Here is a 58,238-nt window from a genome sequence, read left to right on the forward strand (position 1 = left end):
CTTCCCGGCGCCCCCACCCCCTTATTCCCGAATCCCCTGTTCTAAAACTGAGGAAGCTAATTATGCGAACCCCCCCCCAAAAAAAGCCCTCCCGGCCCCTTCCCCAGTACCCAAATGTGCCCCGCACTGGATCCAGCCCCAATCCTCGGGGCATCCAGCTGTTCGAGGGACCCTCCACCCCACCCGGTGGTTTCACACACACACACACACACACACACACACACACACACTTCTTCGCCCACCTGCCTGGTCCAGGTGTGTACCCGGTCTCCCACGATGCGCCCTCCAGGGTTCCATCCCCCTTCCCCCCCAACCCGCCCTTTCTACGGGGATCCAGATGTTGTCCCCCCATCTTCAACTGAAGCTTTAGTTTAGTGGTGGTTTGGGATTGTATTTTTTGTTATTGTTGTTTTTGCGGGGTGAGGGTAGGAGGATACAATGTCGCATGATCTGATAGATTTCGTGGATTTTACCGCCGCGCCCCCACACACACACATACAAACACGCGCGCGCGCACACATACACACACACACACTAACAAACACCGGAGTAGAATCTGCGCTGGGCCCCAGGCTGCGGTAATACTGCTCTGTGTCCCCCTGGCCCAGACTTAGGGGACTGAGCCGGGGAGTGGGGCGGGGGATGGGGGAGTTGGAGGGAGCCTGGGAGAAGGGTGTGTGTGCGTGCGTGTGTCTTATGTACGCGTCTATGCGCGCTCGCTGTGAGTGTCCTTCCACCCCAGCACAATGCAGTCTTCACAGCCCTGGGCCGAGGCTTGTTTGAGAAGGCGGTCGGGAAGAGGTTCCGGACTGGATGGGGGCTAGTTAAAAGCCAGGCCTGGAACAAGGGGGGAAGAAGTCGAGGGGCTTCTACAGGGCCCTCCTTTTCCACCCAAGGGTGGGAACTTAGTAGGAATAGGCCACTGCTTGTCCTGCCCGAGGCCATAGGGGTGGGGGGGGAGGGAATGGGCCGCCTCCCCCCCCCCCCCCCGCAGTGAACATTGACTGTCCTTGGTGCTGGCACCTACCTGGGTCGTTGTGGGTACAAGCCTGGCATCCACGGGGATGTCCAGACACAATCTTGGTTCTTCCAGTAGCTCAGAGAAAGAGTGTGAGTGTGTCACTGAGGATAGAAGGGAGGATGATATCCTTGTTTCTGCCTACTAAAGAAAGGGCATTGATGCCCACTCAGAGGGTTACATGAACACTGAGGTACTGGAGTAGGGAGGGTCTACTAGACTGCTGAGGAACACTGCCTTTCCTCTCCTCCCTACTCTGAGTTGAAAGAAAAGGTTGGCATGGCTGCCCTCCAGGGCATTAGGGTGGCATGAGAGTCCAGGCCCTGGCATGCCCAACATAGTGCATGCTGGGACCTGTAGTTTAGTGTGCCTTCCCCTGATGGAAGGTAAAGGGTAAAGTGGTAGATTAGCATCCCTCTTATCATATACTCTCCTAGATCATAGAATAGAAACACAGGAAGTCTTTCAGTGCTAAAAGAGATTTTTAAGATCCTCCAACCCAACACTCTCATTTTCACAGAGAAGACAAATAAAGCAAAGTGAGTTGGCCAAGGTCACACAGCTAATTAATGGCAGAACCAGCATTAGAGCCCAGGTCTTGTGGTTGCCAGGCCAATGCTCTTTTCATTATACCACACCACCTACCTCTCTGGTCCTGAGCAGCCCTACCATCACTCAGATGTGACAGAAGGGCACAAGGGAAATAGTGGACCTGTAAACAACTCTGGTGGGAAGCCCCTAAATCACATTTCCAAAATAAGCTTAGTCATAGTTAATCTTCACTTAAGCAACCCCAAAATAAACCCTACAGTTTTTGTGTTTGTTGTTTTAAATGTTTTTACCAGGCCCTTTCCCCACTAAACAACCTGATGATTGTAAGTCCCTGTTATACCACTGAGTTTCTCTTAAGAAAGCAAAAGTTAAATTAGAACTAGAAAGAAAATTAGAAATCATTTAGACAAACATCAGTTTTATAGATGTAGAAACTGAGATCCCAAAAGGAAAACCCAGATGACAGGGCTTATCACTGGGAGAGCCAGCTAGAACCTCAGACTCCTGGCTACTAGTCCAAGTGCCTTTTTTCTATGGATAAAAACTTGTCCAGGCTTTCCATTTAAAGCCAGGGCTTCCTGGTGGAAGAAATTTGCCCCCAAGGCAAATAAACCCTGAGTCATAGGTGGCCACACTTGATAGATATATATACCAACTGGGTTAACTCTGAAAGTTTAGAAGATACAGAAAAGTTTGAGGTGAAGAAAAGATATATTCCAGAGAGAGTGAACTAGAGGAAGTCTGGTGAAACTTAGATTTTATACCATCACCACCAGTCCTCAAGGCATCTAAGTAGGTGATTGCAGTGGATAGATGTCAGGAAGAAGCAAGTTCAAATTTGGTCACTCTAGCTGTGTGACCCTAGACAAATCACTTCAACCTCTGTTTGCCTCAATTTCCTCAATTGTAAAAATGGGAATAATAATACATCTTACTCGGAAGGGTTGTTGTAAGGATCAGATAAGATAATATTTGGGAAGCACAGTGCCTACATTATAGATGCTATATAAATGTTCTTCCTTTCCCCCCCCCCCAGTTTACTTTGATAATAAGTCATATTTTTCACTTATTACTTTTGCGCCCCTTCTCAAGGTGTTATCCCTTGCTAGGATATTTCTGCTCTAGGCAAGGATGTTAACATCCCTGTATTATCAATAGAAAAACTGAGCATTGGAGAGGGTTAGGGGTTCAAGACCACATAGTCACCTAGCTAAAACTAGAGCCCAGGTCTCCTATCTACTAACCAAGGCATCTTTCTGATGAAATATATTGACTGTAATTACAAGTCCTAAATCAAAATATCCCCTGAAACACTATAATAATAAACTTTTAAGTTGTAACCCTCTCCCAATGTCACCTTACAATAGCAAAACCCTGAACTGGCCTGAAAATAAACCCTTTGCCAACTTAAATTGAACATCTTAACGAAACTAGGGGAATTTTGTATACATCACTGGCATCCTAGAACAAAGGAGAAAGTTGCTGCCCATCATAAGAATTCTCTTCTGATCTCTTATAGAAACATCGCTCTCTAAGGAAAATGACACTGGTTTTGATATCAAAGGTTTAGTGGCTACTTTATTTTGGACCAGTCATTTAATCATTCTGCACCATGGTCTTCTCATCTGTAAAATGCAGATAATAATATCCTCAAAACTAACTTGGGACCATAGGACTAAGTGCTAGATAGGAGGGAACTTGGATTTCATCTCTAGTCATTAGGTCATTATGAATATCAAGTGAAACAGTATATATAAAGTTTCCTATAAACTATACAGTGTATATAAATGTGAGCTATTATAGACATCCAATATTCTTCACAATCTTAAACTGTATAAAGCTTATGTTTCAGGGGCAACTAGGTAGTTTAGTGGTTAGAGAGCCAGGCCTGAAGACAAGATCTTGGATTTAAATGTGACCAGAGCCACTTCCTAACCATGTGACACTGGGCATGTCATTTAACCTCAGTTGTTTAACTCTATTCACTCTTCTGCCTTTGAACCCATATCTTAGATACTTAGTATCAATTCTAAGATAGATGGTAAAGATTAAAAAAAAACAAAAACAAAAAAAACTGTTCCTTTGCCCCCTTAGCCTAACACTACCACTTCTAACATTTTTCTTTTCTCTCTGCTCATTTCCTCTACTTCCATTGACCCTATAACAACAGGAAGAGTAGCACACTAGCAGACCTCCTTTATAATTTCAATTCCTAAAATTAACAATGCATCTGGCATGAGTTTTACCTATTCACCCCTATTTGGTGGTTAAGTCCATGAAGATCCCTGGCCTTTAGGAATATGGGGAATAGGAGTAGGCAACAGCATAAAGAAATGATAGTGAGACAGGAAACTGAAGCTGGAGAGGGCTTTTTCTTTGTATCTTGATTTCAGAATGTGCCTTCAGTATAAGAGAAGAGGGGTATTGCAACAACCTCTGAAGTAAAGCAAATAGTTTCAAGGTAGAAAGGGGCTTGGAACCTACATTATGCCCCTAACTTTCAGTAACAGTTTTCTGAATACTTCTGTTTACATGCCCAGATTCAGAACACACAACTCCCCAGTTGTATAATACAAGTCAAAGATTCAGAGCCTCCAGGTGCCTGCCTAAGAGACAAGTCATAATTGACATGTGTGTATCTTTACATCAGTACTAGCATTGCATCCTCATACAGCTCTGAGCAGTTTGTTCAGTAATTCAATAAGCATTTATTAATTGCCTTTGTGTATACAGGTCTTTTACCTAGGCACTGAGAAAGAGGAGGTAGTCTTTTCTATAATCACAGATATATACACCCTTGTGCTATCCATATGGTTTCTGTTACTTATTTCAAAGATATTTATTCAAAGACCAGGCTTTCCCTTCAACCACTTCTCTTTTGAATTTCCCCATATAGTATGGTGGAAGGATTCCTGGATTTGAAGTTTGAATCTCAGTTCTACTTCTTACTACCTGTTTGATTCTTTACCAAACCCTAAATTTATACCGATTTCTACACCTTAGTTTATTACTCTATAAAATGAGAGTGATCTGAACTATTTGATGTCTAATGATCCTCCAGCTCTAAATCACATGGACTTCAAATGCTTCCCCTTCCATCATAAATCCCAATGTGTTAGGTCAGGGAGATCTCTTGCCCTCCATACACGAGCAGCCCCCAGGAAAGACTAGGGGTTTGGGAGTGAAGGGAAAATCCCACTGAGTCCTGTCTAGGGCTAGTGGGAAGAGGCTGCCTTCTTTCTCAGTCGCTGCCACACCCCTGTGTTTGTTGTTTGGCCTCAGTCTGGGCGGTTCCTTGTCCTCAGGCCCCCAGCAGTCTCCTCTTTTACTCCGAGAGCCTCCCCTTGGGAACCTAACGAGTGAGTGAGTGTGGGAAGGGGGGAGGGAGAACAAAGAAGCTGCTACTTTGGCCTCCTTAGGGCCTCCTTCTCTAGGCTTGGGATGGCTCCCCCTCCACCTCTCACCCCTTGGGGCCTAGGCTACAGCTGCTACTTCCCACTCCCCAGGCTCTTTAGGAGCCCCTGTGTCTAGGTTCAGGATTACTGGGCTCTTTCTCTTGAGATAGGGGTGCTGTCTGCTCCACCCCAACATACTTCCCGGAGGAAGCTTTGGAAGGTCTATAAATAATAACCGAGGTGAGGCCAGACCTGAAGAGTAGGGGGGAGGAAGTGGGTAGAGCAGAATCATTTTGTTATCTCCTCCAGCGGTGAGCCCCCTCAGGCATTTTTGGGGAAGGCTAAGCTTAAAACCTCCTCCCACTCCCCTGTAGTGCACCAATGGTGGAGCTTGGTAGAGGGTGTGGCATTCCCACATACCCCTGCTCTTTGGGAAAGAAGCTTGGCATTCTGGGAATTGTAGTCCATTTGAGCTACATAGGGAGAATGACAAGAAAATAATTTTTTTTCGAATTTGTAAATTTTAAGAAATAAAGATCTTTATAAAAATAATCCTGCCCATTTACTCAGTAATCACATTATTGGCAATGTATCCCAAGATAGCATAAAGACAATTCTATTTTTAAAATGTATAGCAGCCCTATATGTGACTGCGAAGAATTGTAAACAAGCTAGATAGTCAAAATTGTCGAATGGCTAAATAAAGTGATATAAATTTTTACATGATAGGAGAGGAGAAAATTTTCCTAATGTTTAGATCTATTCATAAGTGGAATGAGTTGTGCAGAGATAGTGAATTCCTCCTCAGTAATTTTCTTGGAGGCTCATATGTAGGAACAACTAGAGAAAGCCACTGTGGGTTGTGAGGAAAGGGGAGAGGAAAGAATAGGTTGAAGGACTTAGTATGTTCCCATAATCCCTCCCTTTTCCATGGTCAAGCATAGATGTGCTCTGCTGAACCTGATCCAGAAATCCATACCACCACTTGAAACCTAGACTCCCTTCCTTGACAGAGGTGGAGAGTGGGAAAAGGAGCTAAAAACCTAGGGAAAGATCAAGGTGGGCTAATGATCGATTTTTGTTGGTCCTATTTAAATGTGTTATGTTAGAGTACATAATACTCTATCTTGAATATTTGTAGGTGCTTAGTAAATATTTTTTGGATAAATGAATGAATAAGAAATGTTAAACCTAGGGGCAGCTGGGTAGCTCAGTGGATTGAGAGTCAGGCCTAGAGACCAGAGGTCCTAGGTTCAAATCCGGCCTCAGACACTTCCCAGCTGTGTGACCCTGGGCAAGTCACTTGACCCCCATTGCCCACCCTTACCACTCTTCCACCTATGAGCCAATACACAGAAGTGAAGGGTTTAAAAAAAAAAAAAAGAAAGAAAGAAAGAAAAGAAAAAAGAAATGTTAAACCTAAAAGGAGTCTTTTCTTTCAACCCTTTCATTTCACATGTGACAGTCTATAATATAACCTATTTTTCAGGAAGGTGGCTATAGCCTTCAAACTTCCAGACAGAGTGAAACTCATTCTTTAATGGTCTTCTTTAGTTCCACTAGCCAAAAAAAGTAATTGCTTTTGGTCAGCCCTCCAGTAATGGCCTGTTTTACATATACATGTATACAACTCATAATTAGACAACACTTGAGCCTTAATAGTTTAGCAGGCACCTCCAGAATTCTACCTGCACTGTCACGGCCTTCAGACCCAATCACCTCTATACCAGAGTGAGAAGGAATTTAGTTGAGAAAGATGCCCTTTAGTGTGAATAGGATAGATTGCCTACTCTGACTCCCTTCTTTATCCTTCTCAGGACAACCACACTGATCTGGTTTAAAATAATGCCCAACCTCCCCCTTCCACTGATTATTACCATCCATCCTCCTTGCAACTACTCAGAGACCAGTTCAGCTCTTTCTTGCCCTGTCTCTAGCAAGAGTCTAGACCTTAGGGGATGGGGGATAAGAGAGAATTGGGGATGGGGATAAGAACTGAAGAATAAGGAACTTGAGTCTTGCTCATAGAGGGTGGGGGGTATGGAAGGCGACTTTGGGTCCAGTTTTCTGGGGTTTGGAGTGAGATGTGATGGCACATGAGGCAGACTCCATCTCAGAAGGGCCAACTTCACACACATACACACCCCAACAAGTCCTTATCTTCCCTGGCCAGATCTTCCCATTCCTAGTTCCTCATCTAGAGAAACCCACTGGACTAAAAGCCACCCCCCCTTTCTTTTCATTCATTCTGCCCCTAAGGGCCATAGAGGTAGAAAGAGGTGAATCCTAAGACCTTCAACTGACCCTTTTCTTCCCTCACTACAGGAAGACGATGCTGCAGTAGCAGCCACAATGCCCTCTCTGCTGGGCAGTGTGGCACTCAACGCCTCAGAACCCAGGGATTACTGTTACAGTGCCCGTATCAGAAGCACCGTACTCCAAGGGCTGCCTTTTGGGGGAATTCCCACAGTACTTGCACTTGACTTCCTATGCTTTCTTGTGAGTGCTCAAACTCCTTTTAATCCCCACCCTAGGGAACTCCCAGTCTCAACCTCAGAGCACCTATGGGGATACACATAGTCCTATCTCTGCCCCTCACAGCCCTCTCACTTCCCACTAGCCACTACACAAATAACCAGTTCCAGCTTCAGACCTCCTAACCCAAACCCCAACCCTTCCTATTCACATATAACCAGGGAATCCCCCTTGCTCCTACCCTGACCTACTGAGTAGACTCAACTCTAATCTCTGGACACTAGCCTCAGACCCTATATTATCTGGACCTCCCACTTACCCTAAACTCCAAGACCTCTAAATTGTTAGCATTGTCTTGTCCAGAACCCCTGGTTTTTCCAATCTCTTCCCTATATCCTTTGCTCCAGTTATTGCTGTTCCTATTCTCTGTCCTGCGCAAAGTGGCCTGGGACTATGGACGACTGGCCTTGGTTACCGATGTCGACAGGTAATAATGGAGAATGGGGGAGGGGGAAGGAAGAGAAATGAAAGTTGCCCCTTTTTTCAAAATCCATGCCTTTTCTCCTCTTGAAGTCCCTCCATTTTCTCTTTTCCTCATCAATATGACTGTGCTCTCTATCCTCTTACCCCTCCCATATCTGTTGGGTGTTTTTTTGGATAGGGTCATATGTTTTGGGTTCTTGGGGGAAATTACTTCAGTAAGAAGTCATCTTCAGTTAGAGCGTGGTACTTACCAAGGGGAGGAGGGATGTGGAGAGGGTGCTGCCACCCTCTCTCCTCTAGGCCTTAATGCTCTCTATTCTCTGTCCTCAGACTTCGACGCCAGCAGAGAGATCGAGTGGAGCAGGAATAGTATGTGGGGCATCAGCTCCTCTCTTTCCCCCACCCCGCAACCATCTTACCCTGCTCCCCTGCTCTCTCACTTCTCATCTCTTGCCACTTTGATGTTTTCTTTTGCAGTTTGTCTCTCTGCAGTCTCGTGGTGGTTTCAGGATTTACTCAGGCGGTGTGCTTCGCGAAGCAGGGGATTCCTCAACTTGTCTCTGGGTTTTATACACACACATCCATCTCTCCATACACACCCACACACATATACACATAAGTATACACAGGTGTGCAGACAACCTACCCAGTCCCAAAATTGAACACGAAAAGGGTTATAAGACTGGAGCTGGGGAAGTCTTTTTTATTAGGGAGAATAAAAAGTATGATCCTCTGGACATCAGACCTTTCCAAATACCCTCAACTGCTGAGACAAGATGGGGGGTTCCCTACAGCTTCCCTCCCTCTAACTCCCCATTCTTTAGATTGCAGGGTTCCCTCCTCCTCACTTTCCTTGCTTGGTGGCCAGGAAGTACACCCTCCCCCAGCTGCAGAACTGTCCAAAGAGCATCGGCTCCTACCCTCCTCCCAGCCCTGATCCCAGTCCTGCCCCTCTCACCTTGGTCTCTCTGCAGGATAGAAGCTGCTTTTGCTGCTGCCCCTGCTGATGCTGCCACTGCTGCTGCTGCTGCTGCTGTTATCGCTGTTGCTGTTGCTCATGCTCCTGTGGGGGGCGGTAAAGGGCGGGTTCTACAGATCTCTTCTCACAGCCATCCACCACCCCTCCTGCAGGATAGGAACTGGGAGCTGGCTCTGCTCCTGCCACACTCAGGACCAGGGGAAAGGGAGTTCACTAGAGTTCTTTTGGCCCTGTCCTGTACAAGCTCCTGAAGTCTGCAGCTCCTCTTCAGGATGGCACCACTGCCCCCTTCTGGGAAGTCCCCCATCCTGCATCCTAGATATGTAGAGACTGCCTCCTCTTCAGGTCCTTAATTCTAGTCAGGACCAGCCCCTCCTTCTTGCAGAAGCAGACAAAAGGGTGTTGGCTCAGCCACCTTCTCTCCTGGACCAACATCCAGAGTACCCTGCTCCCCAATCAGGAAATGTTTAGCAGTTCACCTATGAGATGGGTAGTACAAACATTATTATTCCCATTTTGCAGATGTGGAAGCTGAGGTTCAGAGATGTTAAAGACTGAGCTATGCTCACACAACTAGTAAGTGTTAGAGCTGGGATTTGAACACAGGTCTCTCCTAACTCCAAGTCCGGTACTTTCCTCTGCTGTCTCTAGGATTTTCACATGTCTAACCTCAGTTTCTCCATAGAATGCAAACCTGTTTCTTAGCATTGCATTCCCCAAGCTCACAGCTTCAATCGTCATATAACTCACATTGATATAGCACATTCTCACAAGTTTAAAAAGTGCTTTCTGGGGACACCTAGGTAGCTCAGTGGGTTGAGAGCTAGGCCTAGAGATGGGAAGTCCTGGGTTCAAATCTGACCTTAGATACTTCCTGGCTATGTGATCCTGGGCAAATCACTTAACCCCTATTGCCTAACCCTTACCACTCTTCTGCCTTGGAATTAATACCAGTATTGATTCTAAGATGGAAGGTGAGGGTTTGTTTTTTTAAGTGCTTTTCTCCTATCAGCTCTATGAGGTAGGGAATAATTATATAGGCATTTCTTCCATAACCTCTAGGTAGAACCAAAGCTAGAAAGGGTTTTAGCTCATTTAGTCCATTCCTCACTTCCAAAAGATAAGAAAATGGCATTGCTAAAGAAGTATTACTCTGGACAAGAAGCATGCACACAGCAGAAGAGATAGCAGTTTGGTGTTCAGCCCAGCTCTGCTGCTGACCAGCTACCATTTCAGACCTCCAAAGGTTTTAGCTACCATCTGCCTGCCTCCTTCTTAGACTTTGTTTTTCCAAGATAGCCTCCATTCCTTTTTTTTCCCCTAAATACCAAATTGAACCTTTACTTTTAAAGTATTTTATTTTCCCACTTACATGTAATAACAATTTTCAACATACATTTTCCAAAATTATAAGAGATGGTAAGCTATTTGATCTGGGTTATAAATCATGCAAAACATTTTTCCATATGGATCATTGTTGTGAGAGAGTACTCATATTAAATTAAAACACAAATAAACTAATGTAGAAGATAATATTCTCTGATCTGCATTCAGATTCCATAATTCTTTCTCCAGAGGTAGATAGCATTTCCCATCATAAGTCCCTCAGAATTATCCTGGATCATTGAATTGTTGAGAGTAGCTAAGTATCACAGTTGATCATTGTACAATATTGCTGTTACTAAGTACAATGTTCTCCTGTTTTTGCTCACTTCACTCTGTATCAGTTCATATTGTTTTTCTGAAACCATCCTTTCCATTTCCTCATTTCATATTCATCTTTCTTATAGCAAAGTAGTATTCCATCATAACTATATGTCATAATTTGTTCAGGCAATTCCCCAGTTGATGGGCATCCCCTCGATTTCCAATTCTTTGCCACCACAAAAAGAGCTGCTATGAATATTTTTGTATAAATGGATCCTTCCTCCCCACACACAATTTTTTTTTAGCATTTCTTAAGGATATAGAACTAGTAGTGGTATTACTGGATCAAAGAGTATATATGCACAGTTTTGTGCCCCTTTGGGCATAGCTGACAACTTCCATTTCTAAGAACTAGGAAGAACCTGAGGGATCATTGAGCTCCACCCCCTTCTTTTATGACTAAAGAAGCCGTGACCCAGAGGAGTGGAACAATTCAAGTCACAGGGAATTAGAAGTAGAATTCTGGTATCCTGACTTCCAGTTCAATACTCTCCCTTATTCCAGCTCTTATATACTAGTTGTATGATGATAAGCATGCTACTTAACCTCTATGGGCCTTAGCATTCTAATCTGTAAAATGGGGGTAACAGAAACTTCCTACTTAATGGGGTGGTTGCAAAGAAAGTACTTTGTGAGCAGTAAGTAGAAGTGAGTTGTTATTACAACTCAGCTTGCTCATTTGATTCCAAGTGAACTTATACTCTAGACCCTACCCTGGACTCATTTTATCTCACATCCATCATTTTCTTCCCCAAAGCTAGCCCTTTCCCTTTTTTCTAACCACCTTCTGGACCTCTCCTTACCCTCTTTCCTTTTAACCACCTCCATTCTCTTCATTCATACAGCACTGATTGAGTACCTACTGTGTTCACAGTCCTACACTAGGCATCCCCAGGCCTTCTTGAAAAAGAGAGGAAGCAGAACTTGGGGGAAAAGGGGAAAAGAAGTTACCCCATCCCTGTCTCCCACCCTCAACCCCCGCTTCAGCCTCTCTCTGTTGCCCTATGCCTTCCTTGGCTCGCAGAGCTGTGGTGTAGTAATATTCTCCCTCCCCTCTGAGGTGGAGGAGGTATCAAGCATCTCTTCTCTAACATTTTTCTTCCCTCACCCCAATCCCAACCTTTCAGTATGTCCTCAGCAACACAGGCAGACAGCCATGACCGCTATGAACGCCTCACTTCTGTATCCAGCTCCGTGGACTTTGAACAGAGAGATAATGTAAGTGACATCTTTGTTTCCCCATTTCCCACCATGAACAGTGGTGACCAACAATCTCATCTCCAGGTATAAGGCATTGAAAGACAAGGGTCCAACTCCTATACACCTCTTAAAAACCATCTGGCCTTGGCCCTTCATTTGTCAAATGAGGAAACTAAGGCCCAGGGAAATGAAGAAACCACTTGCTTATTAATAGTCAAACCCAAGGGCAGTAAGGTGGCTCTGTGGATTGAGAGCCAGGCCTAGAGGGGAGATCCTGGGTTCAAATGTGGCCTCAGGCACTTCTTAGCTGTGTGACTCTGGACAAGTCATTTAATCTCCATTGCCCAGCCCTTACCGGCCTTCTGTCTTAGAACCAATATACAGTATTAATTCTAAAATAGAAGGTAAGGGGTTTTTGGTGGTTTGTTTTTTTTTTTAATAGTCAAATGTAGATGAGCCTGGGTATTTTGAATCCCCATTTGCTGATTTTCCCACTATAGCACTGCTTTAACATGCAACAGAAATTTCTGTTATAAAAGAATTCCCAACTCCTATTTAATGGCCCGTTCATTTCAGGCTAAGTTCTCTACAAATAATTGATGGCTTCTACCCTTTTCCTTTCTTCCCCAAAGGTGAATGGTTTCAGATAGTCTTTAAGAGCTTCAGCTTGATCCTTCCTTGGGCAGGCTTCCCTGAGCTGATTAGGCTCCCTCCTTCCCTAAGAGCTTAGGCTTCTACTGCTTTTTCCCCACTAGGTAAAAAACAGACAAGGCAGGAAACTCCCAAGGTATATGTCCCAGAAGCCATAGGCCTTCTCACCCCTAATCCAAGGCTTCTTCCCTACCTGGAAACATTCTTAACTAGTCACTGTCCTTGACCAGGAGATAGTGGCCAGGATTCTCTCTCCCAGTAAGAGCACCTAGCATGGCAGCAGCCCACCCAGTGTCCAAAAGCCTCTTCACCCCTAAAAGGATAACTCAGAAGATCAAGCTTCCAGCAGTCTGACAATCTGAATTCAGTTCAAGAGATGTCTGTTTATTAAGCTCTTTCCTCATTTAAGGGTACTGTGCTAGGCTTTGAGGCTCCAAAAATAAAATGAAACAGCTCCTTCCCTCAAGAAGTTTGTCCTTTATTGGAGGGTAACACACACAAATAGTAATACAAATTAAGTGCTAAGTATTTAAGTACAAGGAATTCAGTCTATGCTAAGTGCTTTTAGAAATTCTAGGGGAGGGGGAAGAGAGATTACCTCCACCTAAGGAGATCAGAGAAAGCCTCATGGAGCTTGAAGTATCACTTGAGGTAGAACTTAAAGGAAAGAAAGGATCTCATCAGGCTTGGAGACAGAAAAAATCCATCCTAGGTTTGCTGGAGCAAAGGCGAGAAGATAAGACACTGGATCAGGAAAGCTGTTAAATATCCAGTTTGGCTGAAGCATAGTATGATGAGAAAATAGTGTTAGATGAATGAAAAAGCATATATTAGGCTCCTACTGTATACCAGGCACTTGGCTAGGTGCTGGGGATAAAACACAGATGTGATAGAGTCACCCACTTCAAGGAGCTTCCTTTCCAATAAGAAAAACCCTTCCAGAGGAATAATAGCCAGGGAAAGGGAGTCTTTGTCTGGGGGAGTCACAAAGGACAGTTGGAATGACCTGTGTTTTCCCAAAATAATGGTAATATTGATTAAGGTTTCCAGATCAAAAGATAGGAGAGGGAAAGACTATCCATGTGGTGATTGGACAGGTGGCATGATGTTTTAGGATGGATCTGAAACATGGTCTGGGACAAGCCAGGGATAGAGAGTCATCCCTGAAGTCCAGAAGTAGGCATTGTTCCAGGTGGGAAATCAAGGTGGTCAATGGCAAGATACATGCCAGTGTATCTCTGAAGTGCATAATTGTGAAACATAATCTAGGGCCAGCTTAATGGAGTCACTTTGGCAAATTTCCTCTCATTTGACATTCAAGCTCAGGTAATACTGTAAAGGCAGGCTTGAAGCAGTGGGCAAGAGGACTTACTATGCCAGGGTAAGGAGTTTGACCTTCATGGAGGAGACAGTGGAAATCCATCGATCATTTTTGAGCAAAGGATAGTTACAGAACTGATCATTACAGAGATGATTTGGGGAGTGTTGTAAAGGGAGGCAGCTTGAGAGTGAAGAGAAATGTGAGAAACTAGAGGACCATTGCTGCCATAGTCTGTCAGATGCAGTGAGTAACTGAACTAGAATGGTAGCAATATGATTGGAAAAAAGGAAAATTCAAGGAATGTTTGAAAGTAAAACTTGACAACTGGTTAAATATGGAGGAGAGTGGAGAAGAGGGGAGGGTCAAAGAAGATACCAAAAATTTTAATTTAGCTGCCAGAGAGAAATAAAATAATTGGGGAGGATAGATTTTTTTTAACTATAAAATAAACCTGAAAAAAAAACTCCTAATTATATCTACATAATGCTAAACAGTCACCCTAGTGCAATTATCAATAATATGGAAATAGGTCTTGATCAATGATATATGTAAAACCCAGTGGAATTGTGCATTGGCTATGGGGAGAGAGGGCGAGTTTGGGGGAGAGGGAAAGAACATGAATCATGGAACCATGGAAAGATATTCTTTTACAAAAAATTTAAATTATTAAAAAATTTTAAAAATAATTATAATTATATCTATGTAGTCCAACAAAGCAAATTCCCACATTCGCCATGTCCAAAAATATTATATATTCCTTCTGAATCTTACATTCATTACATTTCAGAAGGTGAATGGCATGTTTCATCTTCTTTCTTTGGTATCCATGGTTTATCATTACATCATTCAGAGTCCTTTCAGAGTTGTATTTCTCAATGATGTAATTATTGTAAATTGTTCTATTAGTTCTGTTTACTTCACTCTTCTTCAGTTCACAAAGTTCTTCCCCATTTCTTCTGAAATTGTTCATTTCATCATTTCTTATGGCACAATAATGATCTACATATTCCTCTGTATGTTTAACCATTCCCTAAAGTTATGATAACCTGATAGGTTTTTTTGCTTACCACAGAAAGAGCTTATATATATATATATATATATTGTACACATGAATCCATTTTCTTTTTCTTTGAGGTACAGGTCCAGTAATGGTGTTGTTGGGTCAAAGGGTCCTCAAAAATTGGTAACTTGGGGGCAGCTGGGTAGCTCAGTGGAGTGAGAGTCAGGCCTAGAGACAGGAGGTCCTAGGTTCAAACCCAGCCTCAGCCACTTCCCAGCTGTGTGACCCTGGGCAAGTCACTTGACCCCCATTGCCTACCCTTACCAATCTTCCACCTATGAGACGATACAACGAAGTGCAGGGGTTTAAAAAAAAAAATTGGTAACTTTCTGGACATTGTTCTAAATTGCTTTCTAAAATGGCTAGGCCAAGTCACAGTTCCCTCAACTACTATACCTATTTACCCACAGCCCCTTCTAAGACTTGTCATTTTCCTCTTTTGTCATCCTTGCCAAACTGGCAAATATAGGACAACTTCAAAGATGCTGGAATTTCTATTTCTTTAATTATTAGTGACAGCATATAAATATATAATATATATGCACACATACACACACAGAGAGATATATAAATTATTGACATCTTGGATGTCTTTGAAAACTACCCCCTCATATTATTTGACTATTTGTCTTTTGGAGGATGATTCTTAGTCTTAAAAATTTGAGTCAGTTCCTTGACTATCTTGGATATGAGGCTTTGTTTTTTCTTTTTGAGGCAAACAGATTATGTGATGATGTACCTAGGGTCACACAGCTAGTAAGTGGATGAAGCTAGATTTGAACTCGGGTCTTCCTTACTCCAAACCTAGCACTCTTATATACTGCACCACCTAGCTAGCTGCCCAATATGAGACTTTTAATAGAGAACCTTGTTGCAATGGTAATCCTCTACCACCACCCTGAGTTATGTTTCCCTTTTAAATTGTAGAATATTAGATTTGTTTGAGCAAAAACTTTTAAATTTAATGTAATCAGAATTAGCCATTTTATCTTGTTCAATCCTCTGTATCACTTGTTTAATCTTCTTCTATCCATAGATCCAAAAAGTAATTCTTCCTTGCTCCTCTGATTTTGTTTATAATGTAACCTTTTGTATACACAGTCATGTATCAATTTAGATGAGGTCTTGACCTAAACCTAATTCTTCCCAAACTCTGTCCAGATATCTCCCAACATTTTCAGTCAAATAGTGAGTCCTTCCTCCAATAACCAAAGACTTTAGTGAACAAGCTATGCTTACTTTGTTTGCTTCTTATATGCACCTAATCTCTTTTCTTTTTTTGAACTAGTACCAAATCATTATTATTGTTTTGTAGTGCAGTTTCAGATCTAGTACTGATAGACCTCTTTCCTTCCTGGGTTTTTTTTTGGCGGGGAGGGGCAGGAATAGGTGTATTATTATCTTCAAGATTTTTTTACCTTCACTTCTTCCATATGAATTTCATTAATATTTTTTCTAGCTCAGTAAAATATTCTTTTGGGAGTTTGGCACAGCACCAAATAAGTAAATTAACCTAGGTGATATTGTCATTCTATTATGTTGACTTGCCCTACCCTGTATTTTCTGTCTCTTAATTATTTGGATTTGTGTTTATTTCTGCCAAGTGTTTTGTAGTTAGATTCCTGTATCTGAATAGATATACTTTCAAGTATTTACTATGATTTTGAATGGATTTCTCTTTCTAGCTCTTCTTGCTAGATTTTTGTTGGTTATACATGAGAATATTGATAATTTATATGGATTTATCTTAAATCCCACATTTATTTTGTCTAAAATTATCTTTAATATCTTTATTTTAGATATCTTTTTTATTTTAAATCCTGCATTACATCCTAAAGTTATTATTTCATTTAACTTTTAATATCAGTTATCTCTAGGGTACACTACATCTACAAAAAGAGATAATTTTTTCCCTGTGCTTAATTATTCTCTCAATTTTTTTCTTGTCTTACTGATCTGGCTAGTATTTTTAGCACTATATTAAATAGTAATAGTAATAATGGAGCATTCTTGCTTTATTAACTCTGATCTCATTGAAAAAGCCTCTTTATTCCTGGATTTGCAGAAATATTCACCATTTTTTAAAGGTTCATTTATTTCTTTGATTTCTAGAATTTTTCATAGAAATAAGTGTCAGATTTTGTGGAGACTTTTCATCATCTATTAAGTGTTTTCTATTATTTATACCAGTGATGGACAAACTACAGCCTGCAGGCCAGATGCAGCCCCCTGAAATGTTCTACCAAGAAGGGGAACATTATTCCTAATCTGATGAATACAATGAATAGGATACAGTACAAAGAAACTTTGAAAGAGTTGCCTTAGAAACAGACTGACAGATGAGCATTTCCTTTCCTTTGGCCCCCCCTCTTTAAAAAGTTTGCCCATCACTGATTTATACTATCAGCAGGTTTTATCATATTTATAATTTTCGTTATAATGAACACATCCTACATTTCCTGCTATAAACCCAAGTGTGTGATAGTGTTTCCAATATGTTCTTGTAGCCAACTTGCTAATTTTTATTTTTTTTAAATTTGTAACAATCAACATTCATTAGGATTAGTGGTTTATAGTTTTTTATTTTGTTGCTTGTTTAGGCAGCCAAACCATATTTGCATCATACAAAAAGATTGAAAGGATACATTCTTTCATATTATTGCAAACAGTTTCTTTAATATTAGAATTAATTGTTTTTCGAATGCTTAAAAGAATTTACTTGTGAATCCATCTAGTCCTGAAGTTTTCTTTTGAGACTTCATTTATGTCTTGTTCAAATTCTTTTTCTGAAAGCTTTTAAAATAACCTATATTTCTTCTTTTTCTTTTTGTTAAAGCTGGACATAATTGTTGTGACTATTTTCTCTGAGTCTTCAGGTTTTTAGCATATAGTTGGATAAAGTATAGTTTCTAATATTTTCTCTATTTCTTCTTCAGTTCTAAGTTCTCCTTTTTTCACTTTTGATGTAAACAGTTTGGTTTTTCTCTCTTTAAAAAAGTCAGGTTAGCTTTTTTTTTTTTAACAAAAAAAAAAAAAAACAGCTCCTAGATCAGTGGTTCCCAAACTGTTTTGGCCCACCACCCCCTTTCCAGAAAAAAATATTACTTAGCCCCCTGGAAATTAATTTTTTTTTTAAATTTTAATAGCAATTAATAGGAAAGATAAATGCACCTGTGGCCATCACCGCCTCCCTGGATCGGTGCAGCACCCACTAAGGGGCTGTAGCGCCCACTTTGGGAATCACTGTCCTAGATTTATCGATTCTATAACATTTTTGCTTCAACTTTACTAAGCTCTTTGATTTTTAGAATTCGTGTTTTCTTGGTGAATTTTTAATTATTTTTGTTCATTTTGAAGTTGTATGCACAATCATTAATTTGTTCTTTTTTTCTCTTGTGTTCATGAGAATGTTTAGAGAGATACATTTTCCTTTTCTTGATGGCTTTGGCTACATCTCATAAGTTTGTTGTAATTCTTCAGTGAAGTTTTCAACTGCTTTTATAATTTTGTTTTTTGAACCACCAGTTTCTTAGAATTAAGTTATTTAGTCTCTGGTTTTAAATTCTTTAAGGGCTCTTTATTTTTTATTTTATTTTATTTTTATTTTAAACCCTTAACTTCTGACTCATAGGTGGAAGAGTAGTAAGGGTAGGCAATGGGGGTCAAGTGACTTGCCCAGGGTCACACAGCTGGGAAGTGTCTGAGGCCGGATTTGAACCTAGGACCTCCCATCTCTAGGCCTGACTCTCAATCCACTGAGCTACCCAGCTGCCCCCCCAAGGGCTCTTTATTGAATAGAATTTCATTGCCTTATGATCATGATATGTTGAATATTTATGCTTTCCTGCATTTTTGATGAGATCTTTATGCCTCATACATAGTCTGTTTTTATGAAGGTATCATGTACTGATTATAAGCATGCAAATTCTTTTCTATTCCCATTCAGTAATTCAGAGATCCATCATCTATAATTTTTCTAAAGTTCTAGTCATGTCTTTAACTTCTTTCTTGTCTTTATCTTTTGATTAGATTTGACCTAACCAACAAATCAATTAGGTCAAAAAGGGGTACCTTGGGGGCAGCTGGGTAGCTCAGTGGATTGAGAGCCAGGCCTAGAGACGGGAGGTCCTAGGTTCAAATCCGGCCTCAGACACTTCCCAGCTGTGTGACCCTGGGCAAGTCACTTGACCCCCATTGCCTACCCTTACCACTCTTCCACCTATAAGTCAATACACAGAAGTTAAGGGTTTAAAAAAATTTAAAAAAAAAAAAGCTGTTTAAAAAGGGGTACCTTAAGATATGCCTATTGAAACATCATTATAGTTCTGACATTTATTTCTCCCTCCATTTCGACTATCTTTTCCTTTAATATTTAGATGCTATGTTAAGGACATATGTATTAAGTATTAATATTGATTTGTTATCTATGCCTTTGAAGATAATGGCCTAATGAAATAATGAGCATAATATAATTCTTCAAAGGTCACATTTTTAGGAAAAGATGATTCCAATTTGGACATTGATTCAACAAACATTTATTAAAATTTCTCCTCTAGGGGGCAGCTAGGTAACTCGGATTGAGAGCCAAGCCCAAAGGTCCTGGGTTCAAATCTGGCCTCAGATACTTCCTAGCTGTGTGACCCTGGGCAAGTCACACATTAATTAACCCCCCATTGCCTAGCCCTTAACACTCTCCTGCCTTGGAACCAATACACAGTAGTGATTCTAAGATGGAAGGTAAGGATTTTTTTTTTATTTCTCCTTTGAATATCATAATGCTTAGAAAAAGAGAGAACATTAAAGTAATTTCTTTCCTCTCCTTAAAATAATAACAATAATAGCTAAAATTTACATTTACACTTTTAGGTTTGCAAAGTGGTTTGAAGGGAGCTAGATAGCCCAGGGGATAGAGTACAGGGCCCAGAGTCAAGAAGACCTGAGTTCAAATCCAGCCTAAGATACTTATTAGCTTTGTGACTCCAGGCAAATACAACCTCTATTTGCTTTAATCCACTAAAGAAGGAAATGACAAACCACTCCTGTATCTTTGCCAAGAAAACTCCATGGACATTATGGTCCATGGGCTAAGATAGAGCCAGACACAACTGAACAACAACAATTTCAGATAGCTATGTGTCTCAGTGGTTAGAACACTGGGCCTGAAGTCAGGAAGATCCGAGTTTAAACCCAGCTTCAGATACTTACTAGCTATGTGACTAGATAAGTCACTTAACCTCTATATATCCATTGAAGGAGGAAATAGCAAACCACTTCTGTATCTTTGTCAAGGAAACCCCATGCACAGTATGGTCCACAGGGTCATGAAAAATCACAACTCCACAACAACAAAAATGAAGTGGTTTAAATGTTATCTCATGTGACCTTCTTCACAACAATCCTGGAATTATTCCTGCTATTATTATAATCATTTTTATAGATGAGGAAACAAAGGCTGTGAGAGATTATATGAATTACCTAGGGTTTCTCAACTAGTAAATGTCAAAGGTAGAATTCAGACTCGACTTCCTGACTCCAAGTCCAGCCACTTCCCTTCATGGAGCATACTGTCTAACAGGGAGCTACATAATACACAACTACATATTACATGGTAAATGAATCAGAGCTACAGAATAAAGTGCAGTGTGATATCTGAAAGGTTATCATAGGCCCAAGGAAGGCTTCATGGAGAAGGTAACTTCTTTTTCCATGGTTACATGATTCTCGTTGTCTCCTTCCTCTCTTCTCTCCCCCCCTCCAGGAGTTAACAAGCAATTCCATTGGGTTATACATATGTTATCACTCAAAACCTATTTCCATATTATTCATTTTTGTAATAGAGTGACCTTTTAAAACCAAAACCCCAAATCATATACCCATATAAACAAGTGATAAAATCATATGTTTTCTTCTGGATTTCTACTCCCACAGTTCTTTCTCATAAGTCCCTCAGGATTGTCCTGGATCATTCTATTGCTATTAGTAGCAAAGTCTATCACATTTGATTGTCCCACAATGTTTCAGTTACTGTGTACAGTGTTCTCCTGATTCTGCTTATTTCACTGAGCTTCAATTCATGGAGGTCTTTCCAGTTCTTATAGAAATCAATCAATTCACCATTCCTTGTAGCACAATAGTATTCCATCACCAGAAGGTAATTTTTGAATTAGACTTTGAAAGATGAGGAGGAATTCAGAAGGCAAAAAAGGAGGAAGTAGGAGAGCATAGGGCATATTTGGGAGACAGGGAAAACCAATTTGACTAGAACATAGAACACATATGAAAGAAGACTAAAAAGTAGAATGATGACAGATTATGGAAGGCCTTAAATACCAAAAAGGAGTTTAAATTTTACTTGGAAAGCAATTAGGGAGCCACTGAATATTTTTGAGGAGAAGAGTGGCATGACCATATCTCTGCATAAGGAAAATTTATGTGAAAGTTTGACAAAAGTGGGAAAGACCTATTAGATGTTTGTTGCAATCATCCATACAGATGGTAATAACAAACTGTTAGGGAGGTGGCAATGTGAATACAGAATACACAGAAGTGGGAGATGTTATTTACTAGAGTGGTATTGCCATAAACAACAAGCTTTTGTTTTTTATGAAATAAAGACAGACCTAAATAACTGGAGAAGTAGTAATGCTCATAATTAGGTCATATCAATGTAATAAAAAGAATACCTACATTAATTTACTTTTTCAGTACCATACCATTCAAACCACCAAAGGATGAAGCCAGAAAAAATCATAACCAGTGCAACTAGGTGGTTCAGTGAATAGGCAGTCGAGCCTGGAAACAAGAGGTCCTGGGTTCACATTTGACCTCAGACACTTCCTAGCTGTGTGACCCTGGGCAATTAACCCCAATTACCTAGTCCTTGCTGCCCTTCTGCCTTGGAACTGATACTTATTATCAATTCCAAAGATAGAAGGTAAGTGTTTTAAAATAATAACAACACATCTGGAAGAACAAAAGGCCATTCAATCTCAAAGGAAATGATGGGGGGGAGGGGGGAGGGGAAGGAGCAAGGCTGAGAGTCCAGATCTCAAATTATACTACAGAGCAATAATCTTCAAAACTATTTGTTACTTGTTAAATAATAGAAAAGTCAACCATGGAAGAGATTAAGTATATGACATTGAGAAGCAAACTACCAAAGGAGCACAGTGTTTAATAAGTCCAAAAACCCTAACTCCTGAGATGAAGACTCATGAGAAAAATTGCAGGAAAACTGAAAAGCAATCTGACCAATGGGTTTAGACATCTCACACAACAAACCCAAGATAAGCTCAAAATGAATACATTCCTTAGGTATAAAATTGTACATGGCAAGCAAATTGGAGGAGCAAGGAAGGAAATAACTTAAAACTGTGGATAGGAAAAGAGTTCATGCTCAAACAAGAAACAGGATTATAGAAGATTAAATGGATAATTTTCATGCCATGAAGTTAGCAAAATCAGTGCATTTAAAATTAGAAGGGAAAATTAACTAAGGAAAAAATCTTTGCAGCAAGTTTTTCTGATAAAGAACTGATATTCAAGAATGTATAAGGAAGAACAAGAGATAGCTCCTATAGATAAATGGTCAAAGGCTATAATCAGACAGTTCTATGTAGATGTGGAAGTTATCTGCCTATTGGCGATAATTAACACCATTGGAATGGATGAAAACAGGTAACCTGGACCTAGAGATGGACTGACCCCTGGTATTTTAGGGGGGAGGAAGAAGCTAACCCTAGGAATTGTGTATCATCTCATACCATAACCTCCCTCCCTCTTCCATTCCTACTTTTCCTCTTCTTGGGCCTTTTGCTTAGGCCAAGAATATAGTCTCTTAGCTTTTCAAACCTTCTTGCCTATCCCAAAAATGAGCATACAGTGCTTTAGAAATTGAATATGGGTTTTTCAAAGTCTTACAATAAAAAAGTATAGAGTTCATCAGCTGGCAAACAGAGCACAAGTTCAGCCTTCCTGGCTTCTTCATTCACTTTTCTTTCTGCTTGTTTTTTTTTTGAGAGCTGGCTATTCCCAGCCCTTCTGTCCTTTTATCCCCCAGATTGGTTCTTGGCCAGAGAAGTACTCATTCTCTCTTCAGATCCCTCTTAACACTTTGGTCCTCCCCATATGATTTTATCTTAGTAGTATTCCAGTTTCTTTGTATATGTCTAAACTCCTCTATTATACTCTATAAACTTTTTGAGCAGTGGACCATTTACACGCCTACTTTGTATTCCCACTTAGCATTTGTACAGAATAGGTGCTAACTCACTTGAACTATGTCTGAAGACAGTCATTGACCTTACTTCATCTACTGAATAAAATCTAAATTCATGTTGGCATCAAAAGCCCCTCCACAGCCTGTCGCCAACTCATCTTACTGGTCTTGCCTTGAGTGTTTCCTGTCCCAGTCTGTGCTCTGCCCCCTTGCAGAAGTTTATTCTCTTCTAAAAGGAAAGGCCAGGCTAATTAACCCCATTTTAGAGGTTCCAGAATCAGATGGGATCTGAGAGATCATCTTCATCCAACCAACCCTTCCTCCTCCTCTCCCCTCCCCACCCATTCTGGTTTCACAAAGGAAGAATCTGAGACTTGGCCAATGTCTCAGTGTTAGTAATTAAGAATTTGAACACAGTACCTCTGATCATACAGTGTTGGTTCCTCCATGCCACACTGTCCCCCTAATTATCAAGTTTTCCTGCCCTTAGGGCTCTTTTAGTTGTTGGGGGAGGTGTGAAAGGTAGAAGGAGAAGAGGAATGTGTAGGCAAGGACTCCAGAGGTCCAGAAGACCCTGGTACCCGCAAGAATGGGAGCAGTAACAAAGTTCACAAGATAAGTGTATGTGGGTGGTACAAAACCCCTGGAACTTTGGGTGAAAGAGGACTAACCTGCAAATAACCAGATGGGTTGGAATTCAGTAGATGAGCCAGTACCAAATTGAGGTCATTGCATGTCACTGCCCATTGCCCTAGCCAGCAGTTCTGGGGAGTGGAACTTAGCATCTATCTAATGAAGGAAAACCTTTTTCTTTCTACCCATGCACTAAAGTCTGACCTTTGGAATCTTAGTGCTAGTGTTCCTAGCCTGTGTTGTCAGAGTAAAGGAAGTGGAGAGTTAATTTGACAAGCTCTCTATGGGAAATGAAAACTGCCTCTCTGTGTAATAGAACAGCTATGGTCTGCAACAGTGTTGCAGGTTTTTTTAGTGTCAATCATGAGGATCCCAAGAGATCTACTTTCTTCCTCCTAGGAAGAGAACTTCTAGAATTTAACCCAGACTCCCAATGAAAACTGGGCCCTTTCTCTAAATAACTCCCTCTCGCTATTCCTTCTGGGGCCCAAACCCACTTAGGCCTCCTTTCTTATTTTTCCAGACCCCCCCAAGAGAGTTGCATCAAAATCTAACTTTGATCACACTCAGTCCCCAAACATTCAAGAAAAGTTCTGTGCTAGGTGTCAAATCAGCTACAAAGATAACTCAAATATGGCCCCTACTCCCAAGGTAGGGATACCCAGTAGAGATCTGACTCATATCCAGATAACTAATAAATAGTTAAATATAATAGTTTGAGAACTACAAACAGGCTTGCCATTGGAGATGCCACTGGAGGTAGAGGGAAGGAAGACTTTTCTGAGGACATAGCATTTTTATTGGGTCTTAAAGAATAGATAATAATGCTTGGAAGGCATTGCGGATATGTGAACAGATATATCAGTGAGACTAGGTGGAGCCTAGGGTAGGTGAAAACTGGAAAGATGAGTTGATGCCCAACTGTGCAGGTCTTTAATGCTTCTCTGAGGAGTGTGGGTTTTATTCAGTGCACATAAAAGTGATATATCCAGAGCTACTCTTTAGATAGAAAACTTAAATGTGTAGGATGGATTCCAAGTGGAGAAAAACTGATGGTGGAAGATTTTATTAGAAATCTGCAAGGAATGAACCTGTCAGGTGGTCATGAGAACCTTCACTAAGATTAGAAGTAGGAAAAAAGGGCAGGTAGAAATGTTATTACTAAGGTCAAGTTGATTGGACACGGTGATTAGATATTGAAGAGGATGGAATAAGAAATAACCTTAGGGGGTGGGGCAGCTAGGTGGTTGAGTGGATAGAGAGCCAGGCCTGGAAATTGAAGGTCCTGGATTCAAATCTGACCTCAGAAGCTTTCTTACAATGTGACCTTGGGCAAGTCATTTAACCTCAATTGCCTAGCCCTTAACTCATAGTATTGATTCTAAGACAGAAGGTAAAGGTTTAAGAAAAAAATAATTAAGATAAATTTCTTATTTTGAGCCTGGGTGATGGGAAAAATAATGGGACTCAATAAAAGGAAGCTGTTTGCTTTTAAAAGGTATTATTTCTGGAAATTGAAGGGAGAAGAGCATAGGTGGAATATGGGTTTTTAAAATAAACCTCTGTTTTAGTTCTGCCACTCTTCTGTCAAACTTTTCCAGAGAACAGATGCCAGAAAGATACTGAGACTTTTTCCAAAGCACTTTTTGCTAGAGGAGCAAAGCTAGGAAATGTGGAGTCAGAAGGACTAGATAGTGCCCAGAGAGGATACTGATCCCAAAATTATGGAAAGTCAACTGAAACTCCTTAGTAAGAGTAGGTGAGATAATGGGCAGGAAGGAAGGAACAGAAGGTAAGAGTCAGGGGAAGAGCTAATATTACTTTCCAGGTTAGTAGGGAACTGGCTCCAGATGACATCTCTCTTTTGTTTCTCCCTCTTCCCCCAATAGGGTTTCTGCTCCTGGCTGACAGCCATCTTCAGGATAAAGTAAGTATAGTCAAGACTTAGGATCCCCAAATGCTCATCTGACAGCCCTCAGCCAATGTCCAAAGTTTCCAAGCCAGAACCTTTGAGGATTCTAGCCTGATCCTTCCTAGATATCATGGGCCTCACCCAGGAGAGGAATTACATTTATCCCTGTTTCCCTCCATCCCATCCCCATCCAGTATCATCACTGCCTTACCCTGTCACCAAGGCCTCCCTTCCTGCCATCAGGCCTGTCTGGCCAAAATGGTAGGACAGTTAGGTAAAACAGTTCCCTTCCCTATTCATCAACAGGCATGATCAGGTGCTCGGCAGGCAGATGCGAGCGCCCAGCAGGCAGGAGGAGCAAGGGTCCAGCAGGCATCTATCCAGCAGGCAGGAGCAAGGGTCCAGCAGGCAGGAGCAGGTACCCAGCAGGCAGAAGCAACTACCTAAAAGAACAAAGGAACTGCTCAGCAGGGAACACCTGCTTCCCCCCCAGGGAGGACCTACTGTCCAACTGGCAGGGGCCAATGCACACCAGGCAGAACCTACTGTCCGGTTGGCAGGGACAAGTGCATGGCAAGCCGGAATCACTGTTCCTCCGGTGGGAGACAGAGGATAACTGGGAGGAGCCAGTGTTCAACTGGCAGGTGTTACTAGCCATTAGGGAGGAGCAAATATTCGTGAGGAAGGGGAAAAAGTCCAGCAGGGAGGACCACTCCTTCTGCTGGCAGGGCCAGGACTTTAGCTGGCAGGAGGAACCCTACATCTGGAGACAGGAAATCATCAGCTGGAAGGATCAATTAATCAGCTGGCAGGAGGAATCATCCGGAGGGCAGGAGGAATCAACTGAATGTCAGAATCAAGAACCCAAAGAACAAAAAGAAAGTCAGGCATCACAAAAAGTCGTCTTGGCGAGGTTAGCTGGCTCCCCAACCAATTCCCCCCAGCAGAAGGACAGAGCCCCTTATCAGAAATCAGCCTTTCTGACACTTCAAGGTACCGCTGATCCACCAATGGTACCTTTTCTTCCTTTTCCCATTCCTAATTAAATTACTTATTCCTTCACTCTCCATTACTGCCTCCTTCTTCCCTCTTCATTTCTCCTCCTTTTCCCTTTGCACCCCTCCATCCTTTTCCCACCCCACTCCCATTTCCCCACCTATACTCAAGCTATACACAGTGGTCATACAAAGATGACACTCCCTGCCATAAACTCACACAGAACCAAAGATAGGTGTGATAGGACCAAAAGAGCAAACAAAATCAATTGATTGATTCTAGGAAAATGGGAGGAAGAAAAACCCTTTCAGCTGGAAAGATGAGGGAGGACTTCACAGGGGAAGAGAAGAATTCTGAAAGTTAGGATCAGAGGAGACCATATTCTAGCCATTGGGGCAGTTCCAGAGGGAGAGATGGCACTTAGGATTGGGGGACAGCTGATAGCCCACCATGGACCAGAGAGAGAAAAGTACATAAATGTGAAATGAAATATGGAGAGGAGCCAGTCTGTAGAGTGGCTTAAGTGTTGGTTCAGAACATTTGTATTTTGGCCCAGAAACAATACGAAGTCTCCCGGGCTAGGGGTGCTGGTTTAGGGTAAGGAGCATGTAGTGTAGTGTAAGGTCAGACTTGAACCTTAGGAAGATTTCTTTGACATTTGTGTGATGGATGAATTGGAAAAGAGGAGGTCAGGAGACCAGCTAGGAAGCTGCTATTGAGAGTCCAGATGAGAGGGTGCAGGCCTTAGATAAAGACAAAAGAATGAACAAAAAGGGGAGCACCAGGCAAGAGGTAGAAGAATAGAATTAATAGGACTCCCCACTCATCACCCCATATCCTGTCTCCTGCTTTTCCTTCACTTCTGTGTCATGTTTTTCATCCATCCTTTCCTCTCCTGATCATATTGCTTCTCTTCCTTTTGAATCTTAATGTGGTAGCAACTTAGGGAGCCAGGCCTAGAGATAGGTGGTACTGAATTCAAATCTAGTCTCAGAAACTGTCTAACTGTGTGACCCTGGAAAAGTCACTTAACACCCAATTGACTACCCCTTAGAACTTCTGCCTTGGAACCAAAAATTAATATCAATTGTAAGAAAAAAGTTAAGGGTTTGTTTTTGTTTTTTTAAGTGTCTCCTCTTAACTGCTGTTTTGTCCCTGTGAGTTACTAGGGTTTTTAGAGCAGGCCCTGACATGCTCAACTCTGCCTTAGGAACATTATTTTGGCAACTGAATAGAAGTTGGATTGGAGAAGGGAAAGACTAGAACTAGCAGGGAGGTCATTTAAGTCTCTTATGAAAACTAATGAGATTCCCAATGGTAAAAATGTGCAGAGAAAGAAGTAGAAAAGGGCTCAGGACAAAGCCTTTGAGGACACTCACACCTAAAGGGTGGGACATGTATGTTAACATAGCAAATTCTGAAAAGGAGGAATCAGACCAATAGAAGGAGAGTCAAAAGGAAGCAGTGTCATGGAAACCAAAGAAGGAGGGAGGCAGCCGGCACGTAGATGAATCTTCTCCAACATTAGGCTGTGATATTCAGAAGAGAGAGAAAATGATTTAAAAGAAAAAAGGGTAGGCTTGCAGAGGAGAGATAATCAAGGGCACAATTAGAAGGCCTGACACCAGGAGAGGCTAAACTAAAGGAAAAGAGATGGTATAGAAAGCTGAGAAGAGAAAGCTGATGGAAAATGGCCTTGATTTTCTCAGTTAAGTAGGAGAAAGGCCTTCCCCAGATATGGAGGGAGGGAGAGAGGGGGGAAGGAATGACCCAAAACTTCAAAGAGAAGCAGTTGTTTGGGACAGCTACTATAGGGTAATGTGATAATTAATCCAGTAAGAAAAGAATTGCCATGCAGTAGTGAGGACCCAGGTGAACCTCATATGGCAGGACAGACAAAAGACAAGACTTTGGAGTCAATCCTTTGGTAAAAGTAACTCCAGTCTTCGATTTTGCAAGGTGTGAGCAGAGATAGAACAAAAAGACAAGTGATTCAAGGGTTCAGAAGTGGGTGTAACTGAGATGGCCAACTATAGGACCATGAGTGTGAAAAGAGAAAAATGAGACCAAGGCCAAGCTTGTCCAACAGGATTTGTGTAGAGGTAATGGAGGTGTCAGCAAGGACAGAATAGTTTTATGAAGAATAATGGGTATGAGTAGAGGTGAAAGATGGGAAATTATCATACCTAAAGGTCTGGTCCTGAGCAGTGGTTGAAGTTAAATGAGGTGGTTGCAGTTAAGTGAAGTTAAGTGAAGATAAATATGGGAATTGGGGGTAGGGGGGTGGCGGTTGCTGAGCTAGAAGACCAGAAAATTTGAGGTGACATCAACATATGCCTCTTTCTTCCCTCGTCCTCTCTTTTTCCTTATTTATCCTTCTTCCTTTTCTGTTCCCTCTTCCTTCTCTAATCCTCCCCCCCCCCCCTCTCTCTCTCTCTCTCTCTCTCTCTCTCTCTCTCTCACACACACACACACACCATATCCTGCATCCCCTTACAGCAAGAAGGGAGGTCAAAGGGATGCTATTTCCTATCTGAAAAAAGTAGGCAAATACAAGTGTGAAAGCCAAAGGTTAGGAGAAGGGAATGGCCATTGCCCTTCCCCCCTCCACTTGTTCTGATTCTATATCCTTCCCCATCTCCTGCCTCCCTTCCCCTTCCATCCTGCTCCCCAGGGATGAGGAGATCTTGGACAAGTGTGGGGGTGATGCAGTACACTACCTGACATTCCAGCGGCACATCATTGGTCTGCTTGCGGTCGCAGGTGTTCTCTCCGTGGGCATTGTGCTTCCTGTCAACTTCTCAGGGAACCTGCTGGGTCAGTGAGGGGAAGGAAGGGAAGGGAAATGACTTGAATGAATGATGAATGAATGAAAAACTCTTACAATATGCCAAGCACCAGGGAACAGGAAATGGGCCAATTTCTGATGCTGACAGCTTCCTGTCTTTTTTCTCTTTTCCTCTACCCCAAGAAAACAACCCCTACAGCTTTGGGAGAACCACCATTGCCAACCTAGACTCAAGGTAAGAGTAGGGCAGTCTGACCAAAGGGGAAGATAGACGCTAGTGTGAAACAGGGTGAGCACAGGGTGAGCATAACACGGGGCTCAAAAGAGGAATGAGGAAAGAAACCAAGAGCATGGGCAAAGGGATAAGAGATGCCTGAGTTGGAATACAATCAGCAGGAAAATGTCAGGGTTGCTCAATGAAGGAAACAAGAGTGGGGAATGGAGCAAGAGAAAAACCCCTGGAGAGAGAGGCCTCCAATAAGAGGAGATGATCTTAAACTGCAACAGGAGAGAGCACTTAACCTGTAACATCACCAACACAGAGACTGGGCTTTGGAGTAAGGGGAGCTCTCCAGAGACAACCTGTAGAGCACATAGTATGAATATTTTCATTTTACAAACACTAACTGGGATGCAAATAGGGAAAAGGAATTTTGTCCATCATACAACTGGTTAGTGGTGGAGTCAGGCCTCTGCCTCTCAAGTCTCTTGACTCCCCACTGTCAGACACTTTAGTACATGGGGCTACTCCCAGGAGGTGTCAAGTGAACAAATATTTATTAAGTACCTACTGTATACCAGGTACTCAGCTGAGCTCTGGGGATACAATGAAAAGCAAGAAACGAAACAGTCCCTGCTCTCAAGGAGCTTAGTGTAATGGGGAGACAATATGAAAACACATATGAGCAAGATCTAGTCAGGATAAACAAGAGATGATCTTAGAAGAAAGAGCATTGAAGGGTACCTGGAAAGACTTCCTGCAAAAGGTGGGGTTTGAGCTGAAACTTGAAGGAAACTAGGAAGCCAGAAGGCAGAGACCAGTCAGGAGATGGAGTAAAATGTGAAAGGAATATCCAGGAGGCCACTATCATTGAGCCATTGAGAATATAAAAGGTAAGAAGACTGGAAAAGGGGGCAACTAGATGGGTCAGTGGATAGAGCCTGGAGATGGGAGGTCCTTGGTTCAAATGTGGCCTCAGACCCTTCCAAGCTATGTGATAGAAAGACCCTGGGCAAGTCACTTAACTCCAATTGCCTAGCCCGCCCTTCTCTTCAGCCTTGGAACCACTACTTAGTATCAGTCTAAGAAGGTATAGGTTAAAAAAAGAAGACTGGAAAAGTAGAAAAGTCTTTAAAAGTCAACAGAAGTTTATAGGTAATCTTGCAGGTACTCTAGAAAGAGCCAGTAGAGTTTATGGAATAGGAGTAACATAATCAAATGTGTACTTCAAGAGGCTGATTTTCATAGCTGAGTGAAGGATAGAACTGAGTGGCAAGAGATTTAAGACAAGGACACCAACCAAAGACTAATTCAATAGTCTAGGGATCAGGCGAGGAGGGCCCATACCAGTAATGAACCTTGTAGACAGTGAATTTTCAGTCTAGGATTGAGTTAGAGGAGAGACAGGACAAACATCATAACCTTTTTGAGAGAGTAAGAAATGTAGAGTTCCCAAAGTGAAATATTTAATGCATAGTTTAGTGCTTTAGAGAACAGGGTTTGAATCCCAACTAGAGACAGCCTCCCTCAAATTCCCCATTTCTTTTGCAGTAACAACCGGCTATGGCTGCACACCTCTTTCGCCTTCCTATACCTACTACTCACTGTGTATACTATGCGAAGACATACCTCCAAGCTGCGCTATAAAGAAGATGACCTGGTAAGCAAAAATTAAAGAGACATGCTGCACCCATATCAATCCCCAGCCTCAAATCCATTACTACCATTTCTTCATTCTCTTTAGTCCCCTCTTTTCCTATGTTCTCTCATCTTTCCCTTTTCTCTGTCTTCTCCATCCTCTTTTCCCTTGGGTTCCTCACTTTGTCTTCTACTTCCTCCCTACTCTGTTGTTTTTTTTCTTATCCCCCTTCCTGTCCTTTCTCCCCGTCTCCACCTCATCCAACAAACACCTCCCCTGATGAAAATCCTCATACAATAAGGGAACAGATAGGGAGACTCTATGTTCTGTCCAGATCTTCTACCTGATGTCTTTAGTCTTCAATGTCTGCCCTCTCCAACATGGTCCCATCTTCTCCCTCAAGCCCTAGTACCACCTCCCACCACCACCGTAAGCCGTTCTCTGGCCTCAGGCCCTGCCCAGACTCTGTACCTCCCATAGTGAGTGCTCTGCTACCCCTAAAAATGTTAGGATCTAGCAGAGTGAACCACCTTCCACATTCCCCTTCCCCCAGGTGAAGCGCACCCTCTTCATCAATGGCATCTCCAAGTATGCAGAATCAGAAAATATCAAGAAGCACTTTGAGTGAGTCAACCCCACGTCCCTTTCTGCATCTACTAGGGCCTCCCCTGACCTTCCTAGCTCCTCCCTCTGCAGGCTGAGCACCAGCATGGCCACGTGGGCAAGGAGGAGGGGAAGAACAGTTGCTAAGTTGTGTCCTAGGGAGAAGACTTGTTGGGTGCATTGGTGGAAGGCCATGCCCCTCACAGATGGTGATGGGGAACTATGTCATAGGGAGGCGTATCCCAACTGCACAGTGCTTGAAGCTCGTCCTTGCTACAACGTCGCCAAACTGATGTCTCTGGAAGATCAGAGGTAAGTAGTTCTCTGAAAGAGGCCATGGAAGAGGGGGCACTTCCATTTTTCTCTCCCTTCTAGAGGTGTAGAAACTATGAGTGTAGCTTGAAGAACTCAGGCTAGACTTCAGGAAGGACTTGGCGAATTGACATGTAAAGTCCAGGGGAACCACCAAGAAGGCTATGATTATAACTTTTTTTAGAGAGCTCTAATAAACGAAACTTTTCCCTTCCTCTCTTTTTTGTCTGTATAATCCCATCCAGAGGCAGGTAAATAGAGAGAAAGACCTCTCAAGGGCTCAATGACCTTCAAAGTCAGCTGAGCTCCCTGACACCTAGACTGGACAGAGGACCCTCAGGGATGGAAGGTGATAGCAGAGTGAAAAGTCAGGGCATTACCCCTACCCTGCCACACTATTAATGGGTAGTCTTGTCCCCTGGGTCCCACAGGAAGGAGGCAGAACGAGGAAGGATATACTTCAGCAACCTGCGGGCCAGAGAGAGCACTCCCACCATGATCAACCCCAAGCCTTGTGGGCACCTCTGTTGCTGTGTTGTACGAGGCTGTGAAGAGGTAGGGCTCCTGGGCCCTCCAGGGCAACACTGAAGGGGAAGAGAAATGGGGAGATACACAAAAGGGCAAATACAAGAATGTGCACAGAGGCCTATGCTCCCCAGAAAAAATCCAACCCTACAGAAATGCCAAAACACCTATGAAATGCTGGGAACATGGGCACTGCTATCTACTCAACCCATCCCACACACACACCCAGAGGCAGGTTTGTGCCTGTGCCTACCAACAGCCCCCTCTCTGTCCTCCAGTAACCTTCCCCTTCCCGAGCCCTCCCCACACACACACACCTCACCCCTGCATCCAGAAGACCCAGCATAGGCAAGGGACAGGAGAGTGTGATCTAAATGGGACCAACACTTAGTTCTGCCACTTAATAACTGGAGGACCTGAGGCAAGCTGCTTGATATCTCTGAAGCTCAGTTGCTTTATCTGTAAAATGGGATTAATGACACTTGAAGTGTTTATCTTAGGGGATTGTTTTGTATGAAAAGAGATCCTTCTCTTTCCCTAAATTCCCTCTTCTCTCTTGCCTGATCCTGCACTAAAAATGCCTATCTTTCTCTCTGAAACCCTGAAACCCATTCTCTCTGTGAATTCCTCATCCCCACCTCTCCTCTTCCACAGGTGGAGGCCATCCAGTACTACACGGAGTTGGAGCAGAAGCTGAAAGAAGAGTACAAACAGGAGCAGGAGAAAGTGAACCAAAAGCCACTGGGCATGGCTTTTGTGACCTTCCACAATGAGAGCATCGCTGCCCTGTAAGCCCAGGGAGATTGCCTGCCCCTCAAATCTCCCTAAATCCTACCACCAGAATCTCAATTTGTGACCTTGCCATATCTTCTGACTCCCAGCTGCTACTTCTAAAGATACCATTTTGGGAGCTTCATAATGGGCCAGCATACATCTCATTCTCATGTTCTTCACTGTGAGGGCTTCTGTGCCAGTGCCCCTCCAACTCTGTCTTGTGTCCCCCAGTGCCATCATCTCTTCTTCTTCCACCCATAGCCTCTTCTCTTTTTCTCTCAGTGTTCTCTCCATTGTCATCTCCCTCTGCATCTAAATCGAATATTCTGTCAACCTTTCCCCTTCTACAGTATCCTAAAGGACTTTAATGCATGTAACTGGCAAGGCTTTACGTGTCAGGGGGAGCCCCGGAGCTCATCCTGCAGCGACTCCCTGAACATCAACAACTGGACGGTCTCTTTTGCCCCTGACCCTCAGAACATCTACTGGTAAGAGCAAAGGCTTAGGCACGTGGTCCGGGATTGTCAAGGAGGCTAGGAAGGCCATTGAGGAGAGGCTTTGGAGAGTCTCCTGGGTCAGGTCTTCACAATCTGGTGTGGGAAGATAGGGCTGAGAGGGACTGCATGGAGGGGAGAGGGTGGTCCTGATGAGAAAGCCTCGAGAAGAAGAGGCATCTCCTGTGATGACATTCTTCCCTTCCACATACGATATACATTCTTACAGGGAGAACCTCTCCATTCGTGGCTTCACCTGGTGGTTTCGATGTCTGATTATCAATGTGGTGCTCTTCCTCCTGCTGTTTTTCCTCACCACTCCTGCCATCATCATCACCACAATGGACAAGTTCAATGTCACCAAGCCTGTGGAATTCCTCAATGTGAGATTCTCTTCCCCCAACCTCAGTCCTTCTTCTCTAGTCCTCAGCCCCTATGTGGACCACTGGAACGTAAGATAACACACAACACTGACTTCCTGCTGGCTGCCTCTGTTCCCCTCCTTGTACAAAATCTAGACCTGGATTTTTCATCTTTAAAATGAGAGGGTCAAGGGGCAGCTAGGTGGCACAGTGGATGGAACACCAGGCCTAGAGACACAAAGACCTGAGTTCAAATGCAGTCTGAGATACTTCCTAGCTGTGTGACCCTGGTCAAGTCACTTAAACCCCATTGCCTAGCCCTGGCCCTTCTGCCTTAGAGTTGCTACTAAGATAGAAAGTAAGTGTTTAAAAAAACTGAAAGAGTTGGATGATATAATCTTTAAGGTATTTTCCGTTTCTAAATGCTCTGATGCTTTTGTCTTAGAGGTCCATAAGTGTCTTCCTGGGATAATCAGATGCATAGGGTTCTGTCTGTGAACCCTCATGAATTTATTAAGTACCTTGTATGTGCAGTGCTAGGTAGTAAGAAAAATAGAAAGATTATGTACCTGCTTTCTGAGGTCTAGCTAAAGAGGCTCTAAACTCCTTTCTCCCCCTTTCCCTGCCTCGAAACACCTCAACCCTTCCACCATGTGGCTATTTCAGTATTAGCCTCTCCAGCCCCCTGTCCAGTAAAATCCTCTTTCTTCAGCTCTGTTCTTTTTGCCAGTGCTCTTGTTCATATCCCCTACCCACCAACCCTGAGGGATATTCTTCTGGGAACCAATGACTTATACACATGCATGCACACACACACACACACACAAACATGTTCACATGCTAGCCTGAGGATCAGTTGACCTAGATTTTAGTCCTAGCTCTGCTACTAATTAGCTGGGTGGCTTCAAGCAAGTCACTTTTCTTAAGACCAACAATCTGGACAAAGTGACCTCCAAGAGCGTTTCCCATTCTACAGAGGCCTTGTTCATACTAGTACATATTCTCCCAGGATCTTGTATTGGCATCTCAAAAGTTTCCCACCCAGAATAGCCATTTGATTAATGGGAGACAAGAGAATGTTGGCTAGAGACAGCGGCTCGGGCCGGGATAGGGCAAATCCAGGTCTTCTGATGTCATCGCCTCTTTCCTTTGTCCTTCCCACAGAACCCTATCATCACCCAGTTCTTCCCCACTTTGCTGCTGTGGTGCTTCTCAGCCCTGCTCCCCACCATCGTCTACTACTCCACCTTCCTAGAGAGTCACTGGACACGGTGAGATGCGCAGGCTCAGCTTCACTGCCTCCTAGCCTGTGCTCCCCTGGTGGGGGGGAGAAAGGCCATGGGGCTTGGCGGAGGAACCAAGGCTTCAGATCCTAGGTGTTACTTTTCTGGGACAACTTAGAGAAATCACTTCCCTTTTTTCCTTCACTTTCTTCAATTTATCGCCCAAGAATGAGGAGACCCTGGGAATAAAAAGCAAAAAAATTGATCTGCCCTCCAGAAGTTTACATTCTCTGGTAGGGGCAGAGGATGGAGTTAAATTCAGAGATAAGATGCTTTGAGGAAAGAAAGAATAAGTAGGGCATTAGGAAAGGCTTCAAGAGGAAGGTAGAAACAGAACAAGAGGATGTCTAGGTCACTTCTTGTTCTCAGTCTTCCCCAATCCTTTGAAGAGAAGGGAAAGAAAGAAATAGTGGTTGGTAGGGAGCAGGGTACTGCTGCCCCAAACTGATGATGTTAATGGCCAAAATGATGACTCTTCCCTGTCCCGCTCCAGCTCTGGAGAGAACAGAACAACCATGCACAAATGCTACACCTTCTTGATCTTCATGGTACTGCTGCTGCCTTCTCTGGGCCTGACCAGGTAGGAGTTGGGACTCAATAACAGGTAGAGAGTTCCCTCCTTGTTTCACCCTCATGAGGGAGCAAAGGGAGGTTGGGCACCTGCCCCCTGGATCTCTTGTCTCCCTAGGGTAGAACTCCCCCAAAGGAGGAGAAGAAACAGAGAGGCCAATCCCTGGGAGGTGGGAGGGAAAGAGAATAGGGAAGAGGTGAGGATTGCCTCTTACCAGCACCTTCTCATTCACCCTCCTACAGCTTGGACTTCTTTTTCCGCTGGCTCTTCGACAAGAAGTTTTTGGCTGAAGCGGCCATTCGGTTTGAGTGAGTGACCGAGGGTACACAGGAGTGGAGGGGGGACATCTAGATGACAAGAAAGGTGGAGGGAACCACAGAACAATCATGGCCTCCTATAGGGAAAGGAGAGTGGCGTCAATGAAGAGGCAGACTATTTGTTGGGGGTGTCCAGGGACACTTCTGGGGGTCTTTATGGCTGGTATATCCATGGGGAAAGGCAGACTATCGGTCTATTTCAAGATGGTAGGGACTGTTGGAAAGGGGGATAACTGGGTGGCTGCTTTGGGCATCTTAGAATCTGGCAGTGGGCTGAGATTGCCCTAAAACAGGCACATATACTGAAGATATCACTGTTCACAAACTCTGAGGTATCTGTAGGAACATAATATATTCTAGTGGTTTCTGTAGATAGGTTGATTGGGTCAAGGTTGAGGGTGAGTTGTGCTCTGGAAATCTAAGAGCCACACTGAGTGTCTGTCTGTAGGGACATACACTCTAGAAGGCACCTCTACTCTGAGAGTACATACCCTGGCCAGGGGATATCTGGGCTAGTTTGCCTGGGAGCCCCTGTTCTAATAGTGTCTGTGGGGGCCTATGGGCGAGTCAGCCAATAAACATTTACTAAGCACTGGGGATAGAAAAAAAGGTCAAAAGGCATTAATCGTGAAGAAAGACAAACTCCAGCACATCTAGATTTATTGCTGATGGTTCCACATTCAAGTGGTTTCTGTGAGTGGGGTGTCTGGGGACATACTTTGGGGTATCTCTGTGGGTGTGGTATCTGTGAGGAAACTTTCCGGTGGTCTCTCTTGAGGGTACACTTTCTTGGTGTCTGGAGACCAGCACTATAGTGGTCTCATCCTGGAAGTCCAAAACCCACATCAAGGTGTGTCTGTCTATAGGACACCTGCTCTAGGGGCATCTGAGGGCCCTCCCTTGGAGCATCCTCCAAACTGTTTGTGGTGTAGAACATCTGCAGGAAATGCACACTGGGAATCTCTGAAGCACAGTCTGGGTGTCTGGGTGCACACATGCCTGGGGTGGGATTTCTAAGGTCATATTGGAGTGTCCATTGCACACATTCCTTGGTGCTCACAGTGGGCAAAACCTTTGTAGGAATGTGCTCAGTTGGAGCATATTTTGGGACGTCTGAGGGGAACATTCCATGGAAATCTGTGTGTAATATTATCCATGGAAACAGTGAATCTCTGTGGAACATACTTTCTGGGGTGTCTAGGGGAACACTGATGGGACAAATGAGTCCAAGCTCTCTGAGAGTATTCTTTGGGACATATAGGGTCTCTGTGGATGATCTGTGCACGAGACAGTTCAGTGGTGTCTCTGATCTGAGACATACTCTAAGAGGGGGAGAACCTGAACTCTCTGGTGCTTACTCTGGGTAGGACAACTATGGGGATATACTCAGGAAGTCTCTGATCATTAACGCAGTCAGGGTGGATTTCGAGGGGTGAGCAGTACACAGAGGGTAGAGGGCCACAGAGAGCACTCTCCATAGCTGTGAGAGGAAAGGCCAGCAAGCATATGGATTGGGGACTGAGCCTCATGGTGCCCTTCACAATTGGGCACGGTAGTGGAGCACCAATGGTGCCCACAGGTGTGTGTTCCTGCCGGACAACGGCGCCTTCTTTGTCAACTACGTCATTGCCTCGGCTTTCATCGGCAATGCCATGGACCTGCTGCGAATCCCAGGGCTGCTCTTATACATGATCCGTCTCTGCCTCGCCCACTCCGCCGCTGAAAGGCGCAACGTCAAGCGGGTATGGTGAGGGCCTCCCCCATACACAGCACAGGCACTGGGCCTGGGCAGCTGGTGGGAGAGCAGAGCAGTGGGGAGAGGAGGGGCTTAAGGGAGGGCATTGGGAAGGACATAAACAGATGAGGTTGGGAGTGGGGAGTTAGGATTTTGGAGTGGGGACGAGCCACAGGACTGGTAGCCTTCTGCTCTTACGCCACAAGGGGACACTCCATCCTTTTTCTAAGGAGCTGAACCTAGGCAAGCCTGTCTTTCCCTTCTCATGCTTTTTGTCCTCTGACCTCTTCATGCAACCACGCACACACATCCCTAGCTCCTCTGGCCCCTCGGCCCCTTTCCCCTCTGTCTTCTGCCCTCCCTGGCCTTCCATTCTTCCAAGCTTCCCATCTCCTTGTCACCTGCCTTCCCTTCCCCCACATCCTCTCTCCCTCGCCTCTATTCTCCTTCACCTTCCATCACCCCTTCCTTTGTCTATAACATCTTCCTTTACCTCCATCACTCCTTCCCCTGCCCCATACATATTTGCCTTCCCTCTTCATCCATCCTCCCTTGCCTTTTTCCCCCGCTCTATCCATCTTGCCTCTCCCTGTACCCATCATTTTTCCTGCTTTCCTTCTATCACTCTGGCCTTCCAGCTCTGCCCATCCCTGCCCTGTTTCCCTCCCTCTCTGGTCCCCAGAAGTCTCTGAGCCACCCACTCCCCTCCCCTGCCCCATCTCCCCCCCAGCACCAGGCCTACGAGTTCCAGTTTGGCGCGGCCTATGCCTGGATGATGTGCGTCTTCACGGTGGTCATGACCTACAGCATCACCTGCCCCATCATCGTACCCTTCGGTAGGCAGCGCCGCGCCGGGACTTGGGCCCTGCTGAGGGGGACTTCCCTAGCTAGGGCCACTCCCCATCTTGGGAAGCATTATGCTGGGCTATGAGGGTTAGATCAGGCCTGGCCCCGAGTGGACAGAGCCCTGGACTGGGAGGTCAGAGCCCCTGAATCCTCCCACCCGGTCTCTGCCTCAGTCTGGGACCTGGCCTGGGGGGGGGGGGGGGGAGGGGAGAACAGCCCAACCCAGGTCTGCCACTTGCAGGCTTCAAGCCAAAAAGGAGGGGAGGAGGGGGGACAGTATGGTAAAAGTCCAGGCAGTCTCAGAGGTCCTCACATACCTGAGTAATTAGACACAGACTCATTCAGGTTTTCACATATTCATACGTGTGCATATTCTCATGCACATACACTTAGACCCGTTTAAGAGAGCCCTCAGGACCAAGAGGAACCTTTGGGTTAGTGGGGCAAGCACTCAGGAACAGAGCACTGAAGGGAAGGTAGGCAACCACCCCAGATATAATTTTCAGGAGGAGTAACTAATGATTCTCTTTAAGAATCCTTTGGCTGAATTCACATACTTTCAGTGTCAGAACATTCCTTGTGGTACAGAGATACTTTTGTGGTATTTCTCTGTAGCATCATGGGAAATAAACAGTAATACAAAGGACAAGAACGTGCGATTCCTGCACCTCGCCCAGCTTGCACAGACCTCTCCTAAACTGCCAGCCATTGGTGGGGCAGAGTTATCCGTAACTGGTTGTCTTCACCCAAACCTTAGCTTCCTTGAGCTATTATTAATAGGTACCTCGGCAAAGCAAATTGCAACTTAATTCCTTTCCCAGGTACCCATGAGCAAAGCCAGCTGCAAAATGATGAATTTTCTTGGTTAGCCTTCCCCAGCCCACCCTTCTCTTTAACCTACCCCCAATCTCCCTTCTCTCTAGAATTGTCCTCAAAAGTTATCATTCTTCTCCCTTCCTATCCCTTCACTAGAATTCCTAACCTTTCAAGGAACTTGGTTGGGTTTAGCCAAGGAAGGAGGCTGATAATATAAGTTAATTCATACTAAAATGTCAATGTCTGATCCAGTTAAGGTGCTGGCCGACTACATGAGAGTCATTTGCATTCTAAAGAAATGGCTGAATCTCCAAATCAGTGGTTCTTAACCTTTTTTGTGTCATGTGGACCCCTTTGGTAATCCAGTGGAGCCTAGGGCACCCCTTCTCAGAATAATTTCTAAATGCACAAGATAAAATATGTAAGATTATAAAGAAAACCAATTATATAGAAATACAGTTACCAGAATATTTCATAGACCCCCAGGCTAAGAGCCTCTGCTCTAAAGGAATGGTAGAATTTCAGGGGTGGGAGGGAGGGAGGCAGAAAAGGAGTAATTCTAAATGCCCATTCAAAATACTGTAAGCTCTATCCCATATCAATCAAATGATAGGTCACTGCCCTATGGGGCTGTGGTTCATAATGGTGGGGTGGGGGAGGGGGTGGTTAGAGGTCAGAGGTTGGGGCACTGGCCTAACTGTCCCCCTAGGACTCATGTACATGCTGCTGAAGCATCTGGTGGACAGATACAACCTATACTATGCATACCTACCGGCCAAGCTGGACAAGAAAATCCATGCTGCGGCTGTGACCCAAGTGGTGGCGGCACCCATCCTCTGTCTCTTCTGGCTCCTCTTCTTCTCTATCTTACGTGCCGGTGAGGGAAGATGGGGTGACAAGAGTGGGTACAGGGTGGGAACACCTCCTAGTTGTGGGGGCAGGGGTGACAGTCTTCAGACATTGATATTAGGAAGCTAAATCCCATGGGTCCATTCAGGCCAGTTAGGAAAGAGAAAATGTAGCCAGTTTTTCCTGACCTAGAATAGAATCAGGGGAGGGGGTGAGAGTTAAACAGTGGGAGAAGATGGGGGAAGAAATTAAGGGTCCCAGGAAGGAGCAAAGGGATTGAGAAATAAGAGGAAAGAAGGAAGAGCTGAGGCAAAGAGCAAATGTCTCTGGAGGGACTTTATACAAAAGCTGAGGGAGCCACATCCTTTCCCACCCCAATCCTGTTCTCCAAACCACACAGGGTTCTTGGCCCCCACGTCCATGTTTACGTTTGTGGTCCTGGTCATCACCATTGTCATCTCTCTGTGTCACCTCTGCTTTGGATACTTCAAATATTTCAGTGCCCACAACTACAAGGTAAGATGAGAGAAGATAGCAGTGTAAAACCATCTTTGCAACCATAGGGTGAATCTCTGAAAAACTAACTTCAGGGTGACCAGGGAAGCCAGGTGGGAACAAAGATGCTCTGGGCATTGTTGGACTGAGCCTCTTGGGACCCGCAGGGTGGGGAAGAGAAAAGAGGCTCTGCAGGTCTGTGGTTCCTCTGAATTGTTCATGGCTGAACCTTCATGCCCCACAGATTGAACACACGGAAGGAGGGGATGCCGTTGATGGCAGAGGCAATGGTTCCCGCTCTGCTGTCAAATCTGCAGTGAGTGTCTCTTCTTCTCTGCTCCTCCCCTCCCCACAAAGTGCCCAGCATGCCAAGATTTCCCACAGGGAGAGAAAATCACAGTCATGTTGGGAATAGAAGATTTGTGGTGTTTTCCATAGTCCTCCCTCCACAAGTCATGGGCCTTGTCTCATTAAGGAACACAAAGTTTTTGGTTCGGTTTGTTTTTAAACACGTCTCTTCTGTCTTATTAGTGATACTAAGTATCTGTACAAGGCAGTGGTAAGGGCTAGGCAATGGGGGTTAAGGGACTTGGCCAAGGTCTCACAGCTGGGAAGGTTCTGAGGCTAAATTGGAACTCAGGACCTCTTGTCTCTAGGCCTGGCTCCTGATCTACTGAGCCACCCAGCTGCTCACTGATCACAGAATTTCTAAAGAAAACAGTTTGGGAACCTTAAATGGTGCATAAATGACAGATGTGAGCTCTTTAAGAGCAAGGCCTGCTTTTTCTTTGGTTTTTGTTTGGTATCCTCAGCCTTTAGCCCAGTCCTGCTCGACACATAAGTAAATGTTTATTACATGTTTATTGTTTTGATTCTAATAATCAAACAGGACCTGGTTTCAAATCCTGACTGCTCCTTAGTAGCCCTACGGCCATGGGCAAGTCACTGACCTCCAGGCCTGTTTTCCTCCTCTTTAAAACACTTGGATGAGGGGGCAGCTGAGTAGCTCAGTGGACTGAGAGCCAGGCCTAGAGACGGGAGGTCCTAGGTTCAAATCCGGCCTCAGACACTTCCCAGCTGTGTGACCCTGGACAAGTCACTTGACCCCCATTGCCTACCCTTACCACTCTTCCACCTATAAGTCAATACACAGAAGTTAAGGGTTTAAAATTTAAAAAAAAAAAAAAAACACTTGGATGAGATGATGATGGAGGGCTCTCCCAGCCTGCACCCACAGAAACGGACTCCCAGGACTGCCCCCACGGGCCTGGCCTCAGAGACCATCCATCGGACGATGTGGCTTCCCCCATCCTCCTCTCACCCTCTCTTTGTTTCCCCCACAGAAGTACATCGCTCAGGTCCTGCAGGACTCCGAGGAAGACAGGGATTCGGGGGACTCTGGGGGTTCTGGTGGCTCCGGGGGCTCTAGGATCTCCGAAGTGTCTGGTGTGTCCGGGGTATCTGGGGCCTCTCCAAATCCCAGAGGCATGAAGGAGGCCCCCCCATTATCCTTGGGGCACGACGAGGAGACTCTGATCACCCAGGAGGAGCTCTCAGACACAGACTTCCAATCCTACGTGGAGAGCCTCATAGAGAATGAGATCCACCAGTGAGTGGAGGGGGAGGCCCTGGTGGCTCAGCCCCTGCTCCCAGCCCTTCCTCTCCCAACCCACCCCCACGGACACTAAAACGCTAATAATTTATTAGATTTAAAGCCTCTTCCTTCCCCCCACTCCGCTTTAATTAAGGTATTTCAACCTTGGGAATATTGCCCATTGCCTCCCTCCTTGGAGGCCAGCTTCTCCCCTGAACACCCTCCTCCCCTGCCCAAAGAGGAGAATCGCCCCGAGCTGGCCCCGGGGCAAAGTGGAGGGGGGGCAACAGGGAGGTCCCCCCAAACCAGGGGCCCTTCCCCCCCACCCAGGGCAATGGCCAGAATGGGGTTAATGAGAGCCGTGAGGGGCCGCTGGCTGGAGGCCTGGCGGGGGGGGGGCAGTGTGAACAAAGGGATGGACTTGTACCCCTTCAGTTCCCAATCCTGCACCAGGCCCTGAGGCGTGGGGGGCACCTCTATCTTAACCTACCCCAGTTGGGGGTTGCATGAGAAGAGAGGGGGGCCAAGTGGGAAGTGGAGCCTATTTGTCCCCAGGTAGTGGGGAAGGAGTCTGGGGGGAGGGGGAGGGGCACAGCTGACACTGGAAAATGGGGTTTTGCACTTTTTTTTCTCCTTTAAAATAAAAATGAAAAGAAACAGGTCAGAATGTGTCTGGACTATGGCGATCCTTCCCAAATCCATCCGTGCACCTCACAGTGTCTTCCCCTTCCTGCCCCCCACTCCCCCACGCACCCCCCAACCAGGCCCCCCACCTCCTGTTTGCAATCACCTGGCCTGGGCTTCTGGGGAAAAGCAAATACCAAGGATTGGGAGAGAGCCTTCCCACCCCCTCTGGGCACAGAGGATAGTCCACGGTGGTGCCCGAGGACTTCAGGGCATCCAGGATGTCAGTGGCTATTCCTGGCCAAATACCAAGACAACCTTTTCTGTACATCATTTCCATCTGCTGGAAGATTTATCAAAATTGCTTCAGGCTGTGGATTTAGTGTCAGGAGATCCTGAGTTCAAATGTGGCCTCAGATACTTCCTAGCAGGGTGACCCTGGGCAAATTGCCTAAACCCCATTGTTTAGTCTTTACTGCATCTCTGCCTTAGAATCAGTATCACCTGGGTGCTGGTGGGGTTTTTAACCCCTTACCTTCCATCTTAGAATCAATACTCTATTGGTTCCAAGGCAGAAGAGCCATAAGGGCTAGGCAATGGGGGTTAAGTGGCTTGCCCAGGGTCACACAGTGAGGAAGTGTCTGAGGTCGGATATGAACCCAGGATCTCCTGTCTCTAGTCCTGACTCTCCATCCACGGAGCCACCCAGCTGCCACTGCCCCATGTTTTGTTTTGTTTTTCTTAACGTGTTCTAGGCCTAATGGACCTTTTCTAATGTGGTGAATGCCAATGTAGCGCTCAGCCTAGCCATCCATGTTTAAACCTTGCTCATTATAAGACACCCATCTTCTCCAATCACTCATGACCTTGGTTTCTTTACCTACTCCTTAGGCCCACCACATTTGGGTGTCGGATAATACCACTGGGAGGGTACTGGGTTAAACAGATGGGACAGATTGCTGCTTATGTGCCCAGAGAGTAGCAGGTGGGTCCAAGATAAAATTAACCAGCGACCCAATTCGGGCAGTATGTGATCCTCTTCAGTGGGATCGTTTTCCAAGGCATTCTGCAGACCTGATGTCGGTAGCTGCCAATTTATTCTGATGATTATCCTCAAATGTTCTTTGATAAACTGTCGAGGGAAGAAAGAGACCCTAGGTACAGGAAGGCTATGCCAGCAGGGGCTGCAGACACTGAGAAGCTCCTAAGGTGGAAAGACTTGAAGGACGGTCTTAGAAATCATTGGAAGACTAAGAAATATCAGCTAATTAGTCCTAGAAGGGACCCATAATTAAAGGTTGGCCATCGAGCTAGCCATTTAGTCATGTTGACCCATAGAAAGCTTGTGTCTGCATTAAAGTGCTTAAGAAGGGCTCTCACATATAGGAAGCACCATAAAGATTAGTTTATTAAGAGGCAGCTGGATGGCTCAGTGGATAGGATGCCTGCCCTGGAGATAGGAGGTCCTGGGTTCAAATCATATGAGCCAGTTTGGGTCCCACACAAAAGACAGGCTAGCCTGAAATGCTAAAGGTGACAGATTTTTTTTAAGGTGTACTTTAACTTACACTAAAGGGTTTAAGGCCTAACCTGAATCACCTCAAGGTGGGCCACAACGGCTGTAAGAAGGGCTTCAAGCAAATATTCACTTTAAAGTCACCAGAGAGATGAAGACACATCAGGGGAGAGTTCTCTGACTCAATCAGTCTTCAAGGGATACTACAAGGCCTCTGAGGAGATGATCTATAGGCTACAACAAGAAAAAGAAAGAATTGATGATCCTGTAAGAGTTGTCCATCTTACTTGGAACCCAAATTTCATCTGGTTCTTAGTAGTCCCCATTTGGTTGCAGAAGCATCTGGGTCTCACACATAGCAGGGCACAATTAAGCAATACTGAAAGGAGTTAGTGGGCTTCTTGGGTATTGAATCAAGGATTACAAATGTCTTGGAAATCCACAAATTTCCTCTGCTAGTCTGCCTTAGGTTTAGAAATACACCCCTTCTCCCGAACCCTTTATATCTATAATCTTCCATGCTAGAATCTTCTGTCCTGGAGACTTTTAGCTCCAGTGTTGTATATGTTGCCTCTCTCTTCCTGTGATCTCTTATCTGCTTAATAGATAGATAGATAGATAGATAGATAGATAGATAGATAGATAGATAGATAGATAGATAGATAGATAGATAGATAGAGATAGATGAGTAGATGGATGGATAGATAGGTAGATATGTAAGAATATATACAAGCATACATATATATGTGTGAGTATATATATATATGTATAATATGTATAAATTTTTTTCTCTGATTTCTTTTAGCTATTTGTTTGGATAAATAGTTATTTGCTGTTTTCTAGGTATGTTCAATTGGGTACAAAAGGAGTCAAAATAGCTTGGAGCCCTCCTTTCCCTCTTATGTTTTAGAGATCTAGAGGAGTACAGCTTGAACCTGAAAACAACAACAACAACAACAACAACAACAACAACAAAACAATTTCCCCTAAACTAACAATATTTAAGAGAGCAAATAGATAGAATTCTAGCCTGTTACTCCCTCTCTCTAAAGGGAATAAAGTGACCGGCCTCTAACCTCAACCTCCCGCTTCTTCTCCTAGCAGGAAACAAAATCTACCCTTGAATAATGGTAGGAGGGAAGAGACTAGAAATATCTATTTTTGCCTGTCTCTGCAAGCCACTTCAACAGACTCATGTGGGCATACAGAACTGACATGGGCAAAAACAAACAAACCTCACCATATACCCACTGCTTGCAGGTCAAAAACCAACAGTTTCTCTTCTCTTCATTGCCAGGATTATAGGCTCTGAGTATGGAATATTGCATATACTGTCAGACTTGGTTGATATGTTGGACGGTTTTGCTGAATTGAATTTTTTCTTTATTTTTCTTTCTTTTTTTTTTTTTTTTTTTTTTTTTTTTTTTTTTTTTTTTTTTTTTTTGCTTTACAAAGGATGGCTCTGGGTAGAGATGGGAAAGAATGTGTTCACAAGTTAATATGATATGTATATATATAAAATGATATCTTGCTTGTTTCTATTTATCAATTCTTTCTCTGGAGTTGGACATACAGAAGTCATTCTTTAAACCATATTTCTGTTGTTGAATAGAATGTTCTTTTTGGTTCTGTTAGTTTCATTCTTCATAATTTCATGTAGGTCTTTCCATTTTTTTACACTCTTACTTTCTGTCTTAGAACCAAGTATTGGTACTAAGGCAAAAGAGTGGTAAGGGCTGGGCCATTGGTGCCAAGTGACTTGCCCAGGGTCACACAGCTAAGTAATGTATAAAGACATGTTTGAACCCAGGACCTCCTGTCTCTAGGCCTGGTACTCTATACACTGAGCTACCTAGCTGCCCCTCATTCCATGTTTTTAAAAAATTAACTTGCTCACTATTTCTTATGATACAATGGATTCCAAAACAATCATATGCTCCAGCTTGTTTCCATTCCACAATTTATAGAACTGACAAATAAAAACAAATAAGACAGAGTTTTATATATACACATATCTTTTTATCAGTGATGCCTTCTCTAGTACAAGGAGGAGAGGGAGGAAGTTACCTAGGAATTTTAATGTAACAAACAAACAAATTTAAAATGAAAAATTAGTAATGTAATAACAAAAGGTGAGTAGGAGCATGAATCATGTAACCATGTTAAAAATGAATATTAATAAATGTTTAAAAAAAAAAAGGTGAGTGCTCTTCTGAGGCATGTGAAAAACAAGCAGAAACTCTAAACCAAGGTAAAACAACTTCAGCTATCTTCCATGACCTAGGATACTAGGAACCCAAAAGAGAATTTTTTTAAAAGGTCTTAAATATGCCCTAAGCCAGTGATGGCAAACCTATGGCACAGGTGCCAAAGAGGGCACATAGAGCACTCTCTGTGGGCACGTAGCTGCCCTCCCCCTACACTCCCACCCCCAGAGTTCATTACTAGAAAGGTACAGGGACTCAGATGGAGGTATAGAAACTCTATAGCACCAGCACCAAAGCTCCCTAGGCTGACTCCAGGCCAGGTAACTGAGGCACAGTGATACAGGACATTCTGTGTGGGGGTGAGGGAGTGGGGGAAGAGGTATTTGGCATTTCACTAATTCTGAGAGAGAAAGCCTAGAATCTTTTGCCCAAAGAGTCACTTATGTTGGAGGGAAGGAGCAGTGGGGAGCATAGACTGGAGAACCATGAATTGCCCAGTGTGGGAGGAAATTGAAATGCTTTGAGACCTAATCCCCAAGGAAACCACCATCAGAGGGGAAAGAATCAGAATGTGAATAATAGTGGAGGGAAAAGTGGAGGGGAGAGTAAAATACCAAATATCTCAGGAAGAAGAAAACTCAAAGACTTTAAACATAAGCAGATACAACGAGAAAAACATTAACAGAAGAAGGAAATATAGCCTCCACATCTAATAAATAAATTCCACCTTCTACGAATAAACCTTACAAAACAAAGAAAAATGATTCAATACTCCATAAAATAGAAAAGCCTGTGCAATTAGAGAACATGGAACTACAACACACTGTTTCTGAATAGTTTAAGAGAGAAATGAGAATTATGAGAGCAGAATTGAAGGCCCTCACTGTAAAAATAATGGGCAGAAAAGAAAAACTGGAATCTGTGATAAGTCTCACAATCAAAAGAAAGAACAATTGATTAGGAATGCAGAAACACCAAAGTAAAGCATAATCTAGAAGAGAAGCAAATGACAATAACATCAAGAGAAAATATGCTTTTTATCAAAGAAAAATATACTGTTTTTAAAGATAAAGTGTGTAGAGACAACCTAAGGATCATCACTCTCCCAGAACATGTCAAAAAACCCAAATGTCATAATGCAAGAAATAATACAAGAAAACTTTCCAGAACTTCTGAACATAGAGAATGAAATGCCAATTGAAAGATTTTGTAGATTGCCACAAAAAAAAACAACCCACAAACAACCAAGACTGCAAACTCAAAGACACATAGTAGTTAAATTTAGCCATTCAATTTAGAAAAGAAAAAAAAAGTTATGCAAGCAATCAAGAGAAATGTCTTCAAACTGTTATGTTGATAATAACACAAAGGAAAGAAAACATTCTAATAACATTAGATTATTCCACACCCACCAGAAAATTCAGGAAGAAATGATATAATGTGTTCCAAAGAACAATGGAACTCAGGATGCAGCCAAGGTTGACTCATCCTACACATATAAGTTTAATCATAAATTAAAAAAAAAGATATTTCAGCAATAAAGAGGCATTTGAAACATTCTTGAAAAGAAAAATAAATCTGAAGGGATGATTTGCATCTCAAATACCCTACACTGTAGAAATGCACAAGAAGTGAATGAGTTTAACATTCAAGGACAGTAACAGCAACAGAGTAACAGCAGAGAAACCAGTATGAGACATCTTTCTGAAAATACCCAAGCAGACAATGGTGAAGGCAGAAGTCCTATGGAAGTAAATGAAGTGCCTGAGGAAATATGGACAGAATCTGATGACATCTTGCCTAGAGGTAAATCAATATTTTTTGTGCTATTTTGTTTGGTTAGTTGTTTGGGGTTTGGGTTTTTTTTGGGGGGGGGTGAGGATTACATTACGAAATGGGAGAATAAATAAAGCAAACAAGGGAAAACAAGAAAATAAAGGGGAGTGTGTGATTGGTCCAGGTCAAATTGAGGGCTAGTAATGAGGAGAAAGTGATCCCTGTGGTCTCTCAGGAATAGAATAGTGTACAAGAGAGTGTGTAAGGAGGAGGGAAGGGTTTGAAAAAAGACTAGGGAATGAGGGAGCTTGTAATTTTGTGGAGAGGAGGTTCCAATGATGAATATTTGGGCGAAGAAAGATTATCTGTGAAGGGAGATGAGGATCTTGTACTAAGTATGGTCTGAGAGATTTGGCACTTTAAAAGACCACTTGGCAACCACAACAATTTTTTAGCTAATATTATATTTTCAAACCAATTTCTAAATATTACATTTGGCATCATTTTCAATATTACATTATCATTAATGAATATTGACTCAACATTTTTAAATAAAATCCTACCGAGTAGACTATAGAGATTTATCCAATAAACCATTCATTATGACCAAGTACAATTTATACCAGGGATACAAAGTTGGTTCTATACTATGAAGATAATTCGTAAAATTAATCATTAAAAATAAAAGCACCCAAAACCACAAGATCATCTCAATGGATGCAGAAAAAGCATTTGACAAAGTAAGGCATTCTGTTATGCTAAAAACCTGACAAACTATAGGCATGAAGGGAGTTTTTTAATATCATACAAATCATCTACCTAAAGGTAAGGGCAAACATGATAGGAAATAGGGATGTACTGGAACCTTCTCTAATAAGTATGGATATAAAGCAAGAACACCTGAACTCCCCAGCATTTTTTGATAGAGGACTATAGACATTAGCACGCTAGTAGCTACTATAAAACAAGAGAAAGAAATTAAAGACATACTGCTAGGTAAAAGGAGATAAAACCATTCCTGTTTGCTGATGATATGATAATATATTTGGAAAATCCTAGGGAAACAGCAAAGAGACTAGTTGAGACAATTTGTAATGGCATTAGCGAAGTTGCAGGTTACAAAATGAACCCTCAAAAATCGATAGCTTTTCTCTATAATAAGAACAAAACCCAAGAAGAAAAAATAGTAAGGAAAATTCAATTCCAAATAACTATAAAATGCATGAAGTGCCTGGGGATCGATTTGCCAAAGCACACAAAATCCATGTAAAGATTCAAAGATAAAGTGCTGATGGGTTGGGGGGAGAGGGTGAGGATCTAGGTGATTCAGAGATTAGAGAGCCAGGCCTAGAGATGGGAGGTCCTGGGTTCAAATCTGGCCTCAGACACTTCCTAGCTGGGCGACTCTGGGCAAGTCACTTAACCCTCATTGACTAGCCCTTACCTCCCTTCTGACTTAGAATTAATACATAGTATTGATTCTAAGATGGAAGGTCATGAGTTTAAAAAAAGAAAGATAAAGTGCCCCTTTAAGAAATAACAAAACATGGGCTCAGTAGATTGAGAGCCAGGCTTAGAGCCGGAGGTCCCGGGTTCAAATCTGACCTCAAACACCTCCAGCCCCTCTGTGTCTACCTGCCCAAAGCAAAGCAAGCACTTTCTCCCTCAGCTCTCTCCAGTAATCTGGGGGCTCACAGAAAGCTTGAGTTTGCCCTCTGGGCACTTGAACTGGGAAAAGGTTAGCCAACCCTTGTAGCCCTTACTGCTCTTTTGCATTAGAACCAATACACAGTATTGAGTCCAAGACAGGAGGTAAGGGTTTAAAAGAAATAAAATTAAAAATGTTTAAAAAGAAATAGCAAACCAACTTAATTAGTTGGAGGAATACTCAGCCCTTATGGTGAGGCTGTGCCAATGTAATTAAAATGGCAATACTACCAAAGTCATCACATCCTTTTAATGCTATACCAACCAAATTACCAAGGGACCACTTTCTAGAACTTATTAAATTCAGTTAGAAAAACAAAAGGCCTAGAATATAGAAGAAAATTAAGAAAAGAAACAGAAATGAAGGGGAATATTATTTCCAGACCTCAAATTATATTATAAAGCAGCAGTCACCCAGTGGAATTGCTTGTCAGCTCTGGGAGGGGGAAGGAAAGAGAGGAGAGAAAGAAAATGAATCATATAAACATGGAAAAATATTTAAAAATAAAATAAATTTTTTTAAAAAGCAGCAGTCATCAAAATGTTGTGGCCAGAAAAAATCCAGAAGTGAAATAATTTTTTAAACCCTTAACTTCTATGTATTGGCTCCTTGGTGGAAGAGTGGTAAGGGTGGGCAATAGGAGTCAAGTGACTTGCCCAGGGTCACACAGCTGGGAAGTGTCTGAGGCCAGATTTGGACCTAGGACCTCCCATCTCTAGGCCTGGTTCTCAATCCACTGAGCTACCCAGCTGCCCTAGAAGTGAAATAATTTAGAAAGAAGTTTATTAAGTTATCCAGCAGAAAGGGAGAGCTGAAAAGGGGTGGCCTGTTCCCCAATAAGATATACATTACATAGGATTCAAACAAAGGAACAGAGAAACTAGTAACTGTTAGATAAGACATGAGAGTTGCGTGAGATATATAGTGGAAGTAAACTCTTGCTCTGTCATATCAATCAGAATCTGATAGACTTCTTGGAAGTATTATCTAGGTTCTGAGTTAAGCTTTAGGGGGCACCTACGTGGCTCAGTGGATTGAAAGCCAGGTCTATTGATGGGAAGTCCTGTGTTCAAATGTTACCTCAGACACTTCCTAGCTGTGTAACCCTGGGCAAGTCACTTGACCCTCATTGTCTAGCCCCTATCTCTCTTCTGCCTTGGAACCAATACACAGTATTGATTCTAATTGGGAAGGCAAGGGTTAAAAAAAAAAAAAAAGACTGAGTTAAGCTTTAAATAAAGTTGGTCTCTAAGTCTCAGGTCCATGTCTCAGACTAGCTCATTAAGTCAGGGTTTAAATAATACAATAACATTTTCCCACAAAAAAATCTGGTATTAGTTTTTAAAACAGAGAGATCAATAGAACAGACAAGGGGGGATTCAAAATACCAGTGTTTGTTAAAGAAGAAAACAGAAATTACCTAGGAAAAACTTATTTGATTAAAAAAAAACTGTAGGGAAAACTGGAAAGGGGCTGGCAACTAAGAAGTATCTGAAGCCAGATTTGAGCCCAGATCTTACCAGCTCCAATCCCAATACTCTATCTACTGTGTTCCCTAACTGCCACAGGATACATATTCTTTTTTTTTTTTAATTTTGTTTTTAAACCCTTACCTTCCATCTTGGAATCAACACTGTGTACTGGTTCTAAAGTAGAAGATTGGTAAGGGCTGGGCAATGGGGGTCAAGTGACTTGCCCAGGGTCACACAGCTAAGAAGTGCCTGAGGTCAGATTTAAATGTAGGACCTCCCGTCTCTAGGCCTGACTCTCAATCCACTGAGCCACCTAGCTGCCCCCAGAAGATGTATTCTTAGTCAAACTAGAGATAGAGGCAATTTGAAAAGATAAAATAGGTAACTTTAATTATATGAAACTAGAAAACTTCTGCACAGACAACATAAAATGCACAATACCAGGAATGCAAGGATGGTTCAACATTAGGAAAACCATCCACATAATTGACCATATCAACAAGCTAACAAACAAAAGCCACATGATTACCTCAAAGGATGCTGAAAAAGTCTTTGAAAAATACAATCCCCATTCCTATTGAAAACACTAGAAAGTATAGGAATAGAAGGTTCTTTCCTAAAAATAATAAACAGTATATACCTAAAACCATCAACAAACATCATATGCAATGGGGATAAATTAGAAGCCTTCCCAATAAGATCAGGAGTAAAACAAGGATGCCCATTATTACCTCTATTATTCAACATTGTACTAGAAACACTAGCAATAGCAATTAGAGAAGAAAAAGAAATTGAAGGTATCAAAATAGGCAACAAGGAGACTAAGCTATCACTCTTTGCAGATGATATGATGGTCTACTTAAAAAATCCTAGAGAATCAACCAAGAAGCTTGTAGAAATAATCAACAACTTTAGCAAAGTTGCAGGATACAAAATAAATGCACATAAATCATCAGCATTTCTATATATGTCCAACACATCCCAGCAGCAAGAGTTAGAAAGAGAAACGCCATTTAAAATTACCCTAGACAATATAAAATACTTGGGAATCTATCTGCCAAAACATACACAGGAATTATATGAACACAACTACGAAATACTTTCCACACAATTAAAACTAGATCTAAAAAATTGTAAAAACATTAACTGCTCATGGGTAGGATGAGCTAACATAATAAAAATGACCATTCTACCCAAATTAATCTATTTATTTAGTGCCGTACCTATCAAACTACCAAAAAACGTTTTTACTAAATTAGAAAAAACTATAACACAGTTCATTTGGAAGAACAAAAGATCAAGAATATCAAGGGAAATACTGAAAAAAAACATGAAGTAAGGTGGCCTCGAAGTACCAGATCTTAAACTGCACTATAAAGCAGTGGCCATCAAAACAATGTGGTAGTGGCTAAGAGACAGAAGGGAGGATCAGTGGAATAGACTTGGGGTAAGTGATATCAGCAAGGCAGTATATGATAAATCCAAAGAGTCCATCTTTGGGGACAAAAATCCACTATTTGAAAAAAACTCCTGGAAAAATTGAAACACAATATGGGAGAGATTAGATTTAGATCAACATCTCACACCCTACACCAAGATAAACTCAGAATGAGTGAATGACTTGAATATAAAGAAGGAAACTATAAGAAAATTAGGTAAACACAAAATAGTATACTTATCAGATCTTTGAGAAAAGAAAGATTTTAAGACCAAGCAAGAGTTAGAAAAAATTACAAAATGTACAATAAATAATTTTGATTACATTAAATTAAAAAGGTTTTGTACAAAAAAATCCAATGCAACCAAAATCAGAAGGGAAACAACAAACTGGGAAAAAAATCTTTATAGCAAAAACCTCTGAAAAAGGTCTAATTACTCAAATTTATGAGGAGCTAAATCAATTGTACAAAAAATCAAATCATTCCCCAACTGATAAATGGGCAAGGAACATGAACAGGCAATTTTCAGATAAAGAAATCAAAACAAGGGGGCAGCTGGGTAGCTCAGTGGATTGAGAGTCAGGCTTAGAGACGGGACATCCTAGGTTCAAATCTGGCCTCAGACACTTCCCAGCTGTGTGACCCTGGGCAAGTCACTTGACCCCCATTGCCTACCCCTACCACTCTTCTGTCTTGGAGCCAATTCACAGTATTGACTCCAAGACTGAAAGTAAGGGTTTAAAAAAAAAAAAAAAAACAGAAATCAAACTTATCAACAAGCACATGATAAAGTGCTCTAAATCTCTAATAATTAGAGAAAAGCAAATCAAAACAACTCTGAGGTACCACATCACACCCAGCAGATTGACTAAAATGACAGCAAAGGAAAGTAATAAATGTTGGAGGGGATGTGGTAAAATTGGGACATTGATGCATCGCTGGTGGAGCTGTGAATTGATCCAACCATTCTGGATGGCAATTTGGAACTATGCCCAAAGAGTGCTAAAAGACTGCCTGACCTTTGATCCAGCCCTACTGCTGCTGGGTTTATACCCCAAAAAGATCATAGGGAAAAAGACTTGTACAAAAATATTTATAGCCGCGCTCTTCATGGTGGCAAAAAACTGGAAAATTAGGGGGTGCCCTTCAATTGGGGAATGGCTGAACAAATTGTGGTATCTGTTGGTGATGGAATACTATTGTCCTCAAAGCAATAATGAACTGGAGGAATTCCATGTAAACTGGAATGACCTCCAGGAATTGATGCAGAGTAAAAGGAGCAGAACCAGGAGAACATTGTACACAGAGACTGATACATTATGGTAAAATCGAATGTAATGGACTTCTCTACTAGCAACAATGCAATGACCCAGGACAATTCTGAGGGACTTATGAGAAAGAAAACTATCCACATTCAGAGGAAGAACCTTGAGAGTAGAAACACAGGAGAAAAACAACTGCCTGATCACATAGAAGGATGGGAATATAATTAGGGATATTGAATCAAAAAGAGCACCTTAGCACAAATATCAATAATATGGAAATAGGTCTTGATCAATGACACATGTAAAACCCAGTGGAATTGTGTGTCAGCTATGGGAGGGGGTGGAAGGAGGGGAGGGATAGAACATGAATCCTATAACCATGGGAAAATGTTCTAAATTAATTAAATAAAAACTTTAAAATAAAAAAAGAATAATTATCCTGATGATCTAAAACCTGAGGAATAAAATGGAAATTGAAAGAATCCACTGATTAACAATTAACTCCTGAAAGAGATCCCCACATGAAAACTCTCAGGAATATTACAGCCAAATTTAGAGCTCATATGTCAAGGAGAGCTGCTCACCATTAAAGGGTAAGAAGGCTTGGAATATAATATTCCAGAGGGCAAAAGAGCTAGAATTACAACCAGGAATCACTTACCCAGCAAAACTGAATATAATCCTTCAAAGGGAAAAATGAAATAGAGGACTTTCAAGCATTACCGATGAAAAGAGACAGATCTGAATAGAAAATTTGACCTTCAAATATGAGACTCAAGAAAAGCCTAAAAAGGTAAACAAGAAAGAGAAATCATAAGAGATTCAATAAGGTTGAACTGTTTACATTGCTATATAGGAAGATGCTACTTGTAACATAAGAACTTTTATCATTATTAGGACAACTAGGAGTATGCATAGACAGAGGACATGGATGTGAGTTGAATATGATGGAATTATGTCTGAAAAAATTAAGGAGTGAGAAAGAGGAATCCACCAGGAGAAGAGAGACAGAATTGGAGTAAATTATCTTACATAAAAAAGACTTTTTACAGTAGATGGAGAGGATAGGGAGAGAGAGAACTCAAAAAAAATTTTTTTTAAACCCTTGTACTTTCGGTGTATTGTCTCATAGGTGGAAGAGTGGTAAGGGTGGGCAATGGGGGTCAAGTGACTTGCCCAGGGTCATACAGCTGGGAAGTGGCTGAGGCCGGGTTTGAACCTAGGACCTCCTGTCTCTAGGCCTGACTCTCACTCCACTGAGCTACCCAGCTGCCCCCAAAAATTTTTAAATGAATGTTAAAAATTCTTTTTACATGTAATTGGGAAAAAATAAACAATTTTTTTTTGAAAAGTGGAATTGGCTGCCTCAAGAGGTAGTGACCTTACTAGAGGTCTTCAGATTGAGATTGGACACTCATTTTTCAGGTATATTATAGTAAGAATTCTTTGGGGGGATATCGCATCAACTGCATGACTACTGAAGTCTCTTCCAGTTCTGAAATTCTGTGTGGCTTTCCTCTAGACATATCAGAATTTGGTTTGTTTCTCTCCCTAAAAATTCTACAGCTCCCACATAAGACAATTAGGCTAACAAGACATCAAATATAAGGCAAGCTTTATTTAAACCAACAAAAAACATAAATGACCTTTATTTGAGCTGATAATCAGGAAAACTCTTCCCTATAATGTGCCCCACCAACCTTGGTTACCTGTAAAGTCCCTATGACTTATAATAATTCCCTGGAGTACATATCAATAGGCCCAGTAAATAGAGCACTAGAACTAGAATCAGGAAAACCTGAGTTCAAATCTAGTCTGAGACACTTACTAGCTATGGGACCCTGGGCAAGTCACTTAACCTAATTTACCTCAGATTGCTCATCTGTAAAATGAGCTGGAGAAAGAAATGGCAAACCATTCCAGTATCGTTGTCAAGAAAATCCCAAACGGGAACAAAAGGTGTCAGGTAGCACTGAAACAATGATAATGTCAACTGGGGCTACCGAGCCCCTCTCCTCTGGTAGAGTATTAACTATTCCACTGTTGAAAATAATCATCTGAATTGCTCTTGTTTGCTCATATTCAGGACTCCGACCTTCATTATATTAGCATTTGACTCATTTCTAGCTCTGTCCTTGGGAAAGGTCCTAATAAACATTTGAATATAATATATAAAGAAAAGGAAAGGTACTTACACCTGAGGCTGGATAGCAAAGAATGAGCCCTTCAGTCCCTATTCTCATCAAATCATCCAGTGGAGTTGGGGATCTTCCCAAAGCAGCTATATATATATATATATATATATATATATATATATATATATATATATATGTATGTATTGCTTGTCTGCTTTACCAAATGGGTAATAGCTTCATGATGTTGGAGGACAAGGGAAATATATGCTCACTCGAGTGCTTTTACATATATACACTGGGTCTGTACCCTATCTCTCAGCCTTGCACTCTGCATAGCACCTCCAACTCATCCTGGTTCTCACATTGCTAGATGAGCTCAGGAATTACTCATCACTCTTTGAGAAGAATTCTTGCCTTGAGGAACCAGTTCTAGCGTTCTTGATCCTTAACAAAATTATTCTATTTTTTTTATAGCCCCTCTTCCCAGAAACCCTCCTCTGCTCTTCTTTGCTCATGTGCCTCAATCCCACGGTGACATATAAAGAGCCTCCTTGGCTCTTTTAATAGAATACTTAGCTGCCCTTTTGACAGCTAAAGAAAGTCCTTTCCTATTGGCATACCATCCAGCATGAAGTGCCCACACCAAAGAAGGCCCTGTGCTCTATAAGCAGCACAGAGTTGCAGCAGCTCAAAAGGAACACAAGATGCACAAGTGCTCATACAGTTACTTGTATCTGACCTGGGATAGAGCCCTCTGAACTCATATGGATCTGATCAACTACAGTCTAACACATAGTACATTGACTCCAACATAATGATGTCATTTTCAGTCCTTCCACAAAAGGAATAATATGGAAAATTTGTTGTCTATGTGACTGCACATGTAAAATCTAGATGAGATTGCTTACCATCTGGGGGAAGAAAGGGAAAGAGGGGGGAAATGCAAGATTCAAAAGTCTTTTTCAGATGTTGAAAACTGTTTTTATATGAAATTGGGGAAAATGAAATATAGTTTTAATGAAAGAAAAAAATAGAATTGTTTTTGTCATTAGGCAAGATCCAGAGAATAAAAGGAGAGAAGTAAGAGATGGAGAAAATTCAGTCACATGACAGGAGGGAAGCAAAGAGGAAGAGAGATCAGAACACAAACTCTGTGGAACATTAAACATTAACATTAGTTTACATAATAAAACATTAGTAAACATTAGTTTACAATTATGCTGGAGTGAATAAACAAGACCAGGAGCCTATTTTAGAAGGGAGGGTTGCATAG

At 42.7% G+C, this 58,238-nt stretch overlaps 2 protein-coding genes across 4 annotated transcripts in view; one reads left to right on the forward strand and one right to left on the reverse strand.

Moving 5' to 3' along the window:
- The window catches only part of MRPL14 (mitochondrial ribosomal protein L14), a 45,592-nt gene extending 44,353 nt beyond the window's left edge, over nt 1-1,239 (reverse strand). Inside the window, exon 1 of one of the 2 annotated variants that reach the window (XM_044672859.1) lies at nt 1,028-1,239. The gene's annotated coding sequence lies outside the window, so the exon portion shown is untranslated. The remainder of the gene's footprint in view (nt 1-1,027) is intronic. The other variant, XM_044672868.1, reaches the window with a different exon arrangement.
- A 5,823-nt stretch (nt 1,240-7,062) lies between these two features.
- TMEM63B (transmembrane protein 63B) lies at nt 7,063-43,485 on the forward strand. 2 transcript variants are annotated; one of them, XM_044674718.1, is made up of 24 exons: nt 7,063-7,464; nt 7,848-7,927; nt 8,254-8,292; nt 11,737-11,827; nt 25,582-25,619; nt 29,275-29,417; nt 29,572-29,623; nt 31,160-31,268; nt 31,801-31,871; nt 32,082-32,162; nt 32,594-32,717; nt 33,342-33,475; nt 33,812-33,949; nt 34,185-34,338; nt 35,482-35,588; nt 36,094-36,180; nt 36,414-36,479; nt 38,068-38,230; nt 38,954-39,059; nt 40,595-40,762; nt 41,135-41,250; nt 41,474-41,545; nt 42,573-42,677; nt 42,723-43,485. In XM_044674718.1, the coding sequence occupies exons 1-24, from the start codon at nt 7,318-7,320 to the stop codon at nt 42,840-42,842; spliced, it is 2,511 nt and encodes an 836-aa protein (XP_044530653.1). In that variant the 5' UTR covers nt 7,063-7,317; the 3' UTR covers nt 42,843-43,485. The 2 variants fall into 2 exon arrangements, with proteins under 2 accessions (XP_044530653.1, XP_044530652.1); XM_044674717.1 differs by having other exon boundaries at nt 42,573-43,485.
- Nucleotides 43,486-58,238: the final 14,753 nt, after the last annotated feature.

The sequence above is a fragment of the Gracilinanus agilis genome, chromosome 4, assembly GCF_016433145.1.
Source record: "Gracilinanus agilis isolate LMUSP501 chromosome 4, AgileGrace, whole genome shotgun sequence".
Taxonomy (NCBI): Eukaryota; Metazoa; Chordata; class Mammalia; order Didelphimorphia; family Didelphidae; genus Gracilinanus; species Gracilinanus agilis.

What these genes read in the sequence shown, in the direction of transcription:
- TMEM63B (XM_044674717.1), top strand. Translation starts at nt 7,318, where the DNA reads ATGCCCTCTCTGCTGGGCAGTGTGGCACTCAACGCCTCAGAACCCAGG. An exon ending in ACAGCCATCTTCAGGATAAA is followed by an intron (nt 25,620 to 29,274) that starts GTAAGTATAGTC and finishes CCTGCTCCCCAG; the next exon opens with GGATGAGGAGATCTTGGACA. An exon ending in TCAGTGCCCACAACTACAAG is followed by an intron (nt 41,251 to 41,473) that starts GTAAGATGAGAG and finishes CATGCCCCACAG; the next exon opens with ATTGAACACACGGAAGGAGG.